This window comes from Dendrobates tinctorius, unplaced genomic scaffold (assembly GCF_039654945.1).
Source record: "Dendrobates tinctorius isolate UK_male_01 unplaced genomic scaffold, ASM3965494v1 ptg000139l, whole genome shotgun sequence".
NCBI lineage: Eukaryota > Metazoa > Chordata > Amphibia > Anura > Dendrobatidae > Dendrobates > Dendrobates tinctorius.
The window spans coordinates 1,155,884-1,227,972 of NW_027361807.1; the positions used below are offsets into that span (position 1 = coordinate 1,155,884).

Below are 72,089 nucleotides of genomic sequence, written 5' to 3' on the forward strand. Positions count from 1 at the left end.
GTGGTGGAACTTGCACTATTGCTGACTGACTAAATACTTTTTTGCCCCACTGTATGTGATCAAGGAGGATATGAGACCCTGGGGACCCTGTGAATTAAGAATTCCTATCAAAGGTAAAGACGAAATAGTACGGTCCATACCCCTATCCCTCATGTGTGACTGTAGAGCCGATCTCAGCTGTAAATAGCGAAAAAATTTAGACCTCGGAATATCATGCGCGGCTTGTAACTGTTCAAAAGACTTTAAGGTCCCCTGGTCATACAAGTCTCCCACTGAAGAAATGCCATACTGAGCCCAAAAAACGGGGGATCGGTGATTCAGTAGCTCCGGAAAATAGTTATTACTCCACAGGGGCATTTCAGCTACACCATCTTTAAACCCTATTACCTTCTTAATTTGCCTCCATATTAATCGTGCCAGCCGGAGCAGGGGTAGCAGACGTGGAGCATTGTTTTTTTTCAAACTCAAGGAAACCCAATGGGCAATCCGCTTGTGCAGCGTGAAGTAGGTGGCTTTCAGAATTAGGGAGGCAATTACCCGGCATCCATTTATTTAAAGCTTTAGCCTGCCCAGCTAAGTAGTACAGGAAAAAATCTGGTAGCGCCGCTCCAACTTTCTTCTTTGGTCTTTGTAAAGTGGATAATTTAAGTTTGGGCCTAGTTTTCCCCCAAATAAAGGACGTGACCAGAGAATTAAGATTAACAAAAAAGGACTTAGGCATCGCTACCGCACTGTGCTGGAGCGAGTAGCCAAATTTAGGGAGTAATATCATTTTAACCAGGTTAATGCGTCCAACCACAGATAATGGGAGCCTACCCCAAGACACAAATTTAGCTTTAACTAGGTCCAGCAGCGGGTGGACATTAAGTTGTAGATAAAGTGTACTATTATTAGAGATGTGGATATCCAAATATTTAAAACTAGATTCGATAGGCAGCGAGGAGAGAGCCTCTAGCTGGGGAATCGGAGCATGGGAAAGGGGTAACAGGGCAGATTTTTCCCAATTTATATGTAAACCTGAATATTTCCTAAATTTATCTATAAGGGATATCACCTGCGGCAAAGTTTCTTCCACAATATTCAAGAATATCACCATGTCATCGGCATATAGGCCAATTGTGTCTACCCTGCCTGCTATATCTATACCTCGGATATTAGGGAAGGACCTTATACGTATTGCTAGTCCCTCAATCGCAAGGGCGGAGAGAGCCGGGGAAAGAGGGCAACCCTGACGGGTTCCCCTATGCAACGCGAAAGACTCAGATATAGAATTATTTATTATAATACGGGCCTTAGGTTTCATGTATAATATTTTGATCCATGTTATAAATTGATTGCCAAAGCCATACCTCTGCAAACATGCGGAAAGGAAAGGCCATTCAAGAGAGTCAAAAGCCTTGGCCGCATCCAACGATGCCAATGCCCATCTGTTGTCTGGTACCAGGGAGCTATATTGGACTATTGACTGGACTCTTCTGATGTTAATAGAGGTACTTTTGCCAGGCATAAAGCCCGTTTGATCTGGATGTATGAGATTCAATATAATGGAATTCAGCCTGGTAGCTAGAATCTTGGTAAAAATTTTATAGTCCACATTCACTAATGAAATGGGACGATAGGATCCACATTCTAAAGGGTCCTTCCCCTCCTTCCGAAGCACTGTGATATTAGCCCCATAAAAGGACTCAGGCATAGAATCCCCCCCCCCCCATATTCCCCGAAAGACCTTTACCAGGAGTGGCGTCAATATATCCCAGTATTTCCTATATAATTCATTAGGTAACCCATCAGGTCCAGGGGCTTTCCCAGAAGCCATGTCTGTCATAGCGTTATCTATCTCCTCTGCCGTAAACTCAGCGTCCATAAGGGCCCGCTGCTCAGGATCTAATGTGGGAAATGATATATCTGACAAATAGTCTAAGCACCCTAAAGTATCAAAGTCACTTTTAGATTCATATAGTGACCTGTAGTAATCCTGAAAACAGCCGAGAATATCCTCGGTCGAAGACACCAGTATACCGTCCACCCTGCGAATTTGCAAAATCATATTAGAGGTGTTATGTTGGTGCACCAGGTAGGCCAAAAATTTGCCCGTTTGGTTCCCCAATTCGAAATAGGATTGATGAGTAAAAAACAATTTACGCTTGGATTTAGTGTCCACGTGCTGAGTATATAACCTCTGGGCAGCCATCCACTCATTCCTGTTCCCGCTGGTTTGGCTAGATACATATGCTGCCTCCGCGTCTTTCAGTTGTTGCTCCACCTCGTCATCTTTCCATGCGGTAACCCGATTAATATAAGTGATCGTGGAGGACAAACAGCCCCTCAGGAATGCCTTAAGGGCATCCCAGAATAAATTAATGTCATGGGGTTCCGGGTGGGACGCGATGAAGCAATTCAACTGATGAATCGTTCTGTCCGGAGATCCCATCAGTTTTAACCAGAAAGGATTTAACTTCCAAGCCATCCCGCTGTTTACTTGTCCATATTTAAGTTTAAGGACGACCGGACTATGGTCTGAGATCCCTCCACTTCCATGCTCTATATCAGCCACCCACATTGCTAGACCGCTAGAACCAAATATATAGTCTATGCGTGATAGAGATCGTTTGCAGGATGAGTGACAAGTGTACTCCCTTAACTCAGGGTGACGCACCCTCCACAAATCCGACCACCCACCACCCCCCATAAATGATGACAACGGGGTTGTAGTCGTTGGGGAGGACCTCCCGGTCGCTTCATCATCCAGCCTCAATTTATCCAGGTGGTTGTTCATAACCATATTAAAATCACCCATACAAATAACATCTGCGTCTGGGTAGTTAAGGGCAAAACTCATTGCCTTCTTCAGGATGGATGTACGAGCTGGAGGGGGGTTATAAATACATAAGAATACATATTTCCTGGTGTTCACCAATGCGTGGACAAAAATAAAACGACCCTCAGGGTCCCTCCGAGTTTCCCTCACTTCCCATCTGACGTCTTTATGTACCAACAGCTAAACCCCTCTGGAATAGCTGGTATGGAACGTATGGGCAGACCATTGTACCCAGGGCTTCTGCACGCACCGTACCGTATCCCTAGTCAGGTGCGTCTCCACCAAGGCCACAATGTGAGGGCGATAATGTCTGACCTGTGAAAAGACCTTGATCTTTTTTCGAGGTGTTTTTATTCCCCTCACGTTCCATGTCATACATATTAACTTCGACCCCATACTTTGCTACTCTGAACATGGTGCATGGTATTACCCGGGCAAAGTTTAGAGACATCACCTGGAGACTGAAATTGTTGTCGATTGCGGTTATAACCTAAAAAAAAAATACCAAAAGCCTCTACGGAAAAAAACCAAAGTAAATAAACAACAAACAACGTGGGAGTAGAGTCCTGTACTCCCATCACGGAACAAACAAGGGGATACCTTCACAGAGCCCAGTGTCCGGTATTGTTGGTATCCTGGACGTCTTCAAGTGTAGCTCCAATCAGCCGATTAATAGAAAAAAACCAACTGACAATAGATGCATTAGGATTCCTTTTCAGCAGACCCTCCATGCGATCGCAGACACTCCGCCACCTCCGCCGGATCTGTAAAAAACGAGGTAGAACCCCCGTGGACCACTCGGAGTCGGGCCGGGTAAATCATCGAGTACCCGACACTCCTTTCCCGCAGACGTCTTTTAACCTCCGTAAACTGCGCCCGCTGTTTCTGGAGTTCCGCAGAGAAATCCGGGAAGATCGAGATCGTGGCACTGTTGAACTTGATAGGGCTCTTTTGCCGTGCCAGTCGTAAAACCACGTCTCTATCCCTGCAGTTGAGAATGCGCGCCAGAAAGGGTCTAGGCGGGGCTCCCGGAGGAAGAGGCCTAGTGGGGACTCTGTGAGCCCTCTCCACCGCAAAGATAGAGGTGAATTCGTCGCCCAAAGTGGTTTTAAGCCAATCTTCTAGGAATTGCTCTGGATGTTGTCCCTCCGATCGCTCCGGCAGGCCAATAATTCGGATGTTGTTTTGACGCATCCTATTCTCCAGGTCATCAGCTTTTTGCCTCCACGCATTCATGGAGCCCGCCACTTTCGTTAGTTTAGCCTCCATGGGTGTGATGGTGTCCTCCACCTGGGATACCCGCGTCTCCACCTCCGTAATGCGGCCCTTCATGGCTTGCATATCATGTTGGAGGCGTCCCACCTCATTATATACGTCCTCTATCTTCCCAGTCAGAGACGTCCTGGTCAAGGAGATGGCCTGCATGAGTTGTTCAGACGCCTGCTTAAGGGTTAATTCCCCCTGCTCACACTCTTCCCCACCTTCAGAGGGGCGGCTCTTACGCTGAGCTTGTGGGGGGTTATTTTTAGTGGATCTTGAGCCCTCAGCATGGTCTATCCTGGCATATTCCTTTAGCTTTTCAGCAGCCATTTCAGGTCCTTTGGAACGACTCATTTTAAAGGCAATAGGGCACAGCCGGATGGCAGAGACCGTGCACTCCGGAGTCTCCAAATTAAGGTGGCAGGCAGGGTATAATGCACAAAGGGTGGTTGAGGGTCCCAGGTACAGCACAGACCCGCAGCGTCTCACAAGGAGGCAATGTCCAGCCCCAGGCGGCAAGCAAGGGGCCTCACAGCCCAGGGAGCGACTCTCACAGGGACCACAGCCAGGGAGGGATCCAGGCCCCAATAGTTATGGCGCAGGGCAGGCAATATGGTAAAGAGGGGGACGCGGGGCCCAATTTTTCAGGGCACACACCGCTTGTCCCTCACAAATAGTTACATTTTCAGCTCACCGTCCTGCTCCCTCAGCACTGCAGCGATGAAGCCCGGCGCCGCGTCTCTCACCAGCAGAGCGCGCGCCTCCAAGATGGCCGCCGCTCCCTGCAGGCCCCGTCAGCCGCCCAAGTTTCCAAAGCTGCAGGCTCCCAAAAGTCCAGCCCCACTCTCCCTCGGGGGTCACGAAGCGACCCTGGGTCCAGAGGGGTCAGAAGATGGGTAAGTATGCCGCGAATACAGAGGTCCGCCAACCGGATTCTTATCAGGATGGCAGGAGCTTCCACAGCGTGCGTCCTACTCCGTCGCTGCCATAGCCACACCCCCCGGTTCCATATTTTTCACTGCTAGTCATAACAAGTGAAGCAACTTTTCTCTTTCTTGATATCATTGTTTCCTAGAAGAATATTTAGAATTGAGAGTCCTCAGTGGTTGATACCTTTTAATGGCTAACTGAAAAGATGGTAACAAATTGCAAGCTTTCGAGACTACGCAGTTCTCTTCATCAGGCTAGACCAGTGGCGGATTAAGTGGACTATGGGCCCGGGGCTGTTCATAAAACCTGGGCCCCTGTACCCCCCTTCCCACCTGAGCGCTGCGGTCCCCGTGCGGGAATTGACAGCCGTACGGACCGCAGCACTTGGTTTGCTGCGGGTCCATACGGAAAACCCGCCACCATTCCACCACGTGTGGACATGGCCTAAAAAGACGTTGCACATAAGCTGTAGGCCTACGGCCAATACGCACAAAATCGCCCAACGTGATCCTGGCCATAGGTGATCCACTTTAATGTCCCCACTTTAATTTGAAGTCCCCTTACTTCATCCATTGCAGTCCCCTATCACCCACTCACTTCATCTGCAGTGCAGCTTCATCATTTGCAGCCCCTTATCCCCCCTTCCATTTTATCATGTGCAGTCCCCTTCCCCCCCAACTTCATGTGCAGCCCCACTACCCCATCATCATGTGCAGTTAATTTTACCCCCACATCATGTGCTGTCCCCCTTACCCCCAATTCATCATGTGCAGCCCCACTCACCCCCCTTCATCATATGCAGCCCCACTCACCCCCCCTTCATCATGTGCAGCCCCACTCACCCCCCTTCATCATGTGAAGCCCCCACTCATCCCCCCTTCATCCTGTGAAGCCCCCACTCATCCCCCCTTCATCCTGTACAACCCCAGTCACCCCCCCTTCATCATATACAGCACCCAGTCACCCCCCCTTCATCATATACAGGCCCCAGTCACCCCCCTTCATCATATACAGCCCCCAGTCACCCCCCCTTCATCATATACAGGCCCCAGTCACCCCTCCTTCATCATATACAGGCCCCAGTCACCCCCCCTTCATCATATATACTTCTGGCCACATTCCAACTAGACGTGCCCGGCCTCGCTCCGTTCACTTTCATTGAGTGAGGCCACACATGTCTAGTCAGCATGTGACCGTATGTATGTAAATTACCGGCATGAGAGAATCCTAACAGCGTTCAGTGAGCACTGTGAGAATTCAGAAGTCTGCAGTCACATAGAATGTCTGCAGACTCAGCACAGACCTGGACAACCCCTGTAATGCTCCTGACATAAATAAAAAACATGGGAATTAGTCAATATCACAAATAATATTTACATCCAGGTACCTTATAGATGACGTCATCTCTGGAGTCGTTCTCCTTTTCTTCTTCTTGTCCAGACCCCATGATGAGTTTTCTCATCCACAGCCGTCTCTGCAGACTTCCATCTTCTCCAGTCTTCTGCAGCAAATCTCCACACGATCCCCTTAAAGATAGAAGTGTCATTATAATGACCCTAAATACAAATATCTGCAATATACTGTCTCCTCACACTATTCCCCTCCCTCCTCATACTGTCTCCTCATATATTTACCCCCTCACTCTCTATACTGTCTGCTCACACATATCCCCGACTCCCCATACTGTGTCCACATGCATTCACCCGTTCGCACCCCTTACTGTCTGCACCCATCCCCCATACTTGCCCTCATACATACTCTTCATTTTGTGTCCTCAAATCTCCCCACATACATTAAATACCATCCCCACTCCGAATCCCCCCATCCCCAATCCCCCACACACATTAAGTACCCCCATCCCCACCCCCACTCAATAACCCCTCGTCCCTACTCCCAAATCCCCCACACATTATGTACCCCCACTCCAAATCCCCCCACACATTATGTACCCCCACTCCAAATCCCCCCACACATTATGTACCCCCACTCCAAATCCCCCCACACATTATGTACCCCCACTCCAAATCCCCCCCACACATTAACCCCCATCCCCACTCATTAACCCCTCCACACATTAACCCCCATCTCCACTCATTAACCCCCATCTCCACTCATTAACCCCCACCCCCACATTAACCCCCATCTCCACTCATTAACCCCCTCTCCACTCATTAACCCCCATCTCCACTCATTAACCCCCACCCCCACTCATTAACCCCCTTCTCCACTCATTAACCCCCATCTCCACTCATTAACCCCCACCCCCACATTAACCCCCATCTCCACTCATTAACCCCCATCTCCACTCATTAACCCCCACCCCCACATTAACCCCCATCCCCACTCATTAACCCCTCCACACATTAACCCCCATCTCCACTCATTAACCCCCATCTCCACTCATTAACCCCCTCTCCACTCATTAACCCCCATCTCCACTCATTAACCCCCTTCTCCACTCATTAACCCCCATCTCCACTCATTAACCCCCACCCCCACATTAACCCCCCTCTCCACTCATTAACCCCCATCTACACTCATTAACCCCCACCCCCACATTAACCCCCCTCTCCACTCATTAACCCCCCTCTCCACTCATTAACCCCCCTCTCCACTCATTAACCCCCATCTCCACTCATTAACCCCCACCCCCACATTAACCCCCCTCTCCACTCATTAACCCCCCTCTCCACTCATTAACCCCCATCTCCACTCATTAACCCCCATCTCCACTCATTAACCCCCACCCCCACATTAACCCCCCTCTCCACTCATTAACCCCCATCTCCGCTCATTAACCCCCATCCCCATCTTCGGTGGTTCTTCAGCTCCACAGAGGAGCACACTTACCACCAGCGTTTGCTCTGGGCACCGGGAGTGACGTCAGCAGCGTGATCACATGACCTGATCACGCTGCTGACGTCGCTCTGACCCGGCGGTCAGAGCTTCAATTGTACTGGCGTCTATAGACGCCAAGTACAATTGCTGCCTGGGAGTCGGCACGCGCTCCTTCTCTGCGCCGGCTGTCAGCTTGACAGCCGACACAGAGAACCGCCGACTCCCAGGACTGGTAGTGGCAGAACACAGGCGCCGCGGGGGGGAGGGAGGGGGAGGGAGATACTGGCATACTGCGGACCGCTGCATTAGGCGGCCGGGCGGCTCGACTGCGCCCCCCTGCTGCGGCGCTGCCTGCCCCCCCTGGATACGCCACTGCCCTGGGCCCCCAAAAAACCTTGGGCCCGGGGCGATCGCCCCATCCGCCCCTATTAAGATCCGCCATTGGGCTAGACTAATACAAAATCTGAAGAATAACATTTATACCCAAGACAGCACATAAATAACTCAATAGATAAGACAAGTGATGTGAAGCGGAATAGTCATTGTGGGAGAGAGATAAGCATAAATATTGGAGCACTTCATAGATAAGCAGTGTGAAGGTTTTATTGCCCTCTGATTGCGGTCTGGTTCTGTGTTGTGATGACCCCAGAAGGTCTGAGGGGCAAATTCCTTAATTGATGTAAAAAGACATAAATCCATGCGACACATTAATACCTGCACTGAATGTGTCGAAAGTTTTCATAAATTTGTACTCAGAGATTCTTCTCTCTCTCTGAGACTTGAAGTTACCTTTTAATACAAGTAATTTAATGTCCATCATGCTATGACCTGGGATACAAAAATGTTTTGCCACAGGTAGATCCATTCTTTTTTCTCTTATTGTGTGGCGATGAGAATTCATCCTTGTTCTCAGTTTTTGCCCGGTCTCCCCCACATACAGACCCCCAGGAGGACATTTAGTACAAATAATTAAGTACACCACATTAGATGTGATGCAGCTGAACGTACCTGGGATCTTGTAATCCTCATGTGAGTTGGGGATCTTTATCTTGTCCGTGTTCATTATAAATGGACAGGCTTTACATTTTTTCTGGTTGCAAGGAAAGGTTCCTCCAGCTATTGAAGAGCACAGGATGCTTCTGACAATTATGCTTCTTAAATTTGGGGGCTGCCTAAAACACAGCAGTGGGGGGTCTGGAAATATGGATTGTAATCGTCCATCTTTTTGCAGTAAAGGTTGTAATTTCCGTGCATGTGTCGAAAGTTTTCATAAATTTGTACTCAGAGATTCTTCTCTCTCTCTCTGAGACTTGAAGTTACCTTTTAATACAAGTAATTTAATGTCCATCATGCTATGACCTGGGATACAAAAATGTTTTGCCACAGGTAGATCCATTCGTTTTTCTCTTATTGTGTGACGATGAACTGCTCCAATATTTATGCTTAATTCTCTCCCACAATGACTATTCCACTTCACATCACTTGTCTTATCTATTGAGTTATTTACGTGCTAAAATGTGTATAAATATACACCAAAAAACAGAGGTGTGAATCCAAATATATAATTAAAATATACAGAAAGATAAAATCACATAAATATGAAGGGACTGAAACTGAACAAAATGAACTCCAAGGGGTCCACAGAAAATGAAAAATGCCATATAAAGAATAAATGCCAAGTGAAACCTATTAAATTATGTGAGCTGTTTGCATATAGTAATACCAAAGTGGCTGCAAAGAAATAGCAATATGACAACACATTTATATAATAGTAGGCAAAGATCATTTACATATAAAGTGCAATAGTGCAAAAATAATTATACAGTGTCAGCAAAGTATAACAAAAGTGCAATAGTGCAGCAATAAATTGAGGTAGTAAATCAAAAAATGCATATAACAGTGCAAGTACACAAAGAGATTGCTGTCCACTGGTTATGTAACCATGAACGCAAGCATCTAATGGAGCTGACTATCGCTAAGAGGCATAACTACCGTGTGGACCGGACAAGGAGATGGCCCCGACGCGCGTTTCGCAAGTCGCTTCTTCCAGGGGGACAAGTATCTGACAGGAGTGAAGGTGCCGGTTTTTGTATATGCGCGGTAATACGGCGCTTAGATCAGCTGTGCAGAGACACAGGGAGCGGCGGGTCCGGCGTCCCACGTCATCAGTCACCGCCCACCTCTGACGCGTCAAGAGGAGGGAGGGGAGGATGAAGCGAAGGGACGCGTTGCCACGGCAACCCGGTCACGACCGCGAAACCAAGCACTCACCGCTGCAAAGGGGAGGAATGTGCTGACAAGGAGAAGAAGAGGAAATCCACGGAACAAAAGAACGTGAAAAGAGTGAAATGAATATTATATAAGTGTGAAAAAAATGAAAAATAAAGAATAAATGGACATAAATATTATTAAGTAGGATAGTACATACACCATGGGGACTGAATAAATATGCGCAGGCATAATCATTACTAAAATAAACAGTTATTAATAAGTGTAACATGTGAAGATAGTGCATACCCCATAAAAACTGAATAAATAATATGCACACATACAAAAAATAAAGAAATAAAAAAAAATATATAAGCATGAGAGGAGATTTTTGCTGCATTTACAGACAAAAAAATGTTTTCAAAACATTTTTTGTGTACATAACGCATAGAATAATGAAAAAAATAAATATGAAAAATAAATAAAATAGAAAAATGTAAAATAAATATCCGCTGGATAAATTCCTCTTCAAGATCAGGGGATAAATGGCAGGAGACATCAGGTAACTAGATTCGAATCCACTTGAGCTTCAAAGAAGGCGAAAGAACAATCACAAGATAAACGTATAGTAAATTCTATAAAAACACAAAAAAAACCATAATGTTAGAGTAAGCACAGACAACCATAACATTTTCCACATAAAATACAGGAACAAGCACCATCAGATCCAATATAAATTATAAAAAGGGAGCAAAGCTCAAAACTTCATTTAAACCTTGAGGTTGAAGTGAGCCAATCATAGAAATCCACCTTGTTTCCTTTTGAGCTAATTTGGTTTTTAAATCTCCACCTCTAGAGTCCTTATTAATGCGGTCAATGCCAATCACTCTCAAAAGTTTCGCGTTGCATCCATGAACACTCCTGAAATGGCAAGGTATGGGTTTCAGTGTAGTGACATCAGTGACATCACACGCATTTGAGATGTCGCAAACATGTTCCCTAGTGCGTTTTTTTTTAGCCGTCTGGTGGTCATACCCACATAAATGCGAGGGCAGGGACAAGTGGCGTAGTAAATAACGTGATCACTACCACAGGTAATATGCTGCGTAATGTGGTAAGTCTTGTCACCATGGGCGGTCTTAAATTCAACAGCCCTGTCCATGTTGGAACATGCCAGGCATTGCTTACAGGGAAAGAATCCCCATCTCGGTCCCTTGCTGACTGTCACTGTATAATTATTTTTGCACTTTATATGTAAATGATCTTTGCCTACTATTATATAAATGTGTTGTCACATTGCTATTTCTTTGCAGCCACTTTGGTATTACTATATGTAAACAGCTCACATAATTTAATAGGTTTCACTTGGCATTTATTCTTTATTTGGCATTTTTCATTTTCTGTGGACCCCTTGGAGTTCAGTTTCAGTCCCTTCATATTTATGTGAATTTATCTTTCTGTATATTCAATAAATTTTCACTTTTAATTATATATTTGGTTTCACACCTCCGTTTTTTGGTGTTTACTTTGGTTTGAGGTGTGTCCTCTATTACTCTGGTCTTGTTTAGGATTTGACTGTTTTTTCTGTGTCTTTCACAGTATATTTAGACCATGGATATTAAAGCAAAAGACCAGTTATGGCTCTCAAATATTGATACTATTTTTAAGGGCGAATCTGTACAGAATGTTGTTGCTGAAAATGGGAGCGCAATTGAGATGAAAAATACATTTAAACACCTTGTTAGAAAACGAGCCCGGTTTTGGTGGAACAAGGCTTCCCTTGAAAATTATTTGATGAAAAACTCATACCACGTGGTCTAAGAGTTAAAATATTGCCATCATTTCCGGTTGAAGACGCATTTTTTCGTAATAGATGGGAAGATTCCTGTAATAACTGTTCCAAATCCCTCATGGAGATTCTTATTGGTATAAGAAGACTTTGGAGGGTGAAATGGATTCTCTTCAGGTGAAATTGAACAACACATCACCTGCTGATATGGAGGTTTTTAAGATTGATGTTGACTAACTCCTCACTGGTTAGGGTAAAGAAATCCAGGATACTAAAACCAAGAAATTCCAGCGGGATCTACATGATTACCAGAATAATAATGTATATAAATGGCAACAATTCTCTTCCTTTAAAAGGGCTCCCTCTAACTCCTCACTATCTTCCATGGAGAGCAATACTGGATCCCGTTCTTTTAGGGATAATTCCATGAATAGAGGGAAACGTGGTGGAGGCTATAGATATAGCCCATACTAACCGAGGAATCTGAGATCAAATAATAAATCCTCTAAGATCCAGGTAATTAATCTGTCTAATATTGAGCTTTCATCGGATCAGATAGATGTTCTTGGCCTTGGTTTAACTTTTTCCCCTGTGGCTTCTTTTGATCATTTTTCAGCCTTTAAAGATTTGCACTTGTTTGCAAGGAAATTGGTCCTAAAGAAATTACATGATAAAACACCAGGTGGCATAGAATGGACCGCTGAGGAATGTGAATCTATAGCCATTTTAGAAGAATTGAGTAATGAGACATCTACTTCAATTCATAACATACAAAAACCTACAAAAGACAAAATGAAAAAAACCCTGCTATAATTAAATAAGTAAAAAGCAAAAGTGCATTTAAATCATACAGAGTTCTTAGTAATACTGTATTTGATCAAACATAGCATAAAAGCCGTCCCACCATCGACAAGGTGACTCTGTGGTTGGGGCGGTCCTACACTGTCTAGTATTAATAACCTTATCTTGTGTCAAAGTTGACGTCTGTGTGAATAAGGGCAAACAAGGACCGGGTCCTTGTCTGCCCTTATTCACACAGACGTCAACGTTATTCTTCAGATTTTGTATTAGTGTAGCCTGATGAAGAGACCTGCGTAGTCTCGAAAGCTTGCAATTTGTCACCATCTTTTCAGTTAGCCATTACAATAATAATAATAACCTATATTTATATAGCGCCAACATATTCCGCAGCGCTTTACAGTTTCAAAACACAAGTCATAAGTAACAACATTAACAATACAATAAAGCAAAATAAGATGAAATAAGACGACCCTGCTCGTGAGAGCTTACAATCTACAATGAGGTGGGGGAGATACAGAGTACAAGGGTGTATATACAATGAAGGTCCAGCCATCTTGAGGGAGTGAGGGATGGATGGAGATAGTGAATGGGCTACACAAGCACACTTACACATAGAATGACTTTGATTAGTGAACGTGATAAGCCGCTCTGAACAAATGTGTTTTGAGGGAACGCCTAAAACTATGCAAATTGTGGTTAGTCCTAATTTCTTGGGGTAGAGCATTCCAGAGGATAGGAGCAGCACAGGAGAAGTCTTGGAGTCGGGAGTGGGAGGTGCGGATTACAAGGTATCAACCACTGAGGACTCTCAATTCTAAATATTCTTCTATCTACTGGCTTACACGGTACAAAGATATATATCTTTCCTGTATCAAAATGGAGGACACCAGAATGTACCGCATCTTTATGGAACTGAAACCACTTCTGAAGAAACTTGCACAAATGGACAGCGACATTTTTTTCTTATCTAAATGCCAAAAGGAGAATTTAATTCCCAAATGACTCTGGATTACAAACCCAATTCTTCATACCTACAATACCCATTATGCACAAAACCTTTGTCATAGGTCTTCTGAGAGACTAAGGAACTACCTGTTGCATGTCTGCTACAGCATAAAGAGTAAAGTCCAAGGGCAATTTGAAACTCTGAGGAAAACACTTACAGAAAGCACAGAGCAAAAATTACAACAATACTACAAACTACGAACATTTCTGATTCATAACAAGGAAAAGAAACTTCACAGATTGGGCCTCAACTCAGGACTCTATACAAACAGATACAAAACAAAGCCAAAACCTTATAACTTGGACAACCACTCCATTCCAGACACAAAAACATCTAAGGCTGGTTTCACATTTGCGCTTTTGTGCGCAGCGCATCGTGCGCACCAGTGCGCATGCGCACTGCGCACCTATATTTAACATGATGTGCGCATGGTCTTGCGCATACTTGCGCTTTCGTGCGCATGCGTTTTTTTGTCTTTCGCGCCAGGCGCGTCAGACGCAACATGTTGCATTTTTGGTTCCGCCCTGTCTCGTCAAAAAAACGCATGCGCACGCTTGCGCACGGAATGCGCAAAAACTCCACATTGGAGCCTATGGGAGCGCATACGTGCGCATGGTCTTGCGCACGCTTGCGTTTTTATGCACATGCGTTTTTAAGATAAACACGACTGAAATGTGGTCTAGACAGTAAAAAAAAAAAATTAAACCAAGGTGATAAAATGGTGTGGGCACTGGGATTCCACAATACTTTAAGGATTGCTCACGAGTGGACACACAGCACAAGCTGCACCAATGTAAGTATGAAAAACCTAATGTCTGGCTGAAATTTCAATACATTTCTATAGTACTTATGTCTCTTTTTTTTTTTTATTGCAGCATGTCTTCATCTGGTGAGGAATATGTCCCCGGGACAGGGCAAGAGGCAGAAGAAGTGAGTACCATGCTTCCGTATGGATTGGAAAAAATAAACACATGTGGTTAATTTTTTTGGTTTAATTTTCAGACCTCATCCTCCATCACGCCACCACCACCGGAGGAACGGCAGGAGCAGCAAGGCCAAGTGCGGGCGGGAAGACGTGATGTAAGTACAGACGGACTGTTTTTTTTTTTTTACTTATTTTCTAGGCTGGTTTATTTTTATTTTTTTTTTGGTATTTTTTAAAGTTTTTTTTTTTAATTTTCATGGTTGTTTTTTTCGATGTTTGTTGCTTTTTTTTGCATTTATTTTCATTTAAAACAAAAAATGTTTTCATGGCTTGTGTATCAATATCTAAAGCTCAAAGTATGTATGTGTGTATGTGTATATGTGTGTGTGTGTGTGTGTGTGTGTATGTTTGTTTGTTTGGGTATATGGGCACGGGACTATGGGATGGCGGATATGTATGATGGTATATGGGCACGGGACTATGGGATGGAGGATATATATGATGGGTATATGGGCATGGGACTATGGGATGGCGGATATGTATGATGGTATATGGGCACGGGACTATGGGATGGAGGATATGTATGACGGGTATATGGGCACAGGACTATGGGATGGCGAATATGTATGATGGGTATATGGGCACAGGACTATGGGATGGCGAATATGTATGATGGTTATATGGGCACAGGACTATGGGATGGCGAATATGTATGATGGGTATATGGGCACAGGACTATGGGATGGAGGATATGTATGATGGGTATATGGGCATGGGACTATGAGATGAAGGACGTGTGATGGGTATATGGGCACTCGACTATAGGATGGCGGATATGTATGATGGGTATATGGGTACGGGACTATGGGATGGAGGATATGTATGATGGGTATATGGGCATGGGACTATGGGATGGAGGATATGTATGATGGGTATATGGGCATGGGCCTATGGGATGGAGGATGTGTGATGGGTATATGGGCACGGGACTATGGGATGGCAGATATGTATATGGGCATGGGACTATGGGATGGAGGATATGTATGATGGGTATATGGGCACAGGACTATGGGATGGAGGATATGTATGATGGTATATGGGCACGGGACTATGGGATGGAGGATAATTATAATTTTCTATAACTAACCACAGTTAGTTACTATGCCCGGGCAGCGCCGGGCTCTTCAGCTAGTTTTCGAGATTTTTTATTTTAAAATCTTTCAAAGATTAATGTTTGTCTTTCTTTTCTAGGCTCCACAGCGGGAGGAGGACCTCGCCCTGGACAACGACGAGCTCATTCGTCTAGTCCAGGAGCGAGTCCCGTTGTGGGACACCCGTCACCAACTGCACTCGGACAACGTGGTGATCCGGCGGCTCTGGAACGAGGTGGCCGCATCGCTGATGGATGGCTGGGACCACGCCTCTCCCCGGGTCCGCAAGGATTTTCGTAAGTATTTAAATGCAGTGTGATGCAGCAGTGATCTTGGCTGGGATCACCCAACTGTGTGTGATGCTATTAACTCCATGGAGTTTCTATCATCACACACAGTTGGATGATCACAGCCTCCAGTGCATAGTCTTACTTTTTTTCTTTTTTTTTTTTTCCACCACAGTGAACAAAGTCAGAACCCGTTGGCGCTCGATGAAGGACCGCTTCAACAGGGATATCCGTCAGGAGAATCAGGTTCGCAGTGGTGCTGCGGCAAGGACCGGCACGAAGTACAGATACCATCGTGCCTTGGCATTTTTAAGACCGGTCCTTGCCTCCCGAACGTAAGTATTTTCTAGTTGTATTGTGTTTTATTCTGTGCTTTTCTATTCCACAGGAGTTGGCGATTGTTAATTTATGGTAGTAATTTCTTTCTTTTCTTTTCACAGCACCTGGAGCAGCACCCTGCAACCTGGGCCCGAAGCGGTCCTTCATCAAGCTGCCCCGGACCCCTCCCAGCCATCCATCAGCGAGGAAGCACCTTGCAGGTCTGCACCACAGTCATCTGGAGACCAGGAAGCTGGTCGCTCAGGTGTTCCCCTGTCCCAGGTCTCTGCCACTGGTTTTGCGGGCACTTCCCGCCAGCAGCGGCAGAGGACCTCGGACAGGCCTCTCATGCCCGAGTTCGTTGAATTGAGCTCGGTCTTTCAGAGTAGCCTCAAGGCACTCTCCGATAGACTTCAGAGTGGTTTCCTCCTTTTGGACCAACGCTACAAGTCTATCGAGGGTCGCCTTGAGCGCCTGGAAGTCGACCTCGCCAGACCAGCGCATCATTTTTATACCCAAATAGCTCGGGACACGGCGGAACACCTTACCCCTGACCTCCAGTTGACTGTCATGCAGGCCTGCAACAATGCTTTTATGCAGGCTATGCAGCAGAGTAGGATTATGCAGCAGTCAGCGGTGGCATTTCCACCGGTGCCACCCCTGACTCGTTTTACAGCATTAACTACTTCTGCTGCATATCACTGCACAGCCACCACACTTCCAAGCCTCGCCGGACACCAATATACCGCCCCAAGTCCGAGTGCAGCTGGACACTTACCCGCCAACACCATGCCAAGCGCTGCTCCTGCCTGGCCCACCACTGCTGCCGCCACCACCACTGGATGGCCCGTCGTCACCACCCCTGCCTGTAGCGCCGCCACCACCACCACCAGCGGGAGGACCACCCCGGTATGGACCGCCACAGCCACCACGCCTGCATGGACCGCCACCACCACCAGCACCACCACCTCGGAGCAGCATCCGCTGGGGGACCCGCATTCAATATTTACGGCCCCTGCCAGGACATCCACCACCACCAGCATGCCACAGCAGGTACAAGATCCTGGCAGGCGGTCCACAAGCGCCAGGCGGTCCCCCAGCTCCAGCCAGTCCACAGCCTCCAGGCGTTCCAGAGGCTCAAGGCGGTCCAGAGGCTCAAGGCGGTCCTCAGGCTCTAGCGAGGACAGCAGCAAGACGACGGGCCACCGTCATAAAAAAACAAAGAGGAGGACTCTTACCCTCCCTCCTCCCTCACCTCCCACTTCACAACTTTCCTTGCCTCGGCTCCCTTCCCCCACTTCTTTGGTTCCTCCTTCCCCTAGAACCCCTTACTCCACCCAAAGCCGTTCCTCATCCCTCCACACCTCCCAGTTTCCACCAACTAAAAAATAAGTAAAATAAATGTTATATTTTTATTTCAAAATAATGTTTGGTTATTGTGTCTTTCGCCGCCTGCACACACTGCGCCGTACACTATGGTTTGTTTTTCTTTAGTTTATACCGGATGGTCAGCCATCCAACTCTGAAAGGGATACTATATTTCATTTTTTTTTTTATATATATATATATATATATATATATATATATATATATATATATATATATATATATATATATATAAAAAAAAAATGAAATATAGTATCCCTTTCAGAGTTGGATGGCTGACCATCCGGTATAAAGTAAAGAAAGGGAAACCACCAAAAAAAAAAAAAAAATAATATATATATATATATATATATATATATATATATATATATATATATATATATATATATATATATACAGCGCGATGTCAAGATCCAGCTTGAAGCGGAAATTATCCAGACGCAGGTCCATCTTGACACCGGAAACAGCAGCAAAATCTGATGAATTCAGCAGTACAGGGTCTATAAAACATTCCAATGACACACGCCCACTGGTGACCCATTGGTGTTCAAGGATTTTTCTATTGTGAAATGTCACACCTAAAAACGCATGCGCATAAAAAACGCAACCGCATGCAAAAATGCATGTAAAACGCAAGTAACGCTGCGCTATTTTGACGCATCAGCGTGCGCATGACGAAAAAAAAACGCGCGTTTGTTTTGCGTTTTTCTTTGCGTTTTTTATGCGCACGATGCGCTGCGCAAAAAAACGCTAATGTGAAACTAGCCTAACTGTGTCATCAATCTCTCGGATTATAAACCCAACAAAGTGGAACTGACCGTGCTTTCTAGAGGAATCTCATTTTGCCCCACTAAGGCCCTAGATAAAACTGAACTCTGCAGTGATATGGAACATTATTTCAGGAGACTGCGCCTGAGGGAATATTTCAATGATACAGAAGATTCAGAAAACACAGACTGAAGGAAAAGGGTTCCTAACAACCAAGAAGAGGTCAGACTGGACACCTCCACCTGGACGCAACCCTCATTTGGATAAATACATAGACTCATTCAGACATTTGATAAAATCCACCATCATAGACAGCAACAGGAGACAAGCATCCAATATCAGTGCCCAGGAGAGAAAGGCCATACTTTCTCTGAAAACCAACAAAGAAATCATCATCAAACCTGCTGACAAGGGAGGGGAAACAGTCATGATGAACACATCAAACTATATGAAGAAGGCAAACAGACAACTTATGGACACACGCTACTACCGAAAATTGGAGTCGGATCCTACACAGGACTATTACAAGGGACTAAACAATACATATATGATAATGCCCAGTATCAGAGAACGAGACAAGGCGGTGACCATGGTCCAAAAACGCCTTGTGCATGGATTAGGCCTGTTTCACACTTCCGTTTTTTCAAATCCGTCAAAATCCGTTGTTTTCCGTAAAACGGATCCGCCATTTTTTGCAGGATCCGTTTTTTTTTGTCCCATAGACTTCCATTACGGTTACCGCGGATCCGTCAAAAAAACGGATCCGTTTTTAAAAAAACGGATCCGTTTGCATCAGTTTCCGTCAAAAAAACGGAAACGGATCCGTTTGGCGGACACAAAAACGGAAGTGTGAAACAGGCCTTACCACTCCATATGCTAATCTTAAAAAGGAGAAAACGGAGTAACGGATACAAAATATATGCAAAAGTATAAATTTTATTAATACTCACATCAAGTGCTGACAAGTATACAAGTTGACTAAAATAGGGGGGATAAGCCCCAATGATACAACAATCAGGACAGACAAGGACAGGGTAAATAAAATGATACCAGTGCTCGAAATCTACATGGCACAACGTTCAGTCAGCCCATGGGCATTGCACATAACAGACATGTGTCTAATGGTAAAAGATAGTCAAATATGGCATACTCAATTAAATGTGTATTGTACATAGTTGTACATGTCTAGAGCGCCAAAAAAAAAAAAAAAAAAAAACCATCCAGAGGGGTCAATGTGCAAGTCCAATGGACACTGAACATAAATGAATCAATGACATGTGGAAGGATTCTTACATAGTAAATAACATATGTATCAGCATATCAAAACTGCGCAATTGTGCCAGAGAGAACCCGGGAGACGACCCGCCCAGCGGTCCAAATGACCGAAGTGTGGAAACAAGTAAAGGCAGGCTGCTTACCGGGGAGCAGAGGAGGTGAAGGCCCATGCAACGACACCCGACGTACGTTTCGCGCCCGCCACAGGCGCTTTATCCCTTGATAAAGCGCCTGTGGCGGGCGCGAAACGTACGTCGGGTGTCGTTGCATGGGCCTTCACCTCCTCTGCTCCCCGGTAAGCAGCCTGCCTTTACTTGTTTCCACACTTCGGTCATTTGGACCGCTGGGCGGGTCGTCTCCCGGGTTCTCTCTGGCACAATTGCGCAGTTTTGATATGCTGATACATATGTTATTTACTATGTAAGAATCCTTCCACATGTCATTGATTCATTTATGTTCAGTGTCCATTGGACTTGCACATTGACCCCTCTGGATGGTTTTTTTTTTTTTTTTTTTTTGGCGCTCTAGACATGTACAACTATGTACAATACACATTTAATTGAGTATGCCATATTTGACTATCTTTTACCATTAGACACATGTCTGTTATGTGCAATGCCCATGGGCTGACTGAACGTTGTGCCATGTAGATTTCGAGCACTGGTATCATTTTATTTACCCTGTCCTTGTCTGTCCTGATTGTTGTATCATTGGGGCTTATCCCCCCTATTTTAGTCAACTTGTATACTTGTCAGCACTTGATGTGAGTATTAATAAAATTTATACTTTTGCATATATTTTGTATCCGTTACTCCGTTTTCTCCTTTTTAAGAAGGGACTAAACAAGTTGGTATCTGGTCTGCCTGACAGATCCATAAGAGGCAATGACCTGACACCAGAGAGTCCAAGAATAGGGACATTCTACATGCTTCCCAAAATCCACAAATATGGAAATCCAGGAAGACCAATTATTTCATGTGTGGGCACCCTTACTGAGCAAGTATCTGGATGGGTAGGGGGTATTCTTAAACCCCTGGTAAAGGATACACCAAGCTACATTCAGGACACAACTGACCTATTGAATAAACTAGCAGCAATAGGTCCTCTACCAGAAGGAACCATCCTGGCAACCATGGATGTGGAATCTTTGTACTCTAATATCCCACACAAGGATGGATTAAATGCCTGCAAAGTGTTCATGGAAAACACCGGGAATGATGCGAATTCTGTGGTGAAACTCACAAAATTTATCCTCACCCACAATTATTTTGAATTTGACAATAATATTTACAGGAGACTGGCACAGCTATCGGAAGTAAAATTGCTCCACAGTATGCAAATCTTTCATGGCCATGCTTGAAATCGACTTTTTGTCCTCATGTCCCACCAGGCCTCTGGCCTACTACCGCTTCATTGATAATATTTTAATCATCTGGACAGAGTCTGAGCAACAGCTAAAGACGTTCCACGAACAGTTTAATCAATTTCATTCCACCATCAACTTAACACTCAACTATTCCAGCACTGAAATTAACTTTTTAGACACCATCATTAAGCTAAAAAACAATGAAATAGAGACATCCCTGTATCAGAAGCCAATCGACCGTCCAACATAACTTAAATGGGACAGTTTCCATCCAAAACACAAAGAACTCAATTACCTACAGCCAAGCCATCAGATACAATCGTATATGTTCCAACCCCATGGATAGAGATGAACACCTTGGTCGCCTCAGAAAAACCTTTTTGAATCAGGGCTACCATCCAAGAACAATTGAAAACCAAATTACAAGGGCCACCAGAATATCAAGGAATCACCTGCTACGTTACAAAGCTAAAGCAGAGAATAGCCGGGTGCCTCTAGTGGTCACCTACAATCCAAATCTGGAGGTGCTAAGGGGAGCTGCACGGAAATTACAACCTTTACTGCAAAAAGATTCACGATTACAATCCATATTTCCAGACCCCCCCACTGCTGTTTTAGGCAGCCCCCAAATTTAAGAAGCATCATTGTCAGAAGCTCCCTGTCCTCTTCAACAGCTGCAGGAACCTTTCCTTGCAACCAGAAAAAATGTAAAACCTGTCCATTTATAATGAACACGGACAAGATAAAGATCCCCAACTCACATCAGGACTACAAGATCCCAGGTACGTTCAGCTGCATCACATCTAATGTGGTGTACTTAATTATTTGTACTAAATGTCCTCCTGGGGGTCTGTATGTGGGGGAGACTGGGCAAAAACTGAGAACAAGGATGAATTCTCATCGCCACACAATAAGAGAAAAAAGAATGGATCTACCTGTGGCAAAACAAGTTTGTATCCCAAGTCATAGCATGATGGACATTAAATTACTTGTATTAAAAGGTAACTTCAAGTCTCAGAGAGAGAGAAAGAGAAGAATCTCTGAGTACAAATTTATGAAAACTTTCGACACATTCAGTGCAGGTATGAATGTGTCGCATGGATTTATGTCTTTTTACATCAATTAAGGAATTTGCCCCTCAGACCTTCTGGGGTCATCACAACACAGAACCAGACCGCAATCAGAGGGCAATAAAACCTTCACACTGCTTATCTATGAACTGCTCCAATAATTATGCTTATCTCTCTCCCACGATGACTATTCCGCTTCACATCACTTGTCTTATCTATTGAGTTATTTATGTGCTGTCTTGTGTATAAATGTTATTCTTCAGATTTTGTATTAGGGCCCCGTCACATTTTGTGACACAACAGCGATCTCACCAGCGAGATCGCTGTGTGACAGCGATCAGCGACCGCCTCCCCCTGCCGGTATCGCAGATCGCTGTAGGAAACCGCTGGACATTTCTTTTGTCGCTGGTCTCCTGCTGGCCAGCACGCATCGCTGCGTGTGACAGGCGGGAGACCAGCGATCTGCTGGTAACTAACGTACACATCGGGTATCCAAGGGACGTGCGTCCCTTAGATACCCGATGTGTACGTTAGTTACCAGCTCCCTGCATCAGCGCGCTGGTAACTAAACGAACAGAGCGACGACGCGCACTTGGCGTCGCTGTGCTGATCGCTGGTGAAGCTGTCTGTGTGATAGCTCACCAGCGATCACATAGCGACTCACCAGCGATCCTGACACATTGATATCGTTGTCGGGATCGCTGGTGAGTCGCTATGTGTGACTCCAGCTTTAGTCTAGCCTGATGAAGAGATCTGCGTAGTCTCGAAAGCTTGCAATTTGTTACCATCTTTTCAGTTAGCCATTAAAAGGTATCAACCACTGAGGACTCTCAATTCTAAATATTCTTCTATCTACTGGCTAACACGGTACAAAGATATATATCTTTCCTGTATCATTGTTTCCTAGGAATTCCAAATTGCTATTAGTAAAATACCAATAGATATACAGCGCTACAAAAACAATATACCAGCAATAAAATTCCCCACACAGAGACATACAAACTGCACTGTCCATCAATGCCGTCTGATCAGTGCGCATCAATGTAGCCTTACCAGTCCATATCATTTCAGCCTCACCAGTGCCCATTGTTATGATTGGGTCACCGAGGGGGAAAGCAAGACCAAGCTAAGCCACCGAAAACCAGAGGTTGGTAACTAAGCAGATTGCAGACCCCTGATCCTATCCACACAACTAGCAGTAGCCATGGAGCGTACCTACGATGATCCTAGACGCCTCGACACAGCTGGAGAACTAAATAAGTCTAAAGCAAGAAAGGGGAAAACTAAACTGCCCCAGAGCAGACCCCAAAGGAATAGATAGCCCCCAAACATAATTGTCGGTGAGACAAGATGAAAACACAAACGCAGGTAGGAAAATAGACTGAGCAAACGATGGGGCCCACAATAACTAGACAGGATAGGAAAGGAAAGACTCTGTCTGCAATCACGCAAAAAACGCCCAAAACGTCTGATAGAAAAAATACTGAAGTCACTAGACTTCGCCCACTATATCAGCACACTGGTATATTCTGAAAGCAGAGCAAAAAGAGGCCAATCTAATAAGGGCAAAAACAAACTGGCACTAACAGTAACATAAGGATGGAAATTCAGCACAGCCCCAGCCGGCTGACCACACAAAACTGAAATAGACAAAACCAAATCAAATGAGAACAATAGCAAAAGAACACTTAGCTTGAGCATGCAGGGACTGAGCTGGAAACTAAGACCTCAGGAGGCAGGAAAAAAATCACCAGCAGGGATAGAGGGAGTCGGCTGTCTTAAATCCAGTCAGAAACTCTATATCTCCAGTCATCCTCCTCATTATCAGGTGGCAGGCCTTTGTTAATTAGATCAGCTCCATTACCTCCAGTAACCACCAGAGGGAGTCCAGGAAGAGAACTCGCGACCCCTCTATCAATATAACCAGCTCCACTACCTTCACTAGTAACCAGAGGTAGGCCAGAAAGCGAATTCACAACAGTCCATATTGGTGGAACTCCACCTTAACCTCAGGCTCAGACTGGTATGGTGTGAGAGTCCCAATAGGCAGCATAGGTCCCCATTAGGCAGGTAAATGTTCCCAATAGGCAGCATAGGTCCCTAATAGGCAGGTAAATGTCCCAATAGGCAGCATAGGTCCCCAATAGGCAGCATAGATCAATAGGCAGCATAGGTCCCCAATAGGCAGCATTGGTCCCCAATAAGCAGGTAAATGTCCTAATAGGAAGCATTAGTCCCCATTAGGCAGCATAGGTCCCCAATAGGCAACAGTTAGGTCCATATATATTTGGACAGAGACATTTTTCTAATTTTGGTTCTAGACATTACCACAATGAATTTTAAACAAAACAATTCAGATGCAGTTGAAGTTCAGCCTTTCAGCTTTCATTTGAGGGTATCCACATCAAAATTGGATGAAGGGTTTAGGAGTTTCAGCTCGTTAACATGTGCCACCCTGTTTTTAAAGGGGCCAAAAGTAATTGGTCATGGACAGGTGTGGGCAATCCCTTAGTTATGTCATTCTCAATTAAGCAGATAAAAGGCCTGGAGTTGATTTGAGGTGTGGTGCTTGCATTTGGAAGGTTTTGCTGTGAAGGAAACAAGCGGTCAAAGGAGCGCTCCATGCAGGTGAAACAAGCCATCCTTAAGCTGCAAAAACAGAAAAAACCCATCCGAGAAATTGCTACAACATTAGGAGTGGAAAAATCTACAGTTTGGTACATCCTGAGAAAGAAAGAAAGCACTGGTGAACTCATCAATGAAAAAAGACCTTGGCGCCCACGGAAGACAACATTGGTGGATGATCGCAGAATAATCTCCATGGTGAAGAGAAACCCCTTCACAACAGCCAACCAAGTGAACAACACTCTCCAGGAGGTAGGCTTATCAATATCCAAATCTACCATAAAGAGAAGACTGCATGAAAGTAAATACAGAGGGTTCACTGCACGGTGCAAGCCACTCATAAGCATCAATAATTAAAAGGCTAGACTGGACTTTGCTAAAAAAACATCTAAAAAAGCCAGCACAGTTCTGGAAGAACATTCTTTGGACAGATGAAACCAAGATCAACCTCTACCAGAATGATGGAAAGAGAAAAGTATGGCGAAGGCGTGGTACAGCTCATGATCCAAATCATACTACATCATCTGTACAACACGGCGGAGGCAGTGTGATGGCTTAGGCATGCATGGCTGCCAGTGGCACTGGGTCACTAGTGTTTATTGATGATGTGACACAGGACAGAAGCAGCCGAATGAATTCTGAGATATTCAGAGCCATACTGTGTGCTCAGATCCAGCCAAACTGATTGGGCGTCATTTCATACTACAGATGGACAATGACCCAAAACATAAAGCCAAAGCAACCCAGGAGTTTATTAAAGCAAAGAAGTGGAATATTCTTGAATTCCAAGTCAGTCACCTGATCTCAACCCAATTGAGCATGCATTTCACTTGTTAAAGACTAAACTTCAGACAGAAAGGCCCATAAACAAACAGCAACTGAAAACCACCACAGTGAAGGCCTGGCAGAGCATCAAAAAGGAGGAAAAGCAGCGTCTGGTGATGTCCATGAGTTCAAGACTTCAGGCAGTCATTGCCAACAAAGGGTTTTCAACCAAGTACTAGAAATTAACATTTTATTTACAATTATTTAATCTGTCCAGTTACTTTTGGTCCCTTTAAAAACAGGGTGGCACATGTTAAGGAGCTGAAACTCCTAAACCCTTCATCCAATTTTAATGTGGATACCCTCAAATGAAAGTTGAAAGTCTGAACTTCAACTGCATCTGAATTGTTTTCTTTAAAATTAATTGTGGTAATGTCTAGAACCAAAATTAGAAAAATGTTGTCTCTGTCCAAATATATATGGACCTAACTGTAGGTCCCTAATAGACAAGTAAATGTCCCAAATAGGCAGCATAGGTCCTGAATAGGCAGCATAGTCCCCAATAGGCAGTATAGGTCCCCAATAGGCAGGCAAATGTCCCCAATAGACAGCACATGTCCCCAATAGGCAGCACAGGTCCCCAGTAGGGAGCACAGGTCCCCAGTAGGCAGGTAACTGTCCCCAATAGGAAGCATTGGTCCCCGATAAGCAGGTAAATGTCCCAATAGGCAGCATAGGTCCCTAATAGACAAGTAAATGTCCCCAATAGGCAGCATAGGTCCTGAATAGGTAGCATAGTCCCCAATAGGCAGCATAGGTCCTCAATAGGCAGTATAGGTCCCCAATAGACAGCATAGGTCCCCAATAGGCAGGTAAATGTCCCCAATAGGCAGTACAGGTCCCCAATAGGCAGGTAAATGTCCCCAATAGGACCCGGCGTTTATAAAAAAAATAAAAAAGTACTCACCCATGTCCCCCGCTGCTCTGAAGAGGCGCCCGCTCATCTCCGTCTTCTTCCGGCACAGGTCCCCAATAGGCAGGTAAATGTCCCCAATAGGCAGCACAGGTCCCCAATAGGCAGCACAGGTCCCCAATAGGCAGCACTAGTCCACAGTAGGCAGGTAACTGTCCCCAATAGGCAGCATTGGTCCCCAATAAGCAGGTAAATGTCCCAATAGGCAGCATAGGTCCCTAATAGACAAGTAAATGTCCCCATTAGGCAGCATAGGTCCTGAATAGGCAACATAGTCCCCAATAGGCGCCTCAATAGGCAGTATAGGTCCCTGACAGCATAGGTCCCCAATAGGCAGGTAAATGTCCCCAATAGTGAGGTAACTGTCCCCAATAGGACCCGGCGTTTATAAAAAAAAAAAAAAAAAAAAAAAAAATATAGTATTCACCCATGTCCCCCGGTGCTCTGAAGAGGCGCCCGCTCATCTTCGTCTTCTTCCGGCACAGGCGGCGTGATGACAATCAAGTCGCCTCTGTGTGCCTCGTTGCTCTGCCCGCGATTACAGGGCCCGCCGGCATTGAACTGCAGTGAAGTTCAATGTCGGCCGGGCCCAAGGGGCCAGATAAAAGTCCTTGGCAGGCCGCAGTTTGAGGATCCCTGGTCTAGTGTATACATTTTATTTGATGCTATGTCTGTGTTGTCAGCTATCTTGATCCTTTTTTTCCTCTCTAATATGACTGATACATTGTTTTGCTACATATAGATGAACACACTGCTGTGTGTGGAGAAAACTCGGCTCTTGAGCCCTTTCCACACATGATCACCCCGCACAATGACATAATTGAAAGCCATATTACGTTATGGGGTTACAGACAGATTCCAGTAGTTTTTGCCTATGTAGTGCAGCATATGCTATATCTAAAGAATAGTGTACAGGTTTTTGTATGTGTCTAAAGTATGCATCTTTTATTTGATGTTATGTCTGTGTTGTCAGCCATCTTGATCCTTTTTTTTTTCTCTCTAATATGACTGATACATTGTTTTGGTACATATAGATGAACCACACGTGCGAACAGAAGGAAGTTCTATGGTTGCAGTTGGAGGATTCACACAATTTCTTGTCAGCAGCATTGTTGCGCTCTATGTGGCCTCATACTCCGGACATTTGACTTCCTGTCTACACATTAGCGCACATACTAGACTGGCTGTCAGACTTGAGATCACGAGACAACTTCTTGTAATGAGAGAGGAGAGAGACATGGATTTAACAGATGGTATTGAATAAATGAGGTCAAGTTCCCACCATGTGCTTATGGAGAGCTTCAGCTCCTTAGGCCATGTGTACACCTTGAGTATTTGGTCAGTATTTTACCTCAGTATGTGTAAGCTAAACCCAGCAGTGGGTGATAAATCCAGAAGTGGTGACGTTTTTACACTATACTTCTCCTCTGACTGTGCCACTCCAGGTTTTGGCTTAGGCCTGTTTCACACTTCCGTTTTTGTGTCCGCCAAACGGATCCGTTTCCGTTTTTTTGACGGAAACTGATGCAAACGGATCCGTTTTTTTAAAAACGGATCCGTTTTTTTGACGGATCCGCGGTAACCGCTAATGGAAGTCTATGGGACAAAAAAAACGGATCCTGAAAAAAAATGGCGGATCCGTTTTTTTACGGAAACCAACGGATTTTGACGGATTTGAAAAAACGGAAGTGTGAAACAGGCCTTACACATACTGAGGTAAAAAACTGAGCTTTATAGAAATCTGATCCCCCACTGTATTTTTTTTTCTATTAACAGCGCATTTCTGAAATCCGCCACATGTCAATTTCTCTTGTGGGTAACAGTTTTGTGTGTGGATTTTCCCCATACGAATTGCATTCGATGTGAATAAAAAATCTGCATAGAAAAAATCCCACATTTGATTTTAGTGCGTTTCCACTGGCAAACTATTGTAATCAGTATGACTGAAGTTTTGTCAAAGCCAAATACCAGGAAGTATCAAAAACAAAGCAGTATTATGTAAAACATGGCAATGACACACCAAAAAGAGACAAAAATAAAACAATAAAATGAAAAAAAAAAAAAAAAAGGGTGCAAAAATGCTGCAGAGAACGTCCAACACCAAAACCTCAAATACTTATCGTGGGAACGTCGCCTTAAACAGCTAGAATACTGATGGTAAGAATTGTATATGCAACACAATGTCTGTTTTTTACCTTAAAAGTTTGACAGCACCTTTGCTCCCCTACCTAATGTTACATCAGCCATGAAGAGAGACGGGTAGCATTCTAATAGGACGTGGCATTCTGTGACTGGGGAACTGTACCGCCCTTCACAATATTACAGCAAGACTTTAACCCTGGATGGGTCTTTGCTACTATGTATGCCAAGCTACATGGCAGAAAAGTAAATGGATGCACTACAGTAAACATATTAAGCAGGGCTTTCACAAAGGCCCTTTTTCAGTAGACTGCGGCAAAATGACATCTTTTTGGCCTTTGTCTGGAAGGCGTACATCAGCAGACTGTTTTCAGAATAGAAAATATGCTGCAAATTGCACCAGGAGTGTTTTGTTTGAGATTTTACAGATTTTCTCTAATTGCAAATATGTGGATATCACGGATTGCAAAATAGAGTAAAATGAGTGGCAAATCCACATTGTTTTTACATGAATATGTGTGTATTTTTCTGCTGCAAATGACCCAAGTATATATCCATAAAGAGGTTGTCCCACGAAAAACGTTCATTTTAATCAACAGATCTTGGAATAATAATTACTTCCACTATTGGATGTGTTTAATTAAAATGTTCCTGTGCCGAGATAGTCTTATAAATGTGCCCCTGCTGTGTACTGTGTAATGGCCAGTTTCACACATCCTGATATTTCCAGCACTGGGAAAAAATGGTACCAGAGACATCCGTGCCCTTGTGTCACATCCGTGTACAAGCCGTGTGTGATCTGTGTGCTGTCTGTGAGGATACGTACCAGAGCCAAAGGTTTGTATCTGAAAATGAAGGGTTAATGCAGTAATTAAATGGTTAGAAATGTCAAAGGTGTGATCCATTAGTGATTATGTATTTAAAGCGTGTCAAAAACACTTGCCTCAATGACATCTCGGCTTTGGCTTGTGTGATAGGGTGGTTTCACATTAGCGTTTCAGGGCGCAGCGATGGCCGGCGCTAAGCCCTGCCCCCTGACGCGCCTCCTCCGGTAGCTCCGCCTACAGGCGCATAACGCTGCATGCATCCCCTATCTTTATCACTGGGGACGCAGGCTGTGCGCAGTATGCGTTTGGCGGCGCATGCGTCCTTTTGACGGTGCGCCAACCAGCGCCAAACGCAACCTGTTGCAATTTGGTTGCGCTTGGCGCACCGTCAAAAGGACGCATGCGCCGCCAAACGCATACTGTGCACGGCCTGCGTCCCCAGTGATAAAGATGGGGAACGTAGGACACATGCAGCGTCTTGCGCCCGTAGGCAGAGCTACCGGAGGAGGCGCGGCCGTGTGCAAAGCTTAGCGGCGGCCGTGCGCAGGCCATCGCTGCGCCCTGAAACCCTAATGTGAAACCACCCTTAGTAGACCTTTGGCACAACAAATATGTCAAGGTCTAGACACCTGGCTAGTAAAGAAACAATTTGTTTCAGTGTTAACCCTATAACTTTAAAAACACACACAAACAGCATCCGTGTGCGGTACATGTTTACACAGACGCACTTGACTTGTATGGGTCCGTGTGATTCATGCAGCGGCAAAAAAACGGACATGTCTTCGTGTGGGTCACTCAGACACACGGTCCATGAGAAACCACAGATATGTGCACAGATTCATTTGAACGGGTCTACGTGTGTAAGGGTTTCCAGTACATGTGAAAACTGTCAGCACACATACTTGAGACACTGACGTGTGAAAGAGGCCTAATGGCTGTGCCTAACCATACAGGAACATGTTCTGATCACACCACATCTCCTTGGCTGGGGAGGAAGCAAAAGAGTATATAGACAGGACAGCATAGGATCATAGCGGATTCTTTTTGTGAGGTAAAATATTTCCCTATTTTTAAACAATATTTTACCTCAAAGAAAGAATCAGCTGTGATTCCGTGCTGTCCTATGTGCATACTCTTGCTTCCTCCCCTGCCTAGGAGCTGTGGTATGATCAGATCATGTTCCTGTACAGTCAGACACGGCCAGTACATAGTACGGGTACATTTATAAGATTATCTCAGCACAGGAACATTTTATTTAAACACATCCAAATTGTGGAACTTATTATTCCAAGATCTAGTGATTAAAATGAACTTTTGTTCGTGAGAAAACCCCTTTAAAGCAGTCTCTCTCAACTGCAGGCCTGAAAAGCCAACAACACATCGTGAGTTCAGGATCTTCTTAGTATTGAACAGGTGATGGAGTTAACGTTAAGGCAATACCAAGGAAATCCTGTAAAACATCTGTTGGTGCGCCTTGAAGAATACTGCTTTAAAGGCCGGGGTCAGACTTGCGTGTGCAATGCGAGAAACTCAGACGAGTCTCGCATGTCAATTCCCGGCAGGCACTCGGGACCGGAGTGTGTGGTTGCATGTATTTGTATGCAGCTGCACACTCCGGTCACGAGTGCCGACGGCAGTGCCGAGTATTGATGCGCGAGTTTCTCGCATTGCACACGCAAGACTGACCCCGGCCAAAAGGTTATTCCCATCTTCATAGATAAACTGCTTTCAAAACAAGCACTTTTACAATTTACAGCCTATTAACCTTTGAAGCTGTCCTTGAGATATTAAAAATCCAAACAAAAAGTGTTCTCAAGAGCGACTGAAAATTTTAAGTGATAAATTATAAGAGTCTTGGCATTTACAAGTACTATCCGACAAAACTTACTTTCTTATGACTATGGGAATACCCCTTTAAATTTTCACTTGTATGCTATAGCACAATATTGCAAATTTCTAATCCGATATCCCACAATTTAGACACTAACAAAATTTAACTGTGCGCAGAAAATGTAGTATTATATCTGTATGTGCGACTATATAAAACAGTGATGGCGCCATGCATCCCCAAGAGTAGGTAGAATAATACAGAAGTGGTGACGTGTTTCTATTATACTTTTCCTCTGACTGCTCAATTCCTGAATTTTGGATTACAAATACTGATGTAAAATACTGAACACGTGAACGTGGCTTAAGAGTGCAGTTGCATTCCCACTGATATGAACATTCTTGTACCCTGGGTCTTTGGCACAACTATAGAAAACAGGGGTATACAGCTCATCTCCAAGATTATGATGCTTGTATGTTCATGCATCTATATGGGTTTTTTTTTAGGAGCCCGTGATGGGCATAACCTATGCTTTATAACAAGATCAATCTTGAAATTTTTTTGCAAGATAAAATCCATGGAAAACCCAGAAGCTGGTTGTGAATGCCATGGCAAAATGTGATGTGGCCCTTTGATGGTGCAGTATACTAACAGTTTTATTATCACTTATGTAATATATGATACCCCTCCCTTGTTTTAGGAGTCAACACAATTTTTTAATTTCTCTCTTTAATGAGTGGCCAGATATCCTCCATACTTACAGGAAACACCTCCACGTTCCTGAAAAATGCAGTAGCAGAAAATCATTCCCATGGATTTATGTGATATGTAGTGCAGACCCAAGGCGAAATTCTTCTTTCTTCATTTCCTATTTTTTTGTAAACATTTTATATCAGCAAGGCTGATACAGAAATCAAGCTATGGTCAGGGCTCTTTGATTTCATAGGTGACCGACACCTTTTGCAAGGAGCAACTGTTCCAATCCACAGGATTGAGCCGCCGGATAGGTGCATCAGATGTCAGTAGAAATTGAAGATGCTCCGCTAAACGTTCCTCGCAAAAGTTTGTAGATTCAGCAATCAAGAAAAGAGATATGAAAAACAATGCAGTCATATACCTTCCCAAAAATATACTTAATGCATACTCCAGTTAAGTCAGACATTTATATTAAAAAAATAAATCAAATAAGACCGTCCCCAAAGGAAAAAAAAAAAAAAGTGGTCTTTAAAAAGTGATTGTTCCTCTCCCACCCACCTTTTTGACGGCATTCATTCCCATTAACGAAAAGTATGAAAATACCACTTAAATTATCTCCTTAAACACCCACATAAGAAACATTTGTACAATCCATGTTTCCTGGGGGGTTCACATTTTGGCTTTGGGTATATTGCCAGATTATACAGTTAGTAGAAACGCTTGTTTCTTTCCTGACGTTTCTGAAAGACAACAGCTCCCACAACAGCACACACTATGATTCCCAAGAGAGCTGCGAGCAGCAGAAGAAACACCTTCCAACCAGTCAGAGGACCACTGCGGAAGTTGCCAGTTGGATCGTCGACATTATCTGGAAGACAAAAAGGGAAAAATGTAAGTATCCTGAAAAAAAAAAAAAAAAAAAAGCTCCCAAAACACATGTGCTTGTAGATGGTATATAGGCAGCTACAGAAAAAGGATCATGTCTGAATGCATTCACACAATGTTCTGCTTGCATTTAGTAAGAAGCCAGATTACACATTGCCAAAATTGTATTGAATCCTCTTAACCCTTTTCATGACAGGGCGATATTCCGCTTTTGTGTTTGCCTCCCCTTCTTCTAGAGGCCATAACTTTTTTATTTTAGCGTTCACAGCCATATGATACCTTCTTTTTTGCAGGACGAGTTTAACTTTTGAATGACACCATTGATTTTACCATGTGATGCACTGTAAAGCAGGGAAAAAAATTGCAAGTGCCTTGAAACTGCAAAAAAAAAGTGCAATTCCACAATTTACCATGTTCCCTATATGGTAAAACAGACCTGGCAATACGATTCTCCAAGTCAGTACAGGTGTGCGCAGATACCAAACATTCTTTTTAAGTGGTGAAAAACAATTCAGAAATGCGTATAAAAAAAAAAAAAAAAATTTGCTTGTGTCGCCATTTTTCAGAAACCAGTCAAGTTTTCATTTTTCGGGATATGCGGCTGTGTGAGGGCTTATTTTTTTGCACCGAGCTGATGTTTCTACTGATATCATTTTGAGATAGATACGATGTTTTGATCACATCCTATTGCAAGAAAAAAAAAGTAATTCTGCCGATTCTTTTTCTCATCTCATTATACTATTTACCAATAAGATTCATTTTATATATTGATAGATTGCACTTTTACGAATGTAGCAAAACAGTTTGTTAAACCAAAAAGTAGAAGTAAAAAAAGCCCAGGTAGTTGAAAAAAAATCCAAACTTTCTTAACTGGATCAGAGCAATAAAGGCACATAAAATAGGATAATAAAACACAGAAATAACTCCCCCTGCTCAAAAGAGACAGTCAAATAGGATTACCTCTGACTCATGCACAAACAATAGTAATAAATCCACCTATGTATTTAAAATGTGAAGGGACAGAATACGTGTAATACCTCAAAAGCTGGAGTGCATGTGCAATTACTGTTAAGCCATATTGGACAAAGCATAATTACATCAGTAAGCAATAGATGGCATCACATAATGTAAATTACCTGATAGGAATTAGAGAGGAGGGAAGAGGAAGCCATGAGATTAACAACAGTATGTGGTGAGCTGGAGCTCCTGATGCCAGACACAGGAGGATCGGGACGGGATCCTCTTCATCTCTCCCCTGACTTCTGCAGAAAGTCTGGAGGCAGACACCCTGCCGAACTAGGGGTCCCTAAAGGGGGTTTTACACTAAGCGATATCGCTAGCAATATCGCTAAAACGTCACTGGTTTTGTGACGTTATAGCGATATTGCTAGCGATATCGCTATGTGTGATACTTACCTCCGACCGGCTCCCCCACTGTCCATCGCTGATCGCGCGAGATTGTCCGGCTCCATTTCTCGTCGTCTGCTTCCTGCTGAGACTTCCTGCTGTGACGACGAGCGACGCGTGGAGGCGGGCGGGAGGACGCCAGGATCGCTGTGTGTGAAAGGTGAGTATCATGCGCTGCGTCGCTGCTGCATCGCTGTGAGATCTTTCTGTATGAAAGCTCACTAGCGATCATTTAGCGATGCACCAGCGATCCTGACCGGGTCGGATTGCTGGTCGGATCGCTGGTGCATCGCTAAATGTAAAAGGGCCTTAAGGGTACTGCTACACATAACGATGTCCCAGCGATCCCACCAACGATCCGACGTGGATGGGATCGCTGGCACATTGTTAGCTGATCACTGGTGAGCTGTCACAGACAGCCCCTCCAGCGATCAGGACCAGCGAACACGCTGGTTACCAACGTAAACATCGGGTTTCTAAGGACCGCGGGGCCCTTAGAAACCCGATGTTTACCCTAGGTACCAGCGTGCACTGCAGGCAGGGCGGGAGGTGGAGGCAGAGCGGCGCAGACAGACCGGCGTAGCGCTGCTATCTGCTACTCCGGTCTGACAGACTGGAGTATGGGAACACATATGGGAAACAGCTATGCCCAGAGTGTATGCCAAGGTGGTTAAAGATGAACACACCTCATTTATGACCGACATAAGATATATAATAAGTTAATGAGGTTCAGAAGTGCATCACAGAGTTAGTTCCCCCACAATCCTCCCAGATGGCTCCCAGGCAAAAAAAAAAAAAAAAAGACCACAATGGGAGATGGAATCAAGTTCAGAGAAGGAAGAGTTATCAGATTACTCTGACCCTGAACAAGAGGAAAGGGAAGAATTTGTTACAATGCCCCCAGAAAAGAAAAAGTACCTTTTCTCTTGGGAAGATACTGACGGTCTATTATCAGCCGTAAGAAATACTATGAAAGTAGAGGATACCCACAAGCCCCCCTCCTCAATACAGGATGAAATGATCGGGGCTTAAGGAGCCGCATGAACAAAGTATTCACCGTCAATAACCATATTAAAGGCATGATCCTGGAGGAGTGGAAGGACGTGGAGAAGAGACTGACAATACCAAGAAGTGTCAGATCAAGTCTAACTTTTGAGTCGGAGAACATAAAATTATGAGAGGAAATCCCTAAGGTGGATGACCCTATAGCAAGGGTAGCAAACAAAATAGCTATCCCCTTTGAAGACTCATCATGCCTAAAAGATCCTATGGACAGGAAGGCTAAAAGTCTTCTAAAAAAAACAAAACAAAAACACAAGAACAACAACAACATGGGAGACCTCTGCGGCTATAATTAAAGGGGTTGTCCGGGCTTGTCACAATCTCAGTACATATCTGGACTGCAGAATTATGACAATAAGTAATTTACTTTCTGTCACTAGTTTGCACGGTTTTCTAGATATTCTGAACAGAACGTCCAAGGGGGGGGGGGGGGGGGGTGTTATGGCATTGAAATGAGAACTGGGTGTAATCTCCTACTCTACTCCAAACATGCCCTCTATAGCAATAACCCCACCCTTCATAGCTACAGGCCCTCCCCGTCCACATGAAGAAGCCCTCATCACACAGTAACAAATCCTCCCACTCAAGCAGCCTCACTGCAGAGAGCAGACCACCCAGCTGCTCCTCCCCCAGACAAACGCTGAACAGTGATCTATGGAAAGTGAAACTAGTGAGGAGGGAAAATCGTCCTGTATTCTGGGCCACTCCATGATTACAATACATAACTCATTATCAGTAATTCCTTCCCTCACTGTCCCAGTAGAGTAGGAGGTTACGACCAGTTCTCATTTCAATGCCATAACACCCCCCCCCCCCCCTTGGACGTTCTGTTCAGAATATCTAGAAAACTGTGCAAACTAGTGACAGAAAGTAAATTACTTATTGTCATAATTCTGCAGCCCAGATATGTACTGAGATTAAGTGAAAAGCCTGGACAACCCCTTTAAGGCTAATATAGCCTCTACCTCTGTGGCAAGGTCCATGAATATATGGTTGGAAGAATAGAAGACTCATGTGAGGAAGAGGAGGAGGTTTGCCGCAAGGAATAAGGCACTAGTGAATATGGCTAGGCGAGCAATATGGCTGAAAACGTGGTCAGGGGATTGTTTCTCCAAAAATAAATTGTGCTCTATCCCCTTTTCTGGCCTTCGACTGTTTGGTCCTGTACTTGACATCATGTTGGAAAGAGCGTTGGATGAAAAGAAGGGATTTCGAAAAAAAAAAAATAAAAAAAGTTTTGTCCTTTCGGAAGCCTTATTCCCATCAGAAACCGGAATACAAAGGGAAAGGAAAAAGTCTGGTAGATGGAGGTACCCGAAGGGCGGTAAAGTAAGAAGTGCTATTTCCGGTTCAGCAACTACTTCACGTAAGCAATGACGCCAGGAAAGTGGGGGGAAAGACTCCAAAATGTTCTTCTGGTTTGGTCAGAAGTATCCAGAAACCCCATGGATACTGCAAACAGTAGCAGAAGGAAACAAGATACAGTTCGTGTTGATACCCCAGGGAAGATTCCATGTAACTGTAGGGAGGAGGGCCCCTGCAGAGTGTCCGGGCCGGAACCAAGGGGACCGCCTTCTAGGTTCCCAAGGAAACAGTACCCGGGGAACGAAGGAGGAGAGTGGACGGCTGAGAGTGACACGACAGAAAGGGGAGGGGCGAGTATAAAAGGGACAGGGAGCGCGCAGGGGAGTCATTTGGCTGAACGGCAGACACAAAGCAAGAGACTGCGGGACTTTGGGAGAACCAGAGTGACAGACGGTGACCTGAGAAGAGACCAGCGGCAGAGGGGAGACTTTCAGTGGCCTGCGGAGAGTAAGCTACGAACCTACCAGAGACTTGCGCTTTACTCCAATCTGGGGTCGCTCCCTGCCCATGGTCTTCTGGAGCTGTTACCGCTGTGCTCCAGCCTGTTGCGGCTGGTCCGCCACCCCTCGCGGCCGATGCCACTTCACTCCGGCCCGCGGCTGCGGCCTGCCTGCTGCCGCCCCGCCTCACTCAGCGACTGCTGCCTGTTCATCATGGGCCACAGTGGACGTCACCCCGCTGCAGTCGGCAGTTGGGGCCTACTCCCCGCCTACAGGGGAACTCTTCGCCTAGGCCGTTCACGTGGCCTGCCAACCGCCACTCCTGGGAATTGCGACACAACCCTGCTTGGAGACTTGAGTCTCATTAAACTCGCTCACAAGCCGAACCCCGCTGTGTCTACAGGGGGTCACCTCATCAAAGGACTCCTTCTGGGCCTGTTGTGCCCCAACTCCTCCTGGGAGCTGGGGCGCCTTAAGACTACAACAGATCTTCAGCAGCTGGGCCCAGCGGCTGCAACGCCAACGCAGCCTCATGAGAGACGCCGAGGGACGTCAGGACGGATAAGTGACACTGTAGAAAATAAGGACCCGTAGTCGGCCATATCGTGGCCCTATAGCACCCGGCTGTTGCCGGATTAGTCGTGTTCTCAGAGTGCTTGTTTGTGCATAGTCCCTGCGAGGACAATATCTGGTATTGTTTTGGCTTGGTTGCTTAGCATAGCCCTAGCGGCTCAAATTCATAAAAGTTCTTTAGCCAAAGTTAAATTCAGTCTCGCGTCTCGTCATTGCATCCTGCGTACCTGCTGTTACCTTCATAACAACTATCCAGTGTCCCCAGGTCGCAAGAAGGCTGCTGGCAGAGTCGGAATGGGGTCTCGGGTACTATTCGGGCCTGTTCTCAATAAAGAATCCAGGAGGAGACTATCGCACCATAATAAATCTGAAGTCACTGAACAGATGGGTATCATACAAAAAAATTCAAAATGGAGACTATAACATCTACGACTCCATTGAGAATAAAGAATATGGTAATGTGCATGTTAGATCTCATAGATGCGTATTATCAGGTACCTATCCATCCTCACAGCCAGCGCGATCAAAGATTTGCGTTGGTAGAAGGGGGAAAAACTTAATATTACCAATGAAAATGCCTCTCATTTGGGGTTTCCTCGGCACCAAGCTGGTAGCAGAGGTTATGGCCTTTTTCAGAGAGCAAGGAATACTAATTGTTCAGAATCCCCCCAGCAACTGAGAATCAGTTTAACGTCAACCATTTTAGTATTAAACAATTTAGGATGGATAATAAACTGGGGAAAATCAGATTTGGTGCCAGGAAGACAGGTCTTCCTAGGAATTCTCTTGGACGCCGAACAGATGTCCTTCGTACAGCAAAGAAGCAGGAGGAAATCAAGAACAGGGCTATAGCCTTCAGAGGGAGATCACAGGTGTCCATCAGACAGGTTATGAGGATCTTGGGACTGATGACTGCCTCCATTCCTGGGGTCTGGTGATGTCAACTCCACTCAAGACAACTGCAACATCAATTCTTGATGTCATGGAACAGAAGGAGAGATGGGCTAGACAAAAAGTTAAAACGGTCAGCAGTGACAAAAAAGTTGTTAACCTGGTGGACGTCCATAACCAATCTAAAGAAGGGGATTATGTGGAGACAGTCCCCATTTATATTGATCACCAGAGACGTAAGTGGCAGTGGCTGGAGGACCCAGGTGCAGGATCAGTGCATACAGATTACCTGGAAAAGATCAGATCCTCCCAGATCATCCAACCTCCGAGAACTTCAGGCGGTCTGGGAAACGCTAAAGCAATGTGGACCAAGTCTAAAGAACAGACACATCAGGATCCTGTCAGACAATATTACTATGGTGCCCTTCCTCAAACATCAACGGGGTCCAAGACACCACCTTTTGCAGGCGGTAGCATGGAAGATCTTCCTTTGGGCAGAGTTTAAATTAGACACAAGGGGCACCACTGACATATAAAAGGGGATCGAACCAGACCTAAACAAGATTGATGCCAATTTACAAAGAAGATAGAAGATATAGGCCACACATTGGGAATCACCCAACATAGGATTTAGCAAAAAATATAACAATCTTTAGACACACAAACCAAAACACCCAATCGTTAAAAACATTAAAATTGGTCACACATGTGACATGAAAATCTAGGCTCAAAATAGAGCCAAACCCTCATGGCTCCACATTCCACATGAAATAACTCAATAGAGAACCAAATGTGTATATAGATAGCATACCACAATATAAAGGCTTTGCATAAAGACTAGTTCATAAGAACAAACGAATGCACATACCATAAATACAGATGATGGCAAATGGTCACAAATGAGTTAAACAGCACTAAGACAGCATGTATTGTGCATACAGATGAAATTGATTTAAATCATGTAGCAGAGAATATAATATACCTGTAAAAAACATGCTAACAAGGTATGCATGCGTTTTTTCAATACAGTCTGTAAAGATATACAAGCTCTAAAACTCGACAAAAATAGGGATAGAAATCTGAGTGCACGTGAGCAGGCCGCTATTACAAAGTTGGGGTCTAACCGCAATTTTGTCATATGTGAGGCGGATAAAGGGGGAAACTTGGTCATTTGGCCAGTGGAGTTATATCTAAGTGAAGCAAAACGTCAACTAAAAAACCCTCAATGTTATCAGGTTCTCCCCTCGGACCCTACGTGTGTGTTTAAAGCAAAATTGGACCGCCTGTTGGATTCAGCATTTTTAAATAATATAATCAACAAACGTGAGAGGGATTTTCTGACATGCCACCGTCCAAGAATACCGAAGTTTTATATGATCCCTAAGGTCCACAAGTCACTACAGGTACCTCCTGGGAGACCTATTGTGTCTGGAATTGGCAGTTTGCTAGAACGACCATGCATTTATGTAGATTTCTTTTTACAGCCGATGGTTTCTTCCCTCAGGTCTTTCGTAAGGGATTCTACCTTTTTGATCCAACAGCTACGTGATCTTGAAATCCCTCCGGATGTTTGGCTTGTGACTTTGGATGTAGAGTCTCTCTACACGTGCATACAACACGATCTGGGTATGCAGGCGGTCTCGTTTTTCTTGGACCAAAATACATCAGGTGACAGAAAACACGATTCCTTTCTATTGGAATTACTGCATTTCATATTAGATAAAAACTACTTTGTCTTTGATCGGGTGCACTACAGACAGACGACGGGGACTGCGATTGGCGCACGCTGTGCGCCCGCATATGCAAATTTGTTTCTTGGTTGGTGGGAGCTCACCAAGGTGTTCTGTCTAGAGAGATTCTCCACGCATGTCATCAAGTGGGACCGTTATACTGACGACATTTTGTTTCTCTGGACAGGCACCATGGAGTAATGTGATCAGTTCATAGAGCTACTTAATAACAACTCTTGGAACATACGGCTTACAGGCACTAGTATACATAGATTTTATATATAGTCTTTGTCCTTTGGGCAGAGGAAACGGTGCTATCGGTGACTGCAGTGCATCTGAAAGGGTCTCAGAATGTAGTAGCAGACTTTCTCATCTGGAAAACAACTCAACAGTCATAATGGGAGCTGAAGAATTCTATCATGTAATATGCCGATGGGGTACCCCCCCCCCAGGTGGACCTGTTTGCTACAAGGGAAAACTCAAAAGAGGAGAAATTTTTTTCCCCCTCAATCAGGGAATCAGGGGTAGACGCCTTAACTCAAAAATGGGACATGAACCTGGCGTATGCTTTCCCCCCCCTCCCCCCCCCATTTCCTCTAATCCCAGCAGTGCTGAGAAAGATACAGAAGGATCAAGCCAAGGTGAGCATATCATTACATTTTTGGCCCAGAAGGAGCTGGCCATAGAAGATCCCATCATCCTCCTAGAGAGACAAGATCTACTGGTTCAAGGACCAATACACCATCCCAGTGTGAAGCTCCTACATTTGTCTGCCTGGATCCTGAGCAGCAGATCTTGAGGTCTAGAGTACTCTCGGACTCGGTCATAATGACGATACAAAAAAGTAGGAAACCGGTGACATCGGCAATATATACAAAAATACGGAAAACATTTTGTGCGTAATATACCAAGGCAATAGTACTATCTAAGCCTGATATTCCCCAAATCTTAGAATTCCTAGAAGCGGGGTTTGAGAAGAGCCTCAGACCCAGCACTCTGAAAGTGCAGATTTCGGCTCTGAGTGTTTTTATGGACTATCCACTAGCAGGACATTTATGGATTGAACGATTTGTAAAGGCCATAGGCAGAATAAGACCCATGGTTAGAGCCTACGTCCCACCTTGGGATTTGAACACTGTCTTAAATGGGTTATGCAGACCTCCATATGAACCACTTGAGGATTCAGATATAAAATCTCTCTCCCTTAAAACTGCATTACTGGTTGCCATAACAGCCAGACGAATGGGGGAAATTCAGGCATTTTCCATTAATAGTCCATAACTAAATATCTTAGATGACTGCATTATTCTTAGATTAGACCCTGTGTTCTTGCCAAAAATAGTAACATCCTTTCATATGAGCCAGTAAGTAGTCTTGCCTTCCTTCTGCCAAGACCATAAAAATAGTCAGGAACGGTCTTTTCATTCCCTAGACGTCAGAAGAGTAATCCTCCGGTACTTGGAAGCCACAAAGGACTGGTAGATAGATCTGTTCATACAGTTTTGGGGGAAAAATAAGGGGAAAAGGCATCAAAAGAAACGTTGGCACGATGGGTCAGATCAGTGATGAGCCTGACCTACACATCAGCAGGAAAGTCTCCTCCAGTCAATATCAGATCCCATTCCACGAGAGCAGTAGCCACTTCTTGGGTAGAGCAAGCAGGGGCCTCGGTGGACCAAATCTGCAGCACTGCAACATGGACAAATCTGAATACCTTTTGCAGACACTATAAACTGGACGTTTTATTTTGCCAAAAGATGGCCTTCGGTAGGAAGGTCCTCCAAGCAGTGGTCTCGCCCTGAATGTATCCTCTGGCATTCTCCTCATGGAGTTGTCAGGAGGACGTCCAGGAAATTAGGCATTAGACCTACTGGTAATAGGTTTTCTAGGAGTCCATCATGACAGCACCAATTACATTCCCTCCCTTAAATTCCTAACTAATACATGACAGTTTGTAGAAGGAAAACTTAAGAAATAAAATAGAGTTGCATCCATCCTGGAGTGGTACTGGGGGATCACTGAGGGGAGGGGCCTTTGGTGTGTTCCTGTACCTATCTAGGATAAGAAAGACAACCTCCTGATGGTGCTGTCATAATGGACTCCTGGGAAAACTATTAACGCTAGGTCTAATGCCTACTTTCCAGATTACGGGAAGAAAGCCGGGGACCTGACCTTCTATGAGGACTTTTTTTTTCTCCCTTGTACGACACTACCTACTTATGATTGAGCAACATCATATTGGGTAAAAAAGCAAATACTCTCAAAAGAATTACTGCTAATGCTCTCTTAGTTTAAATGAAAATTACCCAATAAACTTTATAAGCCAATATCTCCGCAACAGAGATGAAAAATAAAAACAAAAAACTCCATTTTATCATGATGTAGCGAGATTATCATGTAAAAAATGATTATAGGTCCTCCAACTCCATATCATGAGGACCAAAGTCTTCAAAGTATGCCACTTTTTCCTTGCCAATGCATTCAGAAGCTTTCCAAGACACAAACAGAGATATAAAAACATATGTGACATGCACAAATATGAACAAGTCGGTAAGACAACGTTCACACCACCCACTAACTGAGACACAACAAGAAAACAGATTTGCAAAAATACTCTGCAGTAAAATATATGACAGTAATCAGCAAGTGCTGGATAACAAATACAGGGTATTTTTGCAAATCTGTTTTCTTGTTGAAACTGAGATATAGTATAAAGAATAATTGGAAAGTATGACCTATACCACTGAAGTGCACTCTGGGACGTATTTGCGGTAATGTAAATTTTTACACATTTATACGTTTCATGCCAAGATTATAGTGTTTCCAAGGTTGTGTGGGTCAATCAGAAGTGATAACCACCAGTCCTGAAAAATCGATGCAATGCACCCCGCAATCAAGTGACTAATGGCCACATGTGCAGTTACATTACAATGAACATATGGAAATGGAGATAGTCAAGCCATCCAGCCACGTGCCACGAACTTCAGAAGCCTGGTATTGAATTTCTTTGGATGCAACAAATAGATGAATATTGAAACCTGAAAACTATATGTTATTGCACTGTTCTTGGATCCATGCATTTGCTTTATGTGCCGCATATACATTTCTTGTTAGGCCACAGACACAAGTATGAGAAAAATATTTCCCTGCTATATTAACCCACCTTTAGGAGACTTCAGGAGGCTAACACTGGGCTCTATTTTTGTCCAGTCGATATTTTCATCATCTGGCGAATGCTCTACCATAAGCTGGTATAACTTCATGGAAATAATATCATGATTATCTATAAGAAATAAGATAAGATTTACGCACTGTGCCAAATAATGGGGTCAAACATGAGGTCGTTAAGGTAGATCTGTCAGTGTTCATATACAAAAAGATTACATTATTAAATAGACCTCTTAGGCATGATGTGACTTATTAACTTTGAAAATATATTTCAGAATGGTTATAGAATCCTAATATTTATGAGTCTTACGGACAGCTGCAGCTTGCACTGAACAATGTGAGCTCAGCAGCAGGGAGGGGGACACTGAGGAACATTCAATCAGGCTAGATGGCCTGAGACTGATAGACTATAAAGACATTCTGACAGGGATATACAAAGTAAATGCAGCATTTTTATCAGGTCTAAGATATTTAACTTAAATGCTTCCTTCTTGCAGAGTTCTAACCTGATAAGTCTCCAGTTGCTGCAGTTGCTCCAAAATAGTACCCTGTTGGCAACCGGACACCCGATATATCAACACAGTTCTTCCATTCATTTTTCCCTTCAATATCCGTCATGATCTTCAGCAAAATAAAACAAGTTAACAAGCAGGATTACCATCATCTATTTGTCTTTACATACAGCAACACACAAGGAATGTCATGATACTATATATTTTCACTGGCAAGTGAAGAATATGTAATCCACATATTACACTTTCCTTACCGTAAGACGTCCACGAGAGTATCGAATGGCTAGAAACGTGTCATGGTTGCTATTCCGAACATCAGCAGTACAGCCTGCTAATTCTACTGAGCGCCCATCTTTGCCATGGTCGTACTCCAAGGAGCCATTGTTTACCATGGCCGAGATATATGGAAAGACACGCTGAAAAGAAAAACGTAGAATATTTTAGAGACCGGTTTCCTGAAATTAGTCAGAAAAAGCAATGGTATAAATGTTTAATAAGTGCAGTGTCTATAATATATAATACAATTATATAGCCCCATGCCCTCAGTGGCACTTCGTATCTGGAAATATTCAGATACCTGCTGGTGATTGGTTTGAGCAGCTTTACATCATTGCACTCATTACACTGGCATACAGTGACTTTGGTGCCAACGATGTCGGAATGGTTTTATATTAAGTTTATGGTGCTGATTAAGAATATGACTTGTTTTGCTAGATAGGCTCTTGCTTCTGAGATATTTAATAATTACAGTAGAATACTGGCTTCAAAATGTTGCTTTTATAGCATTATAAGCCTACAAATTAAAGGGGCAACGTTTCTACTTGCAGAGAGTGACATGTCATGACGTACCAAGGTAAGGAGACTTTTAAGCCTTGCAATGCTCCTCTGGGAAATATGCATATAGTCTCTTCATAGAGGAAGAAGACTAGAACTCTAGTACCACCTATTGGAAGTGGCAATCATAAAATCAATGTCGACTCTTTAACGAGCCTTGCTACATGACTTCGGATAAAAGCTAGAGTTCTAGTCCTCTTCCTCTCCTGTGTGTGCAGACTGATAGCATTTCCTCTGGACATGAAATACCCCTTTAACCAGGTGGCCTAAAAGGTGATATACGTGCAACAGACGAGGGCTGAATGCGTTTCAGAAAGATAGCTATTTTTTCCACTGCTCCATAAAACACATATGCATGGTTATTTCATTGGAAGAGGGTAAAGAAACAGCTGTTAGTCAACACTTTTTTGGAAATATCTCACATGTGACATTAATGTGAGTGCATATGCTGGAAATAAAACATCCTTTGCTTTACTGCCCATGCAGGACAAATTGTGTATGTGCAAAATTTCTGTAGAAACTGGAGTGACATCCAGGAACATCAATCTGGGTGGCATTATGGAGCAACCACCTTGACTTTTCAGAAAGTCTCCACCTGCTTGGCTGCAGTCTGGCAGTTTTCATACAGTGTGAGTTTTCGCAAAATTAGGCTACTAGTGGAAGCTATAGTAAGCACTCGGCATGACTATATGATAGTGGTAGCAGTTAGTGAAGGGGACATACAAAAAACCCCCTACTGATTTTCGTTTATGCATCAAAATGTTTACTAACTCCACACTCACCTCTGTTGTTTCATCATTGGGATAGGTATCCACAAAGACTGCCAAACCATGAAACTTGTCTTGGTTTCCAAACACGGGTCCTTAAGAAATATAAAACAATCTTTAAGTGTTAAATCATTAATGAGCAACAAGAACAGTAAAACCATCTCCAACAGAAAAGTCACCTAGCTGTAGACGATCCTTGGCGTACCACAGGGCAAAGCCATCTCCATGAAGGTTCTTTTTTCCTGTCCCATGGATCCGGAAATGTATATGCAACTCCCAGTCCTTCAAGAAGCATGGCTGTGGAGGAAAATATTATTTATACTACTAGCTAATACAATTTACCATACCACTGTTACTATCTGCTATTAAAAGAAAAAAAAAAAAAGAAAAAAAACACAACTTACCATACTGTTCCAAATGGAACCCTCTTTGCTCCGCTCATCTGGTGTCAAGCGCACATACTGACTTGTTAGCATTGTGCTGCCCATAAAATCCCATAGTGGCATAGAGCTGGAACCCACCCCTACAAAACAATCACATTATTAAAGTGTGTCATTTCAGGTGACTTTTCAGAGTAAGCTGTCATGTGTATACATTAGGAGTAACACCATTTCTGCCCATTATATGACTTGTATCCTGCGTTTTCCACCAGTTTCAACCCTACAGACCATCTAATTTGAGTGCTCGCTGAACTAATGTCAGGAGACTAGCTGTTGCGATGTCTTCCATACACAATACACATAAAAAGTGCTGTTTCTCTACTGTGTCTGTGTAGCATATGTTCAGAAGCTGCAGCATGTAGCACATTGTTCAATAGTACTTAGCAGTGTAGATGGGAATCCAGCAATGGGATGAGAATAAACACTTGCTAGAAAGCAGCACAGTCTCTCTGCCTTTTAGTCACACTGCTCCTCTCCCCTTCTTTCTCCATTGACCAACAGCCGGCCACAATCTGCACCTGTTTGAGCACCGTCCATCATGTTATGGCCAAGATGGATTTAAGCTGAGAGAATAATGAGTTTAAGAGACCGTGAGAAGAAAAAGGCTCATAAGTGGAGAGAGCAATATTTCCCTAATGAAATATACTACAAAGTTTCTTACATTTGCCTATGCAATTTTCCTCTTCAGAGAGGAAGAGGACTAGAACACTAGTGCCACCTATAAGAAGTAGCTACGTCCAATAGATGGCACTAGAGTTCTAGTAATTTTGCATATTTAATTTTGCTGAGGAGCATGCATGGCGTACAAGTCTCCTCACTCTGACATGCCAGGCCTGGCTTGTCACCTCTTAGATCCCTATATTTGCCTGTACTACTGATTTATGTAAAATTTGAGACAGTGACTATATTTGGCATTCCCTTCTTAACTAACGGTGACTGAGCAAAATAAGAAAAGCTTATACTCACCTGCACCGGTAGCATTCCAGTGACATCTGGTCACCCGAGCACTTATGTGGCACACGAGTGCTGCAGCCAATCAGCAGCTGCTGACTGTCTGCTGCCTTTAACATTCTGTCAGAGCTGATACCCCTCTGACAAAATATTGATGAGCAGCAGAGACCATGTAATTCAACAATGTCATGTCACCCACCGGCAACACCAGCGCAGGCAAAGCCAGGGCACTTCAGAAAAAGACATGGCTGGCTGCAATTGAGCAGCGATACTTTGATTCATGCTGCCCGTGTTTAGGCAGCAAGAATCTAAATGACAAGTTCCCTTCAATGTGCCAAAATGGACCAAAAATGTGAAAAAAAGATTTAGTTGGAACTTGTCTAAAGCAATTTCCATACATAAATAATATAAAATAAGAAGACGTATCAAATGAAAGCCAAGCCAACCTACCAAATGCATCTTTCTATGGAAGGTAACATTTGACACAAATTGTAAATGTTCCTTTTTCAGCTTAGTTACCTTATGTAGAGAGTTTTCTATGCTGAACATTATGAAATAGAACTAAAAGCTACATTTTTAAGTACTTGGAACAAATCGGCAGTGATACATTTCGGACATAGATATATGAGATTATCCCCAAAAGGTAGGATCTTTTAGGAACTTCCTACATAATATTATATGGCAGGGGAGACAGGCATGGTTCTCAGAGATGGGACACAAATAATATGTATTCCACCATTGTATATGATGGAAATAACATATAGGGGATTCCAATAATTATGATTTTAAGGGAAGGCATTATTAAATTTTACATTAATTCAAGCTTTTTAAACATTTTTAGATCATTTTTGTGTCCCTTTATCATAGACATCAACTCAGAGAGCAGACAATTTCCACTATTGTTTTTTTCCTCCTGCTTCCAAGAGTCATAACTTTATTTTTCTGTTGACATAAGCATTAGGGTATGTGCACACATAGTTTTTTGTCTCTGTGGATTTTGTAGAGAAAACTGCAGGAAATCCGCAGGACAAAGTGCTGCGGCTTTTCTGCGTTTTTTCTGCGGTTTTGCCCTGCGGTTTTACACCTCATAATGGATGAGGTGTAAAACTGCAGCGTTTCTGCACCAAACAATTGACATGCTGCGTTTTGAAAACCGCACGGAAAAAAACGCAGCATGTGCACAGCTTTTTTTTATTTCCATAGGAAATAACGGTACTGTACAACGCAGCAGAAACTGCTGCGTTTCTGCAGAGCCAAAAACGCTGCGGAAACGCAGCAGAAACCGCAAAGTGTGCACATACCCTTAGAGGGCTTATTTTTGATAATGACCTTACCAAACTATTCTTCAGGACAGCATGATTATAGTGATACCAAACTTGTACAGGTTTTTTTCTTAATCCACAAAAATGTAAAAGTTCTCAACTCTTATTTTTCATCTTCATTCTACTCTATAAGAGGGCTAGTTATCGTTTTTACTGGTATCAATTTGAAGACAATGCTTTGATTACTTGTTAATGTGTTTTTTTTGCGGGTTCTGTAGTGGCCAAACAACAGCAATTATGGAAATACATGCAGGTTTAATCACTTTAGATTGTGAAATCGTACTTTTTGGTGGGGGATATTATGTTTTCTTTTATTTGTTTGTTTTTTTTACAACACTGCAGTCAATCACTGAGCTCAGCAGCTTTGACTTTGTAAACCACGAAAGGTTGAGTAAAGCACAGTTTGTTTTTACATAACTTTGCTGAAATCTTTATATTGGAATTTAAAAAATGGGGGCAATGTAAACTTATTTTACGTTTTGTTAAAAAAATGTTTACTAGTCTATAAGGACAGCGGTGTCACGACTCAGCTGTCGGGTGACCTGGGACTCCTTCCCTGTCTCTAACACTAGGGGGTGCCTTAGCTCACCCCATTCCCCAGGATGCTTCTGAAAGTGAAGATGCCAGGGCCTCACCCTTACCTTATCTCCTGTACCAACCCTCCATCTGTTCTCTTCCCTGACCCAGGGAAGAGGGGCGCTACCGTGCATAACAGTACACCATCCCGACAAACAAGGCAACACAAACAAGGGCAAATTAAAATACCAGGCATACAAATATTAACTCACATATAACAGAGGAATGCACTGGGGAGTGGAGGATGGGGAAAAACCAAAATAAGAGAAGGGAAGTGAATTATCACACCTTCAAACCCAAGCAACAGTCAAATACTCCTTCAAATTCCTTCTCATATAAACACCTCCCCTCCAAGTCATGCAGCATAAGCTAGCTGTGACAATGTAGCTCAATCAGGACCCAGATCATAAAGGGGATAGGAGTGGCTAACTGAGCTCACCAATTAGCCCATGTCCCGCCAAAAGAAATTAACACCAGCCCTTTTTCGTTTTTCACTCCCCTTCTTCCCAGAGCTATAACTTTTTTATTTTTCCGTCATTATGACAATGTGAGGGCTTGTCTTTTGCAGGATGAGTTGTACTTTTGAACAACACCATTGATTTTACCATGTTGTATATCTGAAAAACGGGAAAAACATTTCAAGTGCAGTGAAATTGCAAAAAAAAAAAAAAAAAGGTGCAATTCCACAACAGTTTTTTGGATTTTTTTTTTACCATGTTTACCAAATGCTAAAACTGACCTGCCATTATGATTCACCAGGTCATTACGAGTTTGCAGATACCAAACATGTATAAGTTGTTTTTCATTTAAATGGTGAAAAAAAAATCCAAAACGTTAATTAAAAAAATTGCGCCATTTTCCGATACTCATAGCGTCTCCATTTTTCGTGATCTTGGGGTGGGTGAGGGCTTATTTTTTGCGTGCCAAGCTGATGTTTTTAATGATACCATTTTGGCGCGGATATGATTTTTCGATCACCCATTATTGCATTTTAATGCAGTGTTGCGGCAACCAAAAAGAAGTAATTCTGGCATTTTTTCGCTACGCCGTTTACCGATTAGATTAATTCTTTTTATAGCTTGATAGAACGGGGGATTCTGAACGCGGCGATACCAAATGTGTATATTTTATTTTTTAATGGTTTTATTTTGAATGGAGCGAAAGGGGGGTGATTTGAGCCATTTAATTTTTTAAATAATTATTTATAAAAAAAAAAAAAATTTTTATATATATATATCTCTGAAGAGCCCGGTGCTGCCCGGGTATAGTAACTAGCTGTGGTTAGTTATAGCAAATTACCCATATACCCATCACACATCCTCCATCCCATAGCCCTGTGCCCATATACCCATCATACATATCCTCCATCCCATAGTCGAGTGCCCATATACCCATCACACATCCTCCATCCCACAGTCCCATGCCCATATACCCATCATACATATCCACGATCCCATAGGCCTGTGCCCATATACCCATCATACATATCCTCCATCCCATAGTCCCGTGCCCATATACCCATCATACATCCTCCATCCCATAGTCAACCATGACGACATCATAATGAGTGGCGGGGCTTGCAACCTATGACGACATCAGCGTCGCCATGGCAACCATTATGACCTCATAATGAGGGGCGGGGCTTGATACACACTTAATTTTGCCCATTATGTAGATAGGGGCAAAATTGTTTGGTGAATTGGAACGCACGGGGTTAAAATTTCGCCTCACAACATAGCCTATGACGGTCTCGGGGTCCAGACATGTGACTGTGCAAAATTTTGTGGCTGTAGCTGCGACGGTGCGGATGGCAATCCCGGACATACACACATACATACACACACACTTGAGCTTTATATACTAGATATAGACTACATACAGGCGATGATCAGATCGCCTGTGTGTAGCAGAAATGCTCACTTGCTATGAGCGCCGACGACCGGGCAGCGCTCATAGCAAATTGGCTAGGACAACAACCATAGAGGCCTACTAGAGACCTCTAGTTGTCATACTGACACATCGGTGACCCGCGATCATGTGACGGGGTCACCAATGGGCGGGATTAGTGACGTGCTTCAGGCGTGATCATCACATTAAATGCCGCCGACAGCAGCATTTAACGGGTTAACATCCGCAGGTGGATCGCGATTCCACTTGCGGCTGTTAGGGGCACATGTCAGCTGACGTGCTGGGAAAGATGTGGGCTCAGCGCCGGAGCCCACATCAAAAAAGGAGGGACCCGACATGCGCAGTACATGTACGGTGCATGTCGTAAAGGGGTTAAAAAGGTGAGAAGCTTCTTTTCAGCACAGGAGTAGGAGCAATCAGACGATGCAGTCTTCTGGCTCCTCTGTTGCGGTAACCCCATGACAGGCGGGTGGTTGATTGCTTGCACACACTAATGCAGTACTGCATGACATAATAAAAGTAACAATCTCCTATGGAGACTAGCCACCTGCGGCTCTCATTTAAGTTGCAGCTTCCTACTTTTCCCGACTTTATGGCTCCTTCTTTTCCCCAAATGGGAGTCTGCAGTTGAATGTGAAGTGCATAGGATTGTGTGAACAACATCTCCCCTACCTTTCCTCTGCTGTGGGTTGGACTAACAGAGATGACATCAAGAAAAGGTAGGGCACCAGGTATGGCATACGTCAGAAAAATTCAGACAAATTTAATGATAGGTGTGGTGCGTCACTTTAAAATATATATTCCACCTCCCCACACAATAGGATAGTATTTGTAGCTCACGTTAGAGGCCCAGTGATTGATGACCGCTTATTGTACTACTGAAGGCCTCCATAAAGCAGAGTAGTAACACTATGTACCCTGATCAGACTGCCTGCAGCTCCCGACACTCCCTCATCTTTAGGGTAGGGGCCATACTTCACTACTGCCAACTAATAACCTGTTCCTTTGTCAATTGACTCCTCTCAGCTGACAAAGTGCTCGCCTTGCTGTACTGTGTATGCAGACAATACTGTAAGGAACTGTGCTCCTACAATATGGATGCCCTCCTCAAACATTTTAATAAAAAAAAAAAAAATAGATTTATTCTGCTCTATATACCTACAATTAATTAAAATCAGCAACAGCCCCATTTAAAATGCAGTACCCCGGGCAATAAGCCAATAGCCATGTGTCTTGACTCAGAGGTAATTCCAGCCTCTAAAATATCTAGTTTACTTGTGGGGCAAAACTTTAAAATACTAAAATTATACACTTGCTTTAAAAAGCATTTTTATTCTTATGCAAATTTCTTATTCCGCACCCATGACAGGTCTACGAGTGAAAGATGAGGAATTTTTAAAGAGAACCATTCATGAAATGTTTCATGTTGAGCAGGGCAGACAACAATAGTTGCTACAGAGCAGAATAAAACACTTTTTTTTTTGTTTTTTATTTTGCCATTTGCAGAAGTATTAGCAAGCAAAGCATTTGGCACCTAATGAGATGACAGAAAAAGTTAAGTACAGTGGGTGTTAAGAGTTTGTGAGTTGTCATGATACAACTCTGATCTCCTGGTCTAACTTCCTGCACAAGTCCGTGTGGGGGGGAGGGGCAGTGCAGCTGAGTTTAGCTATGTCCTCCCGATTACTGTGTGTCAGCAATCACACTTCTGTCTGCTGTGCTGAGGCAACTTGTAGCTGCTCTGCAGTGAAATCAGGGGAGGTCATTATATGTCACAAAGGAGTAACCTGTCTGCTCTGAACTATTCCTGTGTGAAATATAATGAGGGGTAGTATAGCAGAGCTGACGGTGCTAGGAGAGGAGGCGAGCTGACAGAAAGGTTTGTAATGTGGCATATGTAGATTCAGCTGCACTGTCTCCCCACACTGACTCATGCAGGAGGTTTGACTCATACAAGGGTTTCAACGTTGTCTTAGGCCTGGTTCAACACTTGCGTTTGGTAAGAATGTGGAGGGCTGCGTACTTCCTCCCTTAAGCCCCGCTTACTTCTGCACATCTTCCCTTAAGCTCCACCTACATCCGCATGCATCCTGCGTACCTATCTTTAACATTGGGGACACAGGGACACGCATTGCACGCGGATTTATCTGCATGCGTCGGTTTTACGTGCCCGCCGACCGCGCGGGAACGCAACATGCCCACTCATCAATTGTGATAGCACCAATCTCCGTCTCCCGTTTCTGTCTAACCAACAGAGGGAATTTCTTAATGAAGACAAAGAGAAGGTCACTATAGACACTGGATATTACCCAATTCGTGGCTCCCTCTGAGCAAATAGTGTCCAATACCACATCTCTCGGAGTTTTGACATCCTTCACTTTACATTGGGCTCTATAGGCGTGTTTGAGTTGAAAGTAATTGAAAGACGCAACTATCAGACAAAGGAACAAACTGTATACCCATATTCTTCCAGTTCCCCAACACAGTGATTTTGGCAAATTTGCGAGTAAGTCACTACTGCAAATAGGTGTGTACATTGATAAGTGTTCGACCTCTCATTTGTTTGATTTTAAGCCAAACCTTGGAAATTAAGTCCAATGTAGGGTATATACTGAGACCCCAAAACCTGACTGCCTCTAAACTATCCACAAGGGGACCCTGTCCCACAGTATTTTGAATAATTTTACAGACCAAACTGCCCGTATCACTTTCTTTCCATCCCTTCATATGTTGGCATTGAGCCAAAATATAACCATGCATTGGGCAGTGCCAGACCACCGTCGTCTTTTGGTCTCTGCAAAGTTTCTAGTCTTATTCTGGACTGTCCTTTACGCCAGATCAAGCTGTACGGGTTTTTAATGGACCTGTAGGCTTGTATTGGCACTTTTTAGCTTTGATACCGGAGAAAAATGGACATGTCAAGTTTTTCACAGACACACCGTCCGTCAAAAAACACTGACATGTGAACAACCTCAAAGACTATAATGGGAAAAAGTTGTATCTGTGAAAAAAAACGTACATCATGGATGTCTGAATGAGGCCTTAATTTTCCTGCATAGTCTATATTTATGGTACATGCCATCAGGGCTGTGGAGTCGGTAAGCCAAACCTCCGACTCCTCAATTTCCATGACACCAACTTCACCAAAATGGGCTCCGACTCCACGGCCCTGCATGTCATATCATGACAATTATAATGCACAATGTGCAGGGGAATGACACCACACCTGACCCTAAAGAGCTAAAATGTATATATACAGTAAGATGATCATTTACAGTGGCCAATTATCAGTGACTTATAATTGGACAGGGATGAATGAACAAAACGTTTGTGCGGCACGTGAAATGAGATCTAAAGGAGTATTCCCATGAAGAAAAATTCATTTTATTCACTAGATCTTGGAATAAAAATAAGATCCAAAATTGGATGTGATAAAATAAAATGTTCCTGTGCTGAGATAATCTTAGAACTGTGCCCTGCTGTGTACTGTGTAATGGCCGTGTCTGACAGTACAGTGACATGGTCTGATCATACCACAGCTCCTGGGCAGGGGAGGAAGCAAAAGTCAGCATACAGAAAGGACAGCACGGGATCACAGCTGATTCTTTCTGTGAGGTAATACATTGTCTAAAAACAGGCAGGGAAATATTTTGGCTCACAAGTAGAATAAGCTGTGATCCCCTGCTGTCCTCTCTATATACTCTTCCCACTGCCCAGGAGCTGTGGTATGATCAGACCATGTTCCTTCACGGTCAGACACAGCCATCACACAGTAGGGGCACAGTTATAAGATTATCTCAGCACAAGAACATTTTTTTTTCTTTTAACATATCCAATTTTGGAACTTATTACTCCAAGAGCTAATGAATAGAATTCCCTTTTGTTGGCGAGAAAACCCATTAAGCTTGATTAGAAATCACTGCTCGGGGCAGCACGTTGTCCTGTTGTAACAGTACTTGTCCAATCCAGACCAATGACAGTCTCTGTGCATACAATTTTTATTGAATATTCCAAATAGGCTATTAGCCGACAACACATTGGTTCGCACATAGCCGTTCAGTGGTCATCAGCTGCACTTGTGCAGTGTAAATGTAGGCTCCATTTGTGCCATTTTACAGTGGCTGTTAAATGACCGCTTACAAAGATGATGGGTGGTCCTCTATTCTGCTTCATCGGTGTGACTGCACTTCCTATGTGCACACAATAATCAGTACATGTTCTCTGTGCACAGACTGTCAGCATACTCAGCGGCAAGTTCTGTCTGCTCAGGACAATGTACGCAGAGAATGGCGATTTCTAAGCAATCTTATAAGGGACCCTGTCAGCACACAATGACTGTTCAAACAAAGTACAGGCGGTCGGTGCACCATGACGGGGCCAAACATCAACATACACCTTCCCACCTGCTTGTTTTCCCATCTCTCTCTGTCCATTCTCTGTGTCTATGAAGCACAATCTGTCAAAGAGGGATGGATTGATGGAAACCAAGCAGGTAGGATGGTGTAGATAAAGAGGCTGTCCACTACTTTTAGGCTATGTGCACACATCTGGAATTCCCGCGGAAATTTCCACAGCAATTCCGCAACTCCCTGCCGCGGGAAATACGCGAGAAATACGTATGAGTAATTCCTGCTTATTTCCCACGAAAAACTAGCGTTTTCCAAGTGTAATTAGCTTGCAGAATACTAGCGTTTTCCAAGTGATCTGTAGCATCGCTTGGAGAACTGATTGACAAGTGTGACCAAATTTTTACTATTGAGGCTGCCTTTGCGGCCTCAATAGTAAAAAGATATAGTTAAAAGTAACAAAAAAAATAAATTGTGTTATTCTCACCTTCCAGCGTCCCACGCAGCGTTGCCAGGCCTCAGCGATGCTCCCAGCAAGTCCTGGTCCCAGCGATGCCTTGCGACAATGACCTTTTTGACGTCTCGCGAGATGCTACGTCATCTGGGGTCATGGTGGCAAGGCATCGCTGGGAATGAGACTTGCCGGGAGCATCGCTGAGGCCTGGGAACGCTGCGGGGGACGCCGGAAGGTGAGAATATCACGATTTTTTTATTTTAATTCTATTTTTTACAGGGATATGGTACCCACGGCCTGGAGGACAGTCTCCTCTCCTCCGGACCGTGGGTACCATCCGCAGATGTTCTGCTTACTTTGCGCATGGTGGGCACAGCCACATGCGGAAAGTAAGCGGAACAATGCATTCCTATGTGGGCGGAATTCCCGCGATTCCGCAAAAAGAATGAGCATGCTGCGTATTTTTCTGCGATGCGATTCCGCCACATTAGCACAGCTTATGCGGAATGCCATTGAATTCAATGGGTTGCTTATTTTATGCGTTTTTGCAGCATTTTCGCCTTGAAAAGCCACGGCAAAAACGCATAAAATCTGCGGGAATTCCAGACGTGTGCACATAGCCTTACATTGATGGCTTATCTTTAGGCTAGGTCATCAATGTATGATCGGCTGGTGTCTGGCACCCCCATTGATCAGCTGTTATCGGTGGCTGCAAGTACTTCCTTGCGAGCTGGCCGTCTACATGTAGTGTCCGGGGCTTGGTGCTACACTTCTGCCTTCCATTGATTTGAATAGGTGGCGGACGTGCAGAACCCTGCGACGGACACTACCAGAGGACAGAGCAGCTCAGCTAGTATTTCCACCAAGCGGCCACCACCAATAACAGCTGATCGGCAGATCCCTGCCAGTCAGACATTGATGACCTACCATAAGGATAGGTCATCAATGTAAAAGTAGTGGACAACCTCTTTATATGACTGGCTCCACTATGATGCACCGAGCGCCTGTACTTGGTTTAAACAGTCATTCCGGGCTGACAGTCCCTTAAATGTCGGTTCACCCAAACGAATGAACATTTGACTCATTCGTCAGGTGATTACAACTCGCTGATAATCGCCATGGTAGCTATACTGCCATACCTACAATTCCACGCGGTTGGACACACTGGCGTGCACACGGCGGTACAGTTACCATGACGCACCAGAGATTCTGACCATTCATGAGTTAATGTAAGTATGCGTAAAGACTAGTTATAAGTTATATTAGTGGCTGCTACAGCCAATCAGGTGACTGCTTTCATTTTCTAAACTTTGGTAGAACATTAAGACCTGCATTGTGATAGGCCACAGGAAGGGGGCCAGTGTACTCTGCTCCCGATAAGAGAGGACTATGTGGCGCTCGGTGCAGCCGCTTACCCTGGTACGGCTTAATAAGAGAATGCTCCCTCTTCATGTGCTCACTGTTGCCATCCGTGAGATCGGCACTGGCCCTATGTGACAGGAAGCCCAGGAGAAGTGAGTGGAGGAGCAGGAGAACAGGCTTCCACACCGCCGCCGCCATCATCACCACCAGCTCTCAGCAGCACAGCGCTTCCTCGTACGTCACTTCCGGCGCTTCCTTTGCCCACCCCAGGACTTCTGTGAATGTGACAAGCGACCACTTTATAGGTGTGAGACTTGTGTCTGACACTGGGACGCCATACACTGTATGTGGTGCGGGCAGCTGCGCACAAAGCGGACAGCCCTGTCTTAGTTCCAGACTTTCAGCGATAAGTTGCCCTTTATAAAAATGGCGCGTAGCGTAACTAAGCGCTTGTATCTGCATGTGATTGCGGGGAGTGATTACACTGAATTCCAGGGGCTGGCAGTTGGAAGCCATTATGTTGCGGATATTCGTCGCAGTCTTTCAACGGATTTGGTCTCCATAAAAATGGCGCCACCAGCAAATATCTCTAGCTTCTTGTCCCTATTGTAAGAGGAGCACTTCGCTCTCCAGTGACTGGAACTTTTTTTTCTGTCAGGTCGCTAGCCAATCAGTGAAGCGCAAGTAATCACTTTTAACCAATTGGAATCTTTGCTGCCAATGTAGGTTCTGGCTCTGCAGCTCAGGCGCGCAGTCTATGGCAGTGGGTCACAGGCTGAGCACGGCTCATTATTATTCTACCTCAGGATACCATTCACATTGTACAATAATTATATCTATAGTGCTGAATTCTGTCATGCTGGAAACGGGGTATATGATAAACTGATTTACCCCTTAACGACCAGCGTTGTTATTTTTGGTTTTGCATTTTCGTTTTTCGCTCCCTTTCTTCCCAGAGCCATAACTTTTTTTTATTTTTTGGTCAATATAGCCAGGGCTTGTTTTTTGCGGGACAAGTTGTACTTTTGAACAACACCATCGGTCTTACCATGTTGTGTACTGGAAAACGGGAAAAAATTCCAAGTGCAGTGAAATTGGAAACAAAGTGCAGTCCTACAGTTGTTTTTTGTTTGGCGAAAAAGCCCCAAAAAAAAAAAAGCTAGATTCACAAAATACTAAAACTGACCTGCCGTTATGATTCTCCAGGTCATTACGAGTTCATAGATACGAAACATGTCTAGGTTCATCTTTATTTAAGTGGTGAAAAAAAATTCCATTGTTAAAAAAAACTAATTGTGCCATTTTCCGAAACCAATGATTTGTGCTGTAGGAACGAAAGGCGCGCAAATAGGGTCTTATCCGATGACAAAATATATATTAATATACAATAGTCACTCACCTGTTGTAGGAAAGGTAAAGCATGTGGAATAAGTGAACAGCTGCTGCACGTCCAAGGGCCAAACCAGTGACCGCCGATATATAAAACATATAGAACTTTTAATGGACTTCGTGCGCTGCCAAACGATGGACACAATTTCATTTAAGTGGAAAGATTATTATTTTATTCCCAACACGTTTCGAAGTAATAATTACTTCTTCCTCAGGGGATGACAGACATCTCAGGCCTAAGGCTGGCCACAGACTGGCGCAGACTACTGAACTAATTCCCAAAACACATGCGTAATATCAGAGGGAAGGAGTTTCATAATAAGTCAGTCACCAGAATCATACATCCGTCACCATTCACACATAGCAGTATAGTCTATACTAGCGCATGGCGGAACGGCCATGAGCACTTTTTATAGCAACCGGGACCTTCCGGAAGCTTCCAGATCTCCGAGATGGACCAATGAGATCTGGAGCAGGACCTGAGCACATGACTTCCGATCTCCAATGGGAAACCGTCTCATGAGCATGCTCAGTAGGAGGACACAGGGACTTAGCACCTGGAGAGATTTGCTGCAAGGCAATCTCCTCTGGGGTAGATAAAGAGCAAGAGACCGCAGAATGTAAGGGTCTGGATTCCTGCAGAGCAGAAGCAGGAACCTGACTCCTAACATTAAATTATGCTGTCAGAGATTTACCGCAGTGTCTAAATGGTTAAACGGTGACGATAGGAGCTAGTTCAGATTTAGAGGCACGTGCTGGCTGTATAACACACCTGCACCCCATTTAGGATGTACTAGTATGTCCTATCTGAAGAAGGAGTTAAACGTCTAGCATGAGAATTAGCTGTATTACACAGTCAAAATCCGCCAAACCTGGAGTTGGCCCAACTCCTGAAATATGCCATATAAATTTACCTACTGCAGTACATACAGGTGCTTCTCACAAAATTAGAATATCATAAAAAAATTAATTTAGTTCTTCAATACAAAAGTGAAACTCATATTATATAGAGTCATTACAAACAGAGTGATCTATTTCATGTGTTTATTTCTGTTAATGTTGATGATTATGGCTTACAGCCAATTTAAACCCAAAAGTCATTATCTCAGTAAATTAGAATAATTAACAAAAAACACCTGCACAGGCTTGCTAAGCATTTAAAAAGGTCCCTTAGTCTGTTTCAGTAGGATCCACAATCATGGGGAAGACTGCTGACTTTACAGATGTCCAGAAGGCAGTCATTGACACACTCTACAAGGAGGGTAAGCCACAAAAGTTCATTGCTAAAGAAGCTGGCTGTTCACAGAGTGCTGTATCCAAGAATATTAATGGAAAATTGGAGAGTGGAAGGAAAAAGTGTGGTAGAAAAAAGTGCACAAGCAACCGGGATAACCGCAGCCTTGAAAGGATGGTTAAGAAAAGACCATTCAAAAATTGGGAGAAGTTGACAAGGAGTGAACTGCTGCTGGAGTCATTGCTTCAAGAGCCACCACACACAGACGTATCCAGGACATGGGCTACAAGTGTCGCATTCCTTGTGTCAAGCCACTCATGACCAATAGACAATGCCAGAAGCGTCTTACCTAGACCAAGGAAAAAAAAGAACTGGACTGTTGCTCAGTGGTCCAAGGTGTTTTCAAATAAAAGTAAATTTTGCATTTCATTTGGAAATCAAGGTCCCAGAGTTTGGAGGAAGAGTGGAGATGCACACAATCCAAGCTGCTTGAGGTCTAGTGTGAAGTTTCCACAATCAATGCTGGTTTGGGGAACCATGTCATCTGCTGGTGTAGGTCCACTGTATTTTATCAAGACCAAAGTCAGTGCAGCCGTCTACCAGGAAATTTTAGAGCACTTCATGCTTCCCACTGCTTACAAGCTTTTTGGCACCTATCCACACTGCCAAAAGTACCAATACCTGGTTTAAAAACAACATTTCACTGTGCTTGATTGGCCAGCAAACTCGCCTGACCTTAACCCCATAGAGAATCTATGGGGTATTGTCAAGAGGAAGATGAGAGACATCAGACCCCACAATGCGGAAGAGCTGAAGGCTGCTATCAAAGCAACCTGGGCTTCCATAACACCTCGGCAGTGCCACAGACTGATCGCCTCCATGCTATGCTGCATTGATGCAGTAATTGCTGCACAATGAACCCCTACCAAGTATTAAGTTCATTTACTGTACATACATTTCAGTAGGCCAACATTTTGGATTTTAAAATCATTTTTCAAGCTGGTGTTATAAAGTATTATAATTTACTGAGATAATGACTTTGGGGGTTTCATTGGCTGTAAGCCCTAGTCATCAAGATTAACAGAAATAAACACTTGAAATAGATCACTCTGTTTGTAATGACTCTATATAATATACAAGTATGAGTTTTACTTCTTGTATTGAAGAACTGAAATAAATTAACTTTTTGATGATATTCTAATTTTGTGAGAAGCACCTGTACATGGAAGATGTTGGAAAGAAGCTAAAACCTATCCTCGCACATTGTATACAATGGAGCTGAAATGTGCTTTCTCTTATACACATTAAGGCATTTTCATAGTTGACTGCAATGTACATTGAAGGTACAATATATATTTGGAGTAATTGCCATCGCATACTGCAAATGGATGCCTCTGACAGATGATATGGAATACTTTTTTGGGGGTGCGATGTCAACTGTTCAACAAAATATGTCTCAATGTTTTCTTTCTTTGATTTAGAAAGACTTCCTGGGCGAAAAAGCTTCCGCCAACAGTGTCATTTGTTCTTGTTTTCTTTGTAAATGGCACATTAAATTGCAGGGAAGTAATTTCCAAAAATCCATCAAAGGATATGTTAGGTTAGCCAAGCAAATATTTACCTAAGGCAGGAATGGCCTATTCCAAGCCATTACTATGCATAGTGCCGATACGATCAAAGACATATGAAAACCAGAACATGTCTTTAAAGGTTAATGACTGATGTTCCTAGTGGCAATCCTATTAGTTCTGCCATTATTTACATGGTAATCTGCAATATTTATCTAGTGTTTTACTTTTTCTCTTCTATAAGGCTACATTTACAATGAGGTTTGGGGTTTTCATTCACCTGTCTGTTATTTTTTACAAAAAAAACAGGAATAGATTCCAAAAAAAGGGAGAATGGAATAATTCCAAAACTTTTTGCTTGAAAGATTAGATGACATCTTGCTATTCTTGTAGTCGGTGAATAATAACAAATCACTCCTGATTGATAAATTGACGCTTATTCTGGCATTATTTCAGGAACCTAATTCTCTATTTTAAAGGGCTGTTAATAAAACAGGTTATCTCATGTCGATACGATCACTGGGCGTTGACCACTGGGCTCCCAATATTCCCAAGATCATGAGTGAGGAGTTTGGACTTGGACTCGGCTCCTTTCTTTGTGAAGGGGACTGCCAGTGGAATTCCTTTTTTTTTTCTTTTTTTTTTACAGAACATGCCCTCATCACACTTTCAGGCTAATTTTTATGCAGCTTAAAAGCTCGATATCTCAGTTCTGGTGAATCAGATTGCTAGAAGGCAGGTACAATTGTTGTTGCTGTACTTTGGACCTGTCCAGTCATACCACTAGCTTCAGTAGGATTAATTTGACGATACAATGAATGGTTCTATTTTTGTCAAATATGAGTTCTAAGTCTACATTGGTTGCAAAAAATTTTTCTGCATCTGAAATCTCACCTATCATTTTTTATGCAGTTCAGACATCATAGTGAGCACAACACCCAGTAGATAAAGTGGGCAGGTGAGAGAAGCCGTCTTCTCAGGGGAGACTGCTCTATGTCGATCTGATTAGCATTATCATCCATATACAATATGCTGGGTGCTGCAAACTCTGATGTGCCGTCATTCAGTGACAGAGCCTCGGATGTGGGCTGCAACGTCTGACGCTCCGTCACCGCTAACGCTGATGAATCATCAGCGCTAGCGGGTATAGCATAACGTGATCGTGTTATGCTATACCGTTTAACCAGCCAGTCAACGCTATGCGTTGAACGGGCTGGTTAAATGTAATGTGAACCTATCCTTACACAAGACACTGCTACATTCTCTCAACTGCCCAAATAGATCAACCCGCACAGAACACTTGGGGAGGGTCTCTATTTTTGTTCTCAGTGGATGCCTAGAAATGTTTAATTAACTCCCAGCCTATATTTGTAGCTCGACCGTATCTGGACTCAGTAAGGTTGCACAACGTTAAACACCCCTGGACGGCAAAAGTTTTGCAAGGTCAGTGGTTAGTTAACAGCCTGTTTAAACAGGTCGACCGCCCTTCTAAATGATCTGTAAAAGATCTTTCAGTGCACGTAGGTTGCCATTCATCTCAGCAGCACTGGTCCTGTTTACATCAGACAAGGTGTTGCAAAGGAGATGGTCTTTTGTGCAAACCAAAAGATAATTTCACCTGACGAACAAGCGTTTAACTCGTTCGTCAAGTGATTGGCAGCTTGTTTGCATTGCCCAATTGTCGTTAAATGAGTTTTCTTAGCTCAGAGGTTCGGCACCTTTGTTCTTGTAATTAATGGGGAGGTCTCATCAGCCATGTTGTCAGAAGTTTATCAAAATATTAGCTACCATTTAATGAGTTGTGGACCTTACTAAGAAGCTCATGTTTAAGAAAGGTTTCCGTCCTTGAAAAAATAAATGAATGTATTTATTTCTGCAATCTCTGTGTGTGAACTTGTCCTTAAGGTAGTGTCACACTTAGCGATGCACCAGCGATCCCGACCAGCGATATGACGCGGTCAGGATCGCTGGTGCATTGCTAAGTGGTCGCTAGTGAGCTGCCGCACAGGCAGAGCTCAACAGCGACATAGCAGCGGTCGGGGGTCGTTACTTACCTGTCAGACGAGGTGATCGTGGCGTCCTCCCGCCCGCTCGTCAGCGCCACAGGAAGCCCAGCAGGAAGCTGACGATGAGAAATGGTCCAGGACGTTCTCGTGCGATCAGCGATAATCAGCGGGGGAGCCAGTCGGATGTAAGTATCACACATAGCGATATCGCTAGCAATATTGCTGCTGCGTCACAAAAACCAGTGACGTTATAGCGATATTGCTTAGTGTGACAGGCCCTTTAAGCCAACTTTTGAACTGAGCAATAAAGCCTGCAGGGAATTGGGTGCTCACAAATTGAGATGCAAACATGTATATAGGAAGAAAAAGAAGTGGCACTCACCGGTCCTTGGATTTTAAAGAACCGGTGAGTGCCACTACTTTTTCTTCCTATATGAATAATGATGTGTTACTTACTGGACTGCTTGCTGACTGGACTACGTGCTGTAGTTTTGATCAAACACTGTTATCAGCAGATTACCATTTATCATCGTGGCCCAATATGCTTCAAGTAAGTTAAGGGCCTTTCACACATAGCGAGATTGCTAGCGATTTCGCTAATGCGTCACCGATTTTGTGACGCAACAGCGATATCGCTAGCGATCTCGCTTTGCGTGACACGTACCTGCGACCGCCCCCCGCTGGATATCGCTGATCACAATGGAACGTCCTGGGCCATTTTTTCCTAGTTGGCGTCCCACTGGCGCCGACTAGCGACTCATGGACGCAGGTGGAAGTCATCATCATCATCGCTGCGGTTTGACAAGTAAGAGCGACCGCCAACAGATCGCTTATCACTGCTGCATCGCTGGTGAGATCTGCCTGTTTGGCAGCTCACTAGCGACCATTTAGCAATGCACCAGCGATCCTGACCGCGTCATATCGTTGTCGGGATCGCTGGTGCATCGCTAAATGTAACGGGACCCTTAGTCTCAGATTTTTCTTAGGTAGGACAAGACAGAATAAGATAACATTGTACTGTCTATGAGAGAATGAGAGCTATCCTATCTCATGGGATTCAGACTTGCGACAAAGAGCTTGTGAAGAAAAGTTTGTTCAAGTCGACAAGTGTTCTGTCCTATAGGTGTTGAAAAAACAAGGTCATGGGCAATACTATGCAAGAACCCTCATGAAATTGATATTCTTGTAACAATATACAAGACACAGACAGAAGCACAGTTTACTGTCTGGTGTCTAATCCAACAGAACTTTGCATAGGATTTACGCTGACTTTCCATTTCCTAGCCAAGTTTTTGATAATTGTAAATGTATATATGAACAATACTGTAAATCTGATAATCTGCTTACAAATCAACTCTAATCCCATTATCAACATAACAGGATAGAATTGCTGTATTATGGTTGTTTAACACCACAGAAAACTAACATGAAGAATAGTTTAAAAACCAAAAGCTGTAAAATGTCACACGTTTATTTTAAGATGTTCTTAAGCTTACACTATTTCACTTAAGATTAATTTCTATATATCTTGCAATATTATTGGAAACATTGGTTCTTTATTTAAAAGGTTTTGAATATGGAGCTAATGTTATCGGAGATGAACATCTTATTTTTTCAGGCTGAACGCTTATATTAAAAAAGGGGTTGATAAGGTAGTTGACAGCCCCTTTATGGCTTGTAGGAAGAAGTCCATACACTTCCATGTGAGGAAATGTAATCTTAAGAGCTTATGATTTATAATGAAAGGGGTGGTCCGAAAGCCAAAGTAATTTTCATTCTAAATCTATATTTACTGCCATAATCTAAACTATTTTCTAATATACCGTACTTGCGTTAAATTTTTCTTTTCCAACTTCCTATTTGATGATGTTTTGTTTAAGGATCTCACTGCATGCTAGGATACTCAAGCGAAACATCACCAAGGGCAGAGGCTGCAGTGTCTGCCCCCTGTCTAAAACATAGTAACATAGTTATTAAGGTTGAAGGGAGACTTTAAGTCCATCTAGTTCAACCCATATCCTATCCTAACCTGCCCTAACATGTTGATCCAGAGGAAGGCAAAAAAACCCATGTGGCAAACCGTAGGCTTCACATTGGGGAAAAAAATTCCTTCCAGACTCCACATACGGCAATCAGACTAGCTCCCTGGATCAACGCAATATTAAGGAAACTAGTGTATATACCCTGTAATATTATTCTTTTCAAGAAAAGCATCCAGGCCCTTCTTAAATTTTAGCAGGGAATCACTCATGACAACATCATTTGGCAGAGACTTCCATAGTCTCACTGCTCTTACAGTAAAGAATCCGCGTCTGTGAGTATGCTTAAACCTTCTTTCCTCCAGACGTAGAGGATGCCCCCTTGTCCCCATCACAGGTCTAAGAGTAAAAAGATCATTAGAAAGGTCTTTGTACTGTCCCCGCATATATTTATACATTGTAAGAAGATCACCCCTAAGCCTTCGATTCTCCAAACTAAATAACCCCAAGTGTAATAACCTGTCTTGGTATTGCAGACCCCCTAGTTCCCTAATAACCTTGGTCGCTCTTCTCTGCACCCGCTCCAGTTCAGCTATGTCTTTCTTATACACCGGAGACCAGAACTGTACACAGTATTCTAAGTGTGGTCGCACTAGTGACTTATATAGAGGTAAAATTATGTTCTCCTCATGAGCATCTATGCCTCTTTTAATGCATCCCATTATTTTATTTGCCTTTGCAGCAGCTGCCTGACACTGGCCACTAAATGTGAGTTTGTCGTCCACCCATACACCCAGGTCACTATTTCAGTGACAGTTTTGCCCAGTGTTTCACAATTAAGCACATAATTATACATCTTATTCATTCTACCCAAGTGCATGACCTTACATTTATCCCCATTAAAGCTCATTTGTCATTTATCAGCCCAAGCTTCTAGTTTACATAAATCCTCCTGTAATATAAAATTGTCCTCCTCTGTATTGATTACCCTGCAGAGTTTAGTGTCATCTGAAAATATTGAAATTCTACTCTCTATGGCTGGTTTCACATTCGCGCTTTTTAAGCGCACGCACGGCCGGGGGTAGCTCCGCCCCCGATCTGGCTCTCTGCCCGGCGTGCCCGCCCCTTCCTTGTAGCGCCGCCTCCTAGCGCACAGCGGCGCCTGCGATCGGCGCACCCTATCTTTAGCATAGGGTGCGCAGATCGTGCGCAGGCCGTGCGCTAGTTGCGCTTTGACCTGCGCTGCGCACTTTTGACGGTGCGCCGTGCGCGCCAAAATCCGAAAAGTTTGATTTTGGCGCGCACGGCGCACCGTCAAAGGTGCGCAGCGCAGGTCAAAGCGCAAATAGCGCATGGCCTGCGCACAATCTGCGCACCCTATGCTAAAGATAGGGTGCACCGATCGCAGGCGCCGCTGTGCGCTAGGAGGCGGCGCTACAAGGAAGGGGCGGGCACGCCGGGCAGAGAGCCGCCTCGGGGGCGGAGCTACCCCCGGCCGTGCGTGCGCTTAAAAAGCGCGAATGTGAAACCAGCCTAAGCCCCCTACAAGGTCATTAATAAATATGTTAAAAAGAAGCGGGCCCAAAACTGACCCCTGTGGTATCCCACTGCTAACCGTGACCCAGTCCGAGTGTGCTCCATTAATAACCACCCTTTGTTTCCTATCCCTGAGCCAGCTCTTAACCCACCTACACATATTTTCCCCTATCCCCATTGTTCTCATTTTATGTATCAACCTTTTGTGTGGCACCATATCAGAAGCTTTTGAAAAGTCCATGTACACCACGTCCACTGCATTCCCTTGGTCCAGTCCTGAACTTACCTCTTCATAAAAGCTTATCAGATTAGTCTGACAGGAACGGTCCCTTGTAAACCCATGTTGATATTGGGTCATGAGGTTATTCTTCTCCAGATACCCCAGTATAGTATCTCTTAGAAAACCCTCCAGGATTTTACCCACAGTTGAGGTTAAACTTACTGGTCTATAATTTCCAAGTTCAGTTTTTGTCCCCTTTTTGAATATTGGCACCACATTTGCTATTCGCCAGTCCTGTGGTACAGACCCTGTTATTATGGAATCTTTAAAGATTAAAAATAATGGTCTATCTATGACTGTGCTTAATTCCTGCAGTACTCGGGGGTGTATCCCATCCGGGCCCAGGGATTTGTCAATTTTAGTGATTTTTAGATGCCGCCGTACTTCCTGCTGGGTTAAGCAGGTGACATTTAATGGAGAATTTTTATCCCTGATCATGTTATCCATCATGGGATTTTCAAATACTGTTGAAAATAAGCCATTTAGCATATTGGCTTTTTCCTCATCCTCATCCACCATTTCACCCAGACTATTTTTAAGGGGACCAACATTATCATTTTTTAGTTTCTTACTATTTATGTAGTTAAAGAATATATTGGGATTATTTTTACTTTCTCTGGCAATGAGTCTCTTTCTCAATCTTTGCTGTCTTGATTTGCTTTTTACAGAATTTATTTAATCTTCTGTATTTAGTTAATGCCTCATCACTACCTACTTGCTTTAATTCTCTAAATGCTTTATTTTTATCTCTTTTTGCACCCCTTAGGCTGGTTTCACATTTGCGTTTTTTAGCGCTGGAAAAAAACGCATACCTGCGCTTGCGTTTTTTCCCCTATATTTAACATGGGTGCGCATACCTGCGCGCTGGTTAGCGCATGTATGCGATTTTCATGCGCTGCGTTTTTTTGGGGTGTGCGTTGGTATTTTCCAGACGCAGCATGTTGTATTTTTTGGCCCTGCAAAAAAGCGCATGCGCACATATGCGCATGTTGTGCGCTAAAAATGGCCATTATAGCCTATGGATGCGCATATGTGCGCACTGGCATGCTCATGTATGCGTTTTTTTGCATATGCGTTTTTTTTTTTTTACCATGGAATTTAGGGGTTTGGGTTAGAGTTAGGGTTAGTTAAGGGGGTTTAGGGTTAGGGTTATGGTCAGGGTCAGGGTTAGGGTTGGGGTTTGGGTCAGGGTTAGGGTTAAGTATGGTTTGGTTAAGGGTTAGGGTCAGGGTTAGGGTCAGGATTAGGGTTAAGTATGGTTTTGTTAAGGGTTAGGGTTAGGGTTAGGGTTAGGGTCAGGGTTAGGGTTAGGGTTAGGGTCAAGGTTAGGGTCAGGATTAGGGTTAAGTATGGTTTTGTTAAGGATTAGGGTCAGGGTTAGGGTCAGGATTAGGGTTAAGTATGGTTTTGTTAAGGGTTAGGGTCAGGGTTAGGGTTAGGGTTAGGGTCAGGGTTAGGGTTAGGGTCAGGGTTAGGGTTAGGGTCAGGGTTAGGGTTAAGTATGGTTTTGTTAAGGATTAGGGTCAGGGTTAGGGTCAGGATTAGGGTTAAGTATGGTTTTGTTAAGGGTTAGGGTCAGGGTTAGGGTTAGGGTCAGGGTTAGGGTTAGGGTTAGGGTTAGTTAGGGTTTAGGGTTTGGGTTAGGGTTAAGTATGATTTGGTTAAGGGTTAGGGTCAGGGTTAGGGTCAGGGTTAGGGTTAAGTATGGTTTTGTTAAGGATTAGGGTCAGGGTTAGGGTTAGGGTTAGGGTCAGGGTTAGGGTTAGGGTCAGGGTTAGGGTTAGGGTTAGTTAGGGTTTGGGTTAGGGTTAAGTATGATTTGGTTAAGGGTTAGGGTCAGGGTTAGGGTTAGGGTTAGGGTCAGGGTTAGGGTTAGGGTCAGGGTTAGGGTTAGTAAAGTCATGGTTTGGGTAGTGTGAGGGGCCACCTAAAAATGTTGGAAAAAAACGCAAACGCGGTAAAAACGCACTAAAAACGCATACAAACGCATAAAAACGCTGCGTTTTTTTCATGCATGCTCATAAAAATGCTTGAAAAAAACGCAGCAGTTGTATGCTTATGTATGCGTTTTTTCAATGCGTTTTTTTGCGGGAAAAACGCGCTGCAAAAAAAAGCAAGTGTGAAACTAGCCTAACAGCTCTATTTAGCCATAGTGGTTTCCTCCTATTTCTCGCATGTTTATTCCTATACGGTATATATTGTGCACAGGTCCTATTCAGGATGCTAATAAACGTCTCCCATTTTCAAGTCATCAGTGACGCTTGTTTCAGGGGCTGAGCTAGTTCTTGTCCGCTGTGCACTGTGAGATGTGCGCTCTGTTGCTAGCTCATATCACCAGTTAATGCCGGCAACAGAGTCGTGTAAGAATGCCCAGCATGCAGGGAACAGTGACGTCACTTCCAGGGGTGGCGCGGGACTGTGCACACTGGGTTCTCCAGGTTTGCAACGAAAGTCTTCAGTCACCTTACGCACCTGCAGACTTGTGAATCCTCATAGCACTTGTTGTCAGGATTCCATGGTGCTGGCGGTTAAGCAGGGCAGTCATGTGACTGCAAGTATGCGATATACAAACTTCCCGCCACATACCAACATTACAGCTAGACATGGATGGCCTTGCTCAGTTTGATCATACTGTGTGGTCTTGCATGTCTAGTAGGAATGTGGTTGGGAGTATGTATACTGCATACTAGCAGATTACTGCCAGTGACTGGTGCTTCGGAGAATCCTGACAGCCCACGTTCTGTGTGGATGTGAGGATTCGTTTTGTGCCAAACCTAAACAACCTCTTTCAAAGGTGTGTATGTATATACAGTGGGTATGGAAAGTATTCAGATCCCTTTAAATTGTTCACTCTTTGTTTCATTGCAGCCATTTGGTAAATTCAAAAAAGTTCATGTTTTTTTCTCATTAATGTACACTCTGCATTCCATCTTGACTGAAAAAAACAGAAATGTAGAAACTTTTGCAAATTTAGAAAAAAAACAAATAAATGAAATATCACATGGTCATTAGTATTCAGACCCTTTGCTCAGACACTCATATTCCATGAGATGGTTCTACTTCTTCATTGGGGTCCAGCTGAGTTTAATTAAACTGATAGGACTTGATTTGTAAAGGCACACACCTGTCTATATAAGACCTCACAGCTCATAGTGCATGTCAGACCAGATGAGAATCATGAGGTCAACGAACTGGCCAAGGAGCTCAGAGACAGAACTGTGGCAAGGCACTGATCTGGCCAAGGTTACAAAAGAATTTCTGCTGTACTCAAGGTTCCTAACAGCACAGTGGCCTCCATAATCCTTAAATGGAAGAAGTTTGGAACCACCAGAAGTCTTCCTAGACCTGGCCATCCAGCCAAACTGAGCAATCGTGGGAGAACACCCTTGGTGAGAGAGGTAAAAAAGAACCCCAAGATCACTGTGGCTGAGCTCCACAGATACAGTAGGGACAAGGGAGAAAGTTCCACAAAGTCAACTATCACTGCATTCCTCCACCAGTCGGACCTTTATGGCAGAGTGGCCCGACGGAAGCCTCTCCTCAGTGCAAGACATATGAAAGCCTGCACAGAATTTGCAAAAAAAAACATGAAGGACTCCCAGACTATGAGAAATTCGATTCTCTGGTCTGATGAGACAAGGATAGAACTTTTTGGTGATAATTCTAAATGGTATGTGTGGAGAAAACAGGTATGTGTGGAGAAAACAAGGCACTGCTCATCACCTGCCCAATACAATCCCAACAGTGAAACGTGGTGGCAGCATCATGCTATGGGGGTGTTTTTCAGCTGCAGGGACAGGACAACAGGTTGCAATTGAAAGAAACATGAATGCAGCCAAGTACAGAGATATCCTGGATGAAAATCTCTTCCAGAGTGCTCTGGACCTCAGACCTGGCTGAAGGTTCACCTTCCAACAAGACAATGACCTAAGCACACAATTAAAATAACAAAGGAGTGGCTTCAGAACAACTCTGTGACCATTCTTGACTGGCCCAGCCAGAGCCCTGACCTAAGCCCAATTGACCATCTCTCGAGAGAGACCTGAAAATGGCTGTCCACCAACGTTCACCATCCAACCTGATGTAACTGGAGAGGATCTGCAAGGAAGAATGGCAGAGGATCCCCAAATCCAGGTGTGAAAAATGTGTTGCATTATTCCCAAGAAGACTCATGGCTGTACTAGCTCAAAAGGGTGCTTCTACTCAATACAGAACAAAGGGTCTGAATACTTATTATGCCCATGTGATATTTCAGTTTTATTTTTTTAATAAATTTGCAAAAATTTCTACATTTCTGTTTTTTTTTCAGTCAAGATGGGGCGCAGAGTGTACATTAATGAGAAAAAATTTGTCTTTTTTTAATTTACCAAATATCTGTAATGAAACAAAGAGTGAAAAATTTAAAGGGGTCTGAATACTTTCTGTACTCACTGTATGTTGGGGTAGGTTGACTCAGCTGCTTTCAGGGGTAGACACAGGAACGGTTCTTGGGTCAATCGTCTGCTGCTGGTCTATTATATACGACAAACTATGGCAGGATTTAACAAAATAAATATGGCCTTTCTGGCATAACGGCAAAACAAAAGATATCGTATAGCACAGTCCAAAAATCTACGGGATTCACCCACTCAGGATCCAGTAAACTTCAGCTCTCACTGAAGATACCACCCGGAGACTTTCCTGTCTCCAAACACAGCAAAGAAAAATAAACATAGTAGCTGGACATTTAGAGATGAGCGAATTTGTTCGGATTCGCTTCCGAATATGATCGCAGTCGAATTTTGTTTTTGCAATATTCGTCGAACGCAGCCGAACGCGTTATTAGAGTCAGTGGGAGTAGAAATTACCGAATATGTTCGGAACAGATTATAAGACATGCATTCAGCACAAATATTGTTCAAATATGGCTCGAATATGTCAAAATCAGATTCGGGAGCAAAATCCGAACAAATTCGCTCATCTTTACATTTATCTTCCCCAACTATACATTATATACAGAGCTCCTGTGTATAATGTCACTGCTGATCCCTATATTACCTGTACACTATACACTAT

The 72,089-nt window shown here is 43.7% G+C and overlaps 1 protein-coding gene across 1 annotated transcript; it reads right to left on the minus strand.

Moving 5' to 3' along the window:
• Positions 1-32,467: 32,467 nt before the first annotated feature.
• On the minus strand, positions 32,468-57,425 carry LMAN2 (lectin, mannose binding 2). Its single transcript, XM_073545062.1, has 8 exons — positions 57,096-57,425; positions 46,088-46,206; positions 45,863-45,980; positions 45,699-45,778; positions 44,337-44,498; positions 44,077-44,191; positions 43,566-43,685; positions 32,468-32,917 (listed from the first exon to the last, which is right to left on the minus strand). The coding sequence occupies exons 1-8, from the start codon at positions 57,241-57,243 to the stop codon at positions 32,757-32,759; spliced, it is 1,023 nt and encodes a 340-aa protein (XP_073401163.1). The 5' UTR covers positions 57,244-57,425; the 3' UTR covers positions 32,468-32,756.
• Between the last annotated feature and the right edge of the window lie 14,664 nt (positions 57,426-72,089).

Coding starts and splice junctions, on each gene's coding strand:
- LMAN2 (XM_073545062.1), bottom strand. CDS start 57,243: ATGATGGCGGCGGCGGTGTGGAAGCCTGTTCTCCTGCTCCTCCACTCA. Junction 45,779..45,862: donor CAAGGATCGTCTACAGCTAG/GTGACTTTTCTG, acceptor ATATTTCTTAAG/GACCCGTGTTTGGAAACCAA. Junction 32,918..43,565: donor CCTCCTGAAGTCTCCTAAAG/GTGGGTTAATAT, acceptor TTTGTCTTCCAG/ATAATGTCGACGATCCAACT.